Source organism: Ursus arctos, unplaced genomic scaffold (assembly GCF_023065955.2).
Source record: "Ursus arctos isolate Adak ecotype North America unplaced genomic scaffold, UrsArc2.0 scaffold_23, whole genome shotgun sequence".
Classification (NCBI taxonomy): Eukaryota; Metazoa; Chordata; class Mammalia; order Carnivora; family Ursidae; genus Ursus; species Ursus arctos.
The window spans coordinates 39,980,965-40,042,109 of NW_026622908.1; the positions used below are offsets into that span (position 1 = coordinate 39,980,965).

Sequence of the window (61,145 nt, forward strand, 5' to 3'; positions counted from 1 at the left end):
TTTGGGTCTTGTCTGCAGAGGCTATGGCGACGGAGGGCTATTCAGATCCCCTTGGGCAGCCGAGGAAAGGGATACTGGGTGGCCTCAAAAGTGAAAGCAAATGGAGACTGCGAGTCTTCGGTAACTGGAACCCGATAAATCATGTTGGCTACAGCTAGGACAGCAGAGAGAGGCCCTGCACCTTTGCGTACCAGCTGTTATTTCTACAACACTGGGAAGGGGGCCTTAATGGCAGGAGCCTGTGCGTTTAAGGTTGGATAGTCAATTCTGAGTCTCCATTCAGTGGCGGTCGGTTTTAACAGTGTCCAGGGCTCTTAAAGGGTGAGATGGTAGGCCTGATGACCCCAGGGTCAAGCATATCTCTAATGAAGGGCCAAAGGCCTTCTGTACTTTGCTTCAGCCAATACTTTGGTGTATTTGACATTTTCACTAGACGAGGCAGCTGGACGGGTTCTCATTGGGCAGCTTCCAAGAGAAAGGCCAGGACTTTGGGTTTATTCCCAGACATGTCACTGAGTGAGGGCCTTTGTACCTCTCATGGGAAGAAAGAGAGCTAGGGGGCCACCACCGCTGGCATCTGTTCTAGAAATATGGTGCCAGTAGACACATGTAGATTAATATTCACTCCCTTCATAGTTTGACCTGCTGTGCCTTGTAGACGGTAAGAAGTTTGCTTGGGGAATTGAGAAGGGTTATTTGGAATTATCATGACTTGAGCTCCTATGGCTAATAGGACCACCAGAGTTGTAAATGGGTGTTTGCCCCTAGGAGTGGGGCAAGCTCCAGGAGGCCACTGAGTTCCTAGGGGTAATGTTCTGGGGAACTGCTAAGCCACAGTTGGGGACGTTTATTGGGACAGAGGGGACCTTGAGACCTTGGGCCATTGAAATTGGGTTCTGTAGTGAGGTAACTGTTTGTTTTAAGGGGAAGAATTTGCACCAGGGCCGTCCAGATATAAGATCATTAGAAACACCAATAAGGCACTCTGCTGTTTAGAATCATCTTAAGTGATTAAGATGCTTCCCAATAGGGTAAGCATGGGGTTCTGGGACCAGGAAGTGGGAAGGGTATTCTACAAGGAGCGTTGCAAGACCTGGCACCCAAGGGCTGGCATTGGGGTTGTGGGCTCCCTGTGTGTGCACTGTAAACTCTGGGAGTTTGTGTGTTTCCTTCACGGCAGACCACATGTATATTCCCTCCAAGACTGCTGAATGGAATAGGAGGCCCTATGAAGTGAAAGAGCCCAGACTTGTAATTGCAGGGGGAGGAGGGGTCCCTGTAAGAAGAATCCTCTGGATTTGGGGTTGATTTGTGGGGTCTCTTTAGAATTAGATGTAAAATCCAGATCAGCTGGGTTGCTATGTTCCAAAAAATGAGAAGCCCACTGGAGCGTACCAATCTTATGGAGTAGGCGTTGGGCCTCCCTAGTGTCTTCCATTGGCTTTGAGCCTTTGCAGTGACAACCACGACAAAGGGGTGGGCGGTGTACATTTTGTGGGGAGCATGGTAACTTCCTTGGGTGTTTTAGATACCGGCACCAGGTGTTCAAGCCATTCATAGCTCGGGCCATGAGCTCTTGTGCCACCATGCCCCGGAAGTGGGACTGGTATTATCCCATAGGGCTGGGGTGGGGACTGAGGTGTGACAGCAGCAAGGTCTATAGCAACGGAGGGACTTCAGACCCAGTCTGCACTCGCCTTTGTGAGGAGCCATGCCTTCCCCAACCAGGGTGTCCCTACCATACTGGTCAGGACTCTGAGTCCTCGTGTAGCCCACCCACACAGCAGTCAGGGAAGAGGGGTCTTCCTCTTCTCCTTCTAAGGGTACTGCCTGGCACCTTTATATGGCAGCCCACGCTTGGACGCGGGTTGCTACTCACATGTCCCACCCGTGAACTAATGCAACAAGACCTTGAGAAAAATCATAGTTAATTTACCTAATAGTTGGCTCTGCTTAGAGTTGTGAAATACACTCAAAGTCTATTCTCTGCTGGGGGAATTCGCCCTCTGTGGGCATGAGCAAGCAGAAGACGTATCTACCACCAGGCTCTGAACTGAGTTCAGGGCATTCTCCCCTTTCCTTTAAGTATAATGCATGTTCATAGCCAGAGAGTTTTATTGACCCGTCCTGTAGAATCCCAGAAGTCTAACAGCATTCCTTCTTTTCTCCCTCTTTCTTGTGTCTTCAGTCCAGGCTGGCAATGTTTCTTCTAGCATAACACTCTTTAAAAATGTGTTGATGGGGCGCCTGGGTGGCACAGCGGTTAAGTGTCTGCCTTCGGCTCAGGGCGTGATCCCAGCGTTATGGGATGGAGCCCCACATCAGGCTCTTCCGCTGTGAGCCTGCTTCTTCTTCTCCCACTCCCCCTGCTTGTGTTCCCTCTCTCGCTGACTGTCTCTATCTCTGTCGAATAAATAAATAAATAAATAATCTTAAAAAAAAAAAAAAATAAATAAATAAATAAAAATGTGTTGGCCTCCCATGCAATTTGCAGGAGCCCAAGCCATTTGACAACCCGTCCTACCCAGATCTTTCCCTGTTAGCCATATCTCCCCCCCCGCCGACTTCTGCAGTGATGGTGATTGATTTTATGGGTCACACTTAAAATCACTTTAGCAAATGGTGGCCCAGCCACACTTCTGATGTTCTTTCCAGAACATTCTTTCTCATTTTTTGCCATATGTGTATGCTAAGAATTTTCCAAGTAGTCAAGTTCTGGTTACTGTTGGCTTACTACTTCTTCTATGTATCTCTCTCTTCCTTTCTTCTCACTCTAAGAAGCAAATAGGAGCCAGGTCACACCTTCAACACTTTGCCTAGAAACCTCCTCAGTTAGGGGCACCTGGGTGGTGCAGTGGTTAAGCGTCTGCTTCAGCTCAGGGCGTGATCCCAGCGTTCTGGGATCGAGCCCTACATCGAGCCCCACATCGGGCTTCTCTGCTGGGAGCCTGCTTCTTCCTCTCCCACTCCCCCTGCTTGTGCTCCCTCTCTCACTGGCTGTCTCACTCTGTCAAATAAATAAATAAAATCTTTAAAAAAAAAAAAAAGAAATCTCCTCAGTTAAATATTCAAGTTCATCACTTACTAGTCCTACTTTTCACAGAACACTTGAATACGATACAATCAAATTCATTACTATTTTATAACACAGGTGTTATTTCTCCTCCAATTTCCAGTAACACGTTCTGTCCATCTAAAACCTCATCAGAAGCATCTTTAACGGTCATGTGTCTACTGATACTCTATTCATGATGGTGTATGTCTTCTCTAAGATCAAAAAAACTTTCTCGAAAGCTCTCTCTCTTTTTCTTCCTGATGTCTCAAAAGGACTGCCTTTAACATACATATTTCTACCAACAGGGTCTTCAGGGCAATCTAGGCATTTTCTAGCATGTACTCCAAAACCTTTCCAGCGTCTACCCATTACTAGGTTTTAAGGCCACTTACTTCTATGTTTTTAGGTATTTGTTCCCGAGAGGTAGGACCCCATATAACAGTACCCAAACCTGTACCAGTACCCAGGACAAAGAACAGTAGGGATAGAAGTTACACATAACCCAACAACACAGGCCCCCACTGACTAAGTCTGAATTAGCTACTGTCACAGCTAAGTGTCAAAATGCTGCATCAACGACACGATGCCATTTCTCCAGGAGACCAACGAGAACCCGGACGCCAAATTGGTCACACTAGATCTCTGTCAAGACCAAAGGGCAGTGATTCATCCTGACTAGAGTCAACCCAGACTCTGGCTAAGTATTTCTCTTCAATGCCTTTACAACTCAGCTAGAGGAAATGTTCAAAGGCCCAGAGGAGCACTTGATGCACCAGCATAAACTTATTCACAACACCTCATTGAGCCACAGAAGACATGTGGTGTGAAGAAAAGGCATGGCAGTGGGTTCATGACCACCAGATCCCCTTGTTGAAATTCACACTCTGCCACGCAAAAGCTGCCACGATCGTCGAGCAGTGGGTTGGCTTTGTTCAATTTAAAGGACACTGAGGAGCCAGCTAGGAGATGATAGTATGCAAAAACTGGAAATTATTTCCAAATTGAATTACATCCTCTAAATCGATAACCACTGTATGGTTCTTCATTCCCCAGAGGTAGAATAAATAGTTCTGGGAACAAAATGGTACAAGTTGAAAAAGACCCATTTACCAAACCCCTAGTACTGCACTTGGGGATTTTGTTCCCTTGGTCCCCACAAATCAGGTTATGCATATGAGCATGGAAGTCCTGGTATCCAGAATGGGAACATTTCCACCGGGAAACACAGGAAGAGCATCATATATTAAATTATGCCTACCCCACTGCCACGTCCATTTCCTGGGCTAAGAGGCCAGAAGTCAAAGAAAGGAATCATCAACTGATTAATAAACCCTCAACATCAGCAGGAGGTACAGCTGATCTTTCTAGAATGCCTACATATTCTTTTCCTCCAGAGTTGTTCCATTGTGGTGTGTCTCGTGGTACCTCTCTGCCCAACTTTGATGGTAAAGGGACATGGGAACTTGCCAGCCCCTGGAAAGAGCATGGTGTGTAGAAAGTCTGACCTCTCAAAGATTAGGCCACTGCTCCTGGTATGACTCGCAGGCCAGGACTGTAAGGAGTACCTAGAATACGTTATAGCAGAGAGAGAGAGAAATAACACTCACAGACCTGAGATTAGCTGTATTGATGGGATCTGTAGTTCACAGACTAATTTCCTTTTGTAAGTTTTCCCTGAAGTTATTCCATGGTGATCGAATTTATTACATAAATCATATGCATTGACCCAGCACAAGAGATAGACTGTGTGGGTAGTTACGGTACATCACCTAGATACCCCCACCCGTGGGGAGTTTGGGCAGGTGATGACTCATGGCGGGATTCAGCCCCTGGAATTGCCCTCGGTCAAAGGAAGGTGTATTGTTCAACGTTACACCCCAGGGGCACTGCCTGCATCCAATAATCAGCAATGTGGGGTTGCAATGGCTTATTCTGTGCCTCGATTATAGACATTTGTGAAAAGTCGAGCTTGCCTTAAAAAGAGCAAACTTCTAGCTATAAAATAAGTAAGCAATAAATAAAGAAAATATACTTCCAGCTGTAAAATAAATATTTTTTAAATATAACTGGTGGCAGCTGAACAGAATCTAATCTTTGGTTCACAAATTAATGTTGTCAAAGGAATGAATGAAGTAGAAAGTAACTTTGAATAACACAGTTTCATTCTATGTATTGTGGGGTGATCTCTTAGGACCATCCAGAGATTTTCTAGTTTTCTTTGCACAGAATGTTATGTATTCTGGCTAATTTTCTAAAAGCACGCATTTAAATCTTACAAACTGAAGTTTTATATCAATTTCTAATGCACTACGATTTTTTCTCAGTTATCTATTAAGATGACTTAATCATAACCTTACACGGTAGAGAAACTGGATTGTTTCTGTATAGAGGACTATTTTCACATGAATGCTATTACAGGCATTTGGGAGTTTATGTTGTAGGAAGTATTCTTAGAGGTAATAATGAATCATCTAATATTACAAACTTACGAACTATTTGACTTTTCAAATACATACGGCACTGATGTTAATCATCTCTAAAAAGCTAGTAGAAACATTTTGTCTAAATAGGGCGATTAGCGTCAGATTGATTTCAATGTCACAGAGCAAACAATTGCATTTACTTTAAATAAATTGCAAAATTACCAAATCTACTATTTGTGTTGTTGAACAAAATACATTACAGTTGTCAACTCTGAATTTCACACAGGCTGGTGTGTTTTTTTGTTTCGTTTTTTGCCTTGTTTTGTTTTTTACTGTGCTTTTGGAACACAGGCTAGCAAAATTAGAGAAAGGGCTTCAGGTTTCTGCTCTGGCTTATAAAGGGTACGAAAGATGCCATTTGTATCCTCACAAAAAGGAAAAGAACAACTGCATAAACCAAAAACAACTATTCTCGGATCCATGAGAATGTTGAAGTCCAAAGGCACCCACCATTTGCCCAACCTGGAGAGACAGAAAGCTACACAGAATCACAACCTATCAGGAGCAGGAGCTCCCTGCTGGAGTTGGTAGGAACATTTACACCCTAATTGAAAAATCACCACAGTGTAAAACCAATTTGGGATTTAAATGCTCTGGGACTGCGAGGCTCCCACAGATTCATGGAGCCCCACCAAGTTCTCCTTGTGCAGATCAAAATAAAATGCCTTTTCTTTCCAAGAGGAAGAGAAACAAAGTAAACATTTTGAAATCTACCCAGAGCCAGAGTGACTGCTCTTGGCTCTACTCTCGGTAAAGAAGGAGGGTTCCAAAGAGAAACTAGGTTACCAAAGCTTTATCTGATGTGGAGAAAGGCCATCAATCAGCTTCAGCCCTTCTAGCCTTTCTATCTCATATAAAAGGAGAAAGAAAGAAAGAAAGAAAGAAAGAAAGAAAGAAAGAAAGAAAGAAAGAAAGAAAACAACCAATAGTGAAACTCATCTGAAGATCACAGCACAGGGACTCTTACTGCCCTCCCTCCAAAGAAAAATAAATAAATAAATGTATTCATAATATTATATAATGTTCTCCCTCCCCAGCATCCAAGCATCACATCAACAGGGCTCTGGGCCAAGAAACAGTGGATTACCAGGGAGAGAGCTGCATGACACAGATTCCATATAAGGAGTTTCTAGAAGATTCCATATAAGAAGACCCAAAGGCAATAAGAGAGAAGAACAAAGCTGAAAAAAACCAAGTACACTAGAGCAGATTGAAGCCTCAGGCACATAAGATACAGAAAACACTAAACACAGCCTATCATCTAGCTGGATTGACATTAAACCTCACACTGAAAGCCTATTTTTCTCAATCTGACCACCCGATGGATCAGAGACACAGCGAACCTCAGAGACAGTCTCAGACAGGGCATAGATTTTTGGAATGATCAGACCAGGAATGTAAAATAACTGAGATTAACATGCTAAGGGCTCTAATGAAAAAAGCAGGCAATAGGCTAGAACAGACAGCTAATAACAGCAGAGAGCTGGAAACTCTAAGAAGCAATGGAATGGAAATGCTAGAAATCAGAAACTCTGTAATGGAAAAGATGAATGCCTTTGATGGGCTCAACAGCAGCCTGGACATGGCGAAGTGAAGAATGAAATAAGACGAAATCAGAGAGGAAAGCACACCATAAGAGACTCTTTTTTTTTTTTTTAAGATTTTATTTATTATTATTATTATTTTATTTATTTGACAGAGAGAGACAGCCAGTGAGAGAGGGAACACAAGCAGGGGGAGTGGGAGAGGAGGAAGCAGGCTCCCAGCAGAGCAGGGAGCCCAATGCAGGGCTCGATCCCAGGACCCTGGAATCACGTGCTGGGCTGAAGGCAGATGCTTACGACTGAGCCACCCAGGCACCCCAACCATGAGAGACTCTTAACTCTAGGAAACAAACTGAAGGTTGCTGGAGGGGAGGTAGGTGGGGGATGGGGTAACCGGGTGATGGGCATTAAGGAGGCACATGATGGAATGAGCACTGGGTGTTATATGCAACTGATGAATCACTGAAAAGTAATAATACCTCTGAAAGTAATAATACACTATATGTTAACTAATTGATTAAAAAAAATCCCTAAGCTCGAAGGCTGGTTAGTGGAAACGTTCCAAACTTAGATGCAAAGTGAAGATAGAGCTTTAAAGTGTAACAAAATAGGTAACTGTGAGACAGCAGCAAATAGTGTAATATTCTTGTAATGGGAATGTCAGGGAGAAGAATGAGGGAAAGGACAAGGAGAAACTTAAAAGTAACTGTGACTGAACATCTTCCCAAATTAAGGACAAACACCATATCAAAAACAGTGGAAAGGCCTTAAGGAGATTGATTTCTTTCAAAAAGAGACACATGCATCCAGGCAGAAATTATACCATTGTTGCCAGAGTTTGGGTGCTCGTAATAGGGATTGCATGTTAATAGTCAATAGAACTCTTTCTTTTGGGAGGTGATGAAAATGTTCTAAAATGAGGTAATCATTATGGTTTCTGAGTTTTCCCAGATATTAGGCTTAGGAGAAAAAAATACTCCAAAGCAGCTATTAAATATGTTCACAAAATACGTCTGAGAATGAAAGACAGACATGGGAACAATGACTTCTTTAAGAGGATGTCTCAGTAGAGAGAACGCGTGACTTGGAATGTACAGTTGCTGAAGTGTTAAACCCACCAAGTATCTCAATGGTAGGTTTGAAATGGCAGCAAAACAGAAGCCTCGACCGTGAAGCTGGGGCACGAGGGTTTATGCCACAGGACGAGCAGAAAGAAAACACGCTGGCGGATTCTCCAAGACAGCGCAATGGCCTTTAAGGAACAGAATGTAGCCTTTCCAGATTGGCTTCTTTGATGTAATAATTTACATTGAGGGCTCATCCACGTCTTTCCCTCTCTTTTTTTTCCCCCAAAATTGTATTATTTATTTATTTATTTATTTATTTATTTATTTATTTATTTATTATTTTAAAAAATATTTTATTTTATTTTTTCAAAATATTTTTTTATTATTTTATGTTAGTCACCATACAGTACATCCCTGGTTTTTGATGTAAAGTTTGATGATTCATTAGTCGCGTATAACACCCAGTGCACCATGCAATACGTGCCCTCCTTACTACCCATCACCAGTCCATCCCATTCCCCCACCCCCCTCCCCTCTGAAGCCCTCAGTTTGTTTCTCAGAGTCCATAGTCTCTCATGCTTCATTCCCCCCTCTGATTACCCCCCCTTTCTTTATCCCTTTCTTCTCCTACCGATCTTCCTAGTTCTTATGTTCCATAGATGAAAGAAACCATATGATAATTGTCTTTCTCTGTTTGACATCTTTCCCTCTCTTGATAGCTCATTTTTTCCCCTTTTCTTCTCTTTTAGGGTGATAGCCACTTGTCTGGATGGACCACAGTTTATTTACCCCTTCGCCCACTGGAGGACGTCTTGGTTGGGTCCAGATTTTGGCAGTGAGGAAGAAAGCTGCTATGCACATCCGTGTGCAGGGTTTTGAGTGGACATAAGTTTCTACCTTATTTGGGTAAATACCAAGAAGCATGACTGTTTCGGTATTTTCTCTTCAATTCCTCCAGAGTCCAATAGCCACGTGTAGGTTTCATAATGTCTGTCGGAGGGTCATTATTTCTGTTCCTCTGTCATCCACCACAGGATAAGACCAGGACAGGGTCTTATCCACTGCTGGATTCCTAGCACAGAAAAGGTCCTCACATATGTTACCTGAAGGAATCAATAAGCCTGTGAAAATCAATTTCTTTAGGAGCTTGCCACTGGCTTAGCCTCTGTCCTCAGTCACGCCCCACTCTGCCCACATTTCGAGTTAACTTATTTTTAATGTGAATTTGTGGTCTGATTTGAGGTGAAGCAGAATGCCACTTTCCACAAGGGAAGGATTGCACCATACGTCGCGTGCTTTCGTTTACTCGGGGTCATTTTCATTAACTCTTTCCATCAAAATTCAGTACTACACAAGCCAAGCACTGAACCTTCAGTACTTTTCACAGGAAAATCAAAAAACGGTTCCCTTTTGAGTCTCACTAGCAACATGGTCTGCAAAGAACTGGGAGGTTTATTTTATGTTATTTACAGATGTGGGGGTCAAAGTCCAGTGCCATTTCAGGGCACTGCTGACGAAAAGAATTTTCACAAAGTACACCTTTAAACAGTGCTGCTGGTCAACTGCTAGAAACATCTCAGCAAAATACTTCTCTGGGACTTTAAAGAAAACGGCTACCCACCTGATCCCCAAACAATTTGGAGAATCAGCTTCAGTGGTCCTGGTAGAGGTGAAGCGGGGCCCATTGAGGAAGAAGTGGGGTCAGGATCAACACACGCTTGGTGTGACGTAGTGAATGGAGACCCTTCTCCCTTTGAATTGTTCTAAATAAAGTCATTTCGCCTTTCACTGGGGATCGCCTGTCCAGCCTTGATGGCCTTTCAGGACCTCCTGGAACAAGTTGGAGGCCTGGGAAGATTCCAGATCCTTCAGATGGTTTTCCTTTGTCTCTCCAACCTCTTGGTGTACCCTCATGTTTCACTGGAGAACTTCACGGCAGCCGTCCCTGGTCACCGCTGCTGGGTCCACATCCTCGACAATGACACTGTCTCTGCTAACGGCACTGGGATCCTCCGCCAAGATGCCCTCCTGAGAATCTCCATCCCACTGGACTCACACCTGAAGCCAGAGAAATGCCGTCGCTTCATCCATCCCCAGTGGCAGCTCCTTCACCTGAATGGGACCTTCCCCAACACAAGTGAGCTGGACACGGAGCCCTGTGTGGATGGCTGGGTGTACGATCAAAGCTCTTTTCCCTCCACCATCGTGACTAAGGTAACAGGTCCTGTTTACCTCTTGTGAGTCCACAGTCTGGGTGTTTAGAGGCAGACAAATAATGAACATCCTTCAAGGCTTTAATCACTATATAGGTGGTCATTTTTCATTATTTCAGCAAGTGTTCTCTATGTCTTTATTAAATGCCATTAATCTATGTATTTAATGAGTCCAAGAACTAAAAAGTAGATGTGGCCTTGCAATTATATGGCTTTTATTCTTAGGAAGACCAAAGTTTAAGCAAGTAATTTATGTAATGTGTTAAAAATGTTACGCTCGTGAATTAGAAACATCAGGATATTGATCAAAACTTCCTAGCACAGACTGTGCCCCTGAGCAGCCGTAGATCTGCGGTAAGACTCTGCCATCAGGAAATGTTTAAAGCTTCTCAGATGATTGCATTCTGTGGCCAAGGTTGAGAATCACTTCATACGAAATAAAGCAAGGCATTAATGTAGCCAACAGGTTTAGATGAGTCTTCCTGGAGGAAGTTGTATTTAAGCTGATAGCTGAATGATAAAGGCCAGCTAATGCAAAAAAAAAAAAAAAAAAAAAAGAAAGAAAGAAAAAAAAAGAAAAGAAAACAAAGGAAAGGAAGCTGGAGAGGAAGAAGGGGGCCTGACATAAAGAAACTTCAAGTCATTCAAGTTCTTTCAATCAGGTTTCCACTGAGGGGTTATAAGCCGCTATGCAGTGTTCCTTTGGTGGTTTTCTTCTCTTCCAGTGGGACCTGATATGTGAATCTCAGTCACTGAAATCAATAGCCAAATTCTTATTCATGGCTGGAATGCTGGTGGGAGGCATCATATTTGGCCATTTATCAGACAGGTGAGTGTCTCTGGATCACTGGGGTATTTTGTTGAACTAACACATCATTCTTCCATGAAGACACACTTATTGTCAATTACACTGTCTTGGGGCTTTCTTGGTCCCCAGGGATCTAGAAACACATGGACATCATAGTCAGCGTAGCGAGTGCTGTTTTGTCAGCTGTGAGTGCCATCCATGTACAGGACACAGAAACAGCATCTCCATCAGACATGGGGACATTTTAGGACAGGGTTTAGAGAGGAGGTGACACAGCACGTTGTTTAGGAAGATGGGGAAAAGTTACCTATGGGAACAGAGAGGATGTTTCACGACATAAGATTCAGTGTATTTGAAGACGGAGATACGTAAAACAGTGTTTCAGACTTTGGCCAGGGGGCCGTGTTCTGTCCCTCCTGGCCTCTGTGAGCTGAATGCTTATGGATTTCCAGAGCCTGGTCACCATGTCCCTGTTTCCCAAGTGTGATGGGCAGACATTCCTACTAAACTGTTGTGTCCATAGCAACGTGTCGTGATGGTGTATAGAAAACATGTTTCCAGTGACCTTGATTTTTGTTTTCATCAAAACAGGGCTTTGAAGGTAAGTTTTCAACCATGTAATTAATCTAATGACGACTGCTGTCACCATTTGTGGTGTTAGAAATTGGAGTATCTTGTGCCTGACAATACCACTTAGAAATTAGAAAGCCAAATGCCAACACCAGGCCGGTCTCCTCTGGGGGTTATGGAGAATTAAGGTTCCCTTACCGCCTACCAGCACAATGCCATCTGTTATGTCAGCTCAAAACTGTGAACTCTGAAGGTATGACAGTAAATGTAGCTTATAAAAGTGTTCCGAGTCAGAGTGTCCATTTCTAACAGTTCCGTAACACAGAACCACCCACTTACAGAAATAAAAACAAAGCCATATCATATCTCCGTGGCTGATTCATTTTTTGAAAAGGGTGCCAAGATCTTTCAGTTGGTAAAATATAGCCCTTTCCACAAATGACAATGTGATAACTGGGTATCCACATGCAAAATAATAAAGTTGGATCCTTACCTAAAGCCATAATAAATATTAACAAAAAATGGGTTAATGACTTAAATACAAGAGCTAAAACCATAAAACTCTTAAAAGAAAATGGGAGGGGGGTGAATCTATATAACTTTGCGTTTGGCAATGAATTCTTTGATATGTCACCAAAAGCACAAGTGATGAAAAAATTGATAGATAGATTAGTCTTCATCAAAAATTAAAAACTTTTGTACTTCAAAGCACATTATCAAGAAAGAGAATGATAACTTATGTAATGGGGAGAAAATATTTGTAAATTATATATAATCCAAAAAATAGGAAAACAGACCAATGGAATGGGTTTAATATTCAGTATATATGAAGAACCCCCACCCTCAACAACAAACTGACAAAAACCCAATTTTTAAATGAACAAAGGACTTAAATATACATTTCTTTAAAAAAGATGGACAAATGGTGCATGAGAGCACACGAAAAAAATGTTCAACATGATATTGAAAGCAATGTAAGTCAAAGCCACAGTCAAATACACTTCATACCTACTAGAACGGCCATAATACGATAAAAAGATGGGGGCACCTGGGTAGCTCAGTTGGTTAAGCGTCTGCCTTCAGCTTAGTTTATGATCCCAGGGTCCTGGGATTGAGTCCCATGTCGGGCTCTCTGCTCAGTGGGGAATCCACTTCTCACTCTCCCTCTGTGCTCTCTTTTCTCTCTCTCGCTCTCTCAAACAAATAAATAAATAAATAAGTAAAATATTAAAACAACAATAAACAAACAAAAAACAACAACAACAAAAACAAGACAGAAAATAACATGCATTCACAAGGATGTAGAGAAATTGGAAGTCTACTGACAGGAGGGTAAGATGGTGCAATCACTGTGAAAAATACTTTGGAAATTCTTTAAAAAGTTAAATGTAGAGTAACCATATGACCTAGCAATTCCATTGCTAGGTATAAAACCAAAAGAATTGAAAAAGGGACTCAAACAGATAATTATCCAACAATGTCATTGCAGCACTATTGACAACAGCCGGAAAGTAGAAACAACCCAAGTATCCATCAATGGATGGAGGGATAAAATAGGATCTGTACATCCAATGGAATGCTTTTCAGCCATAAAAAGAAATAGAGTTTTGGCCCATACTATAATATGGATGAGCCGTGAAAATGTTAGGCAGAGTAAAATAAGACAGACAAAAGAGGACAGATATTGTATTCATTTGTATGAAATATCTAGTTGACCTAATTTGTTGGTATATAGTTGCTCACAATATGTTCTTAACGTTGTTTGTATTTCTTTGGTGTTGGTCGTGATCTCTCCTCTTTCATTCATGATTTTGTTAATTTGGGTCCTTTCTCTTTTCTTTTTGATAAGTCTGGCTAGAGGCTTATCGATTTTATTAATTCAGAGAACCAGCTTCTAGTTTCATTGGTCTGTTCTAGTGGTCTTATGGTTTCTATTTCATTGATGTCTGCTCAATCTTTATTATTTCTCTTCTCCCGCTGGGTTTAGGCTTTATTTGCTATTTTTTTCTCCAACTCCTTTGGGTGTAGGGTTAGGTTGCATATTTGAGACCTTTCTTGTTTCTTGAGAAAGGCTTGTAGTGTTAGATACTTCCATCTTAGGACCACCTTTGCTGTATCCCAAACATTTTGAACAGTTGTGTTTTTCATTTTAATTTGTTTCCATGAATTTAAAAAAATTCTTCTTTAATTTCCTGGTTGACCCATTCGTTCTTTAGCAAGATGCTCTTTAACCTCCAAGTGTTTGAGTTCTTTCCAAATGTCCTCTTGTGATTGAGTTCAAGTTTCAAAGCATTGTGGTCTGAAAATATGCAGGGAATAATCCCAATCTTTTGGTACCTGTTGAGACCTGATTTGTGACCCAGTATGTGATCTAGTCTGGGGAATGTTTCATGTGCACTTGAGAAGAACGTGTATTCTGTTGCTTTGGGATGGAATGTTCTGTATATATCTGTGAAGTCCGTCTGGTCTGGTGTGTCATTCAAAGCCCTTGTTTCCTTATTCATCTTCTGCTTAGATAATCTGTCCTTTGCTGTGAGTGGAGTATTAAAGTCCCCTACTATTTTTGTATTATTATCAATGTATTTCTTTAATTTGGTTATTAATTGGTTTATATAATTGGCTGCTCCCAATTTAGGAGCATAAATATTTATAATTGTTAGAGCTTGTTGGATAAACCCTTTAGTGTGAGATAGAGTCCCAATTCATCCCTTACTACAGTCTTTGGTTTAAAATCTAATTTGTCTGAGATGAAGATTTGTACCTCAGCTTTCTTTTGATGTCCATTGGCATGATAAATGGATTTCCACCCCCTCACTTTCAATCTGGAGGTGTGTTTAGGTCTAAAATGAGTCTCTTGTAGACAGCATATGGCTGGGTCTTGCTCTTTTATCCAATCTGATATCCTGTGTCTTTTGATTGGAGCATTTAGTGCATTTACATTCAGAGTAACTATCGAAAGATATGAATTTAGTGCCATTGTATTACGTGTAAAGTCTCTGTTTCTGTAGATTGTTTCTGTTTCTGGTCTATGTTACTTTGGGGCTCTCTTCACTTACAGGATCCCCTTTAATATTTCTTGTGGGTCTGTTTAGTTTCTTTTTTCTTTTTTCTATTTTTCTATTTTTATTGATTTTATTGATTTGGCAGGCATTCTCTCTACCTCTTCGACTTGAATGCCTGTTTCCTTCCCCAGATTAGGGAAGTTCTTAGCTATGATTTGCTCAACTATACCTTCTCCTCCTCTCTTCTTCCTCTGGGACCCCAATAATTCTAATATTGTTTCGCTTTATGGTATTGCTGGTTTCTCAAAGCCTCCCCTCATGGTCCATTAGTTGTTTTTCTGTATTTTCCTCAGCTTCGTTCCTTTCCATTATCTAGTCTTCTATGTCACTGACTCTCTCTTCTGCCTCATTTACCCTAGCTGTTAGAGCATCCAATTTAGACTGCATCTCAGTTAAATCACTTTAAATTTTGGCCTGATTAGATTTTACTTCTGCACTAAGAGATTCCCTAAAGTCTTTTATGCTTTTTTCATATCCAGATAGTAACTTTATAATTGTTATCCTGAATTCCAGCTCTGACATTTTACTTATATCCATATCAATTACATCTGTGGCAGAGAGTATTACCTCTGGTTCTTTCTTTTGTTGTGAATTCCTCCTAGTCATTTTGCCCAGAGAAGAATGGATTGATGAGAGAACAAAATCAAAAATATCAACCACAACCCAAGGGAAATATACACTAGACAAATCCGAAGAGATCAGAAACAAGCAAACAAACAAAGGGGAAAAAGAGAGAATATAATCTCCCAGGTGGACAAAACAGGGTTATCCACTTGGTCCTGGGTGTATTTTGGTCTGTTTGTTAGAAGACCCTAAACCCCAAAATTGTAAAGAAAGCAAAATTTATATATATATATACAAAAATAAAATTGAATACAGTGAAAGGAAGCCAAAAATGAAAAATATATCTATAATATGTAAATGTAAAAATGAAAGTAAAAAAAGACTTAAAAACAAAGAGTTGATAAAATAAGAAAGTAGTTGAAAAGGCAGCTTTCTTCATAATTGCCAAACCTTGGAAGCAACCAACATTTCCTTCAGTAGGTGAACGCATAAGTAAACCGTAATACATCCAGACAATGGAATATTGTTCAGCGCTAAAAATAAATGAGGAATCTAGCTATGAAAAGGCATGGGGGAATCTTGGATGCATACCAAGCAAAAGCCAATCGGAAAAAGCTACACACTGCATGATTCCAACTATATGATATTCTGGAAAAGGAAAAACTGTGCAGACAGTAAAAAGATGAGTGGTGGGCAGGGAGAGAGAAATTAATAGGCACATCACAGAGATTTTAGGGCAGTGAAACTACTCTGCAGGATACTGTAATGGTGGGTACATGTCATTATACATTTGTCAAAAACCATAGAATGTACAACACCAAGAATGTACCCCAATGTAAACTATGGACTTTGGGGGATAATGATGCATCACTGTAGGCTCCATTGTATCAAATGTCTCACTTGGTGCAGGATATTGATAGGTAGGGATGCTGTGCGTACATGGGAGCAGGATATATGGGAAATCTCTGTACTTTCTGCTCAATGTTGCAGCCAACTTAAAACTGCTCTAAAAATAGTCTATCTGAAAAAAAGAAATACAAAAAGTAGTTTAAAAAAGACAGACAAATAAGAAAACGTGGGTTACAACTTCTAAAATGCTAATTACCTGGCTCTTTACAGGAACTATGTCCCGCCTCCTGGTGTAACAGCGCTCTGAGGCTCTTTTTTCACTTTCTTAAACCATCATTTCTTTCTCTTCTTCATCTTCTGCAGCCTCTATTGATCTATCTTCAAGTGGTCTCTCTCTTGTGTCCACAGGATTGTTAAGTCCATCCAGTAAATTTTCGTATTAGAAACTGCTTTTTCAGCTCTTGAATTTCAATAACTTTAGCTTACCTGTGTTGCCGTCTCTCTGAGAAAGCCCATTTCTAAGCTTTGAATTTCATACGTTAAAATCATAGTTGATTTCTCTCTTTGAGGATAGTTGTAGTACCACTTGAAAATCCTTGCTGCTTAGTCCCAAACTTTGTCTACTTTTGGCAGAAGAGCCAAAAGATTTCCATTCTCTAGGAAATGGAGTTCCATTTTCTTGGTCCTTCACATAGCGGGATATTACGAATTATATCTTGAATATTATAAATATGAAGTTGTGAAGATTCCATTTTCCATTATTACTCATCAGTCATACTGATTCCTTCATTTTAGCAGATAATTTTCAAGCCTCAGACTGAACTAAAATCTATTTTGGGGCTTTTTTTGGAGATTTTATTTATTTATTTGTTTATTTATTTATTTATTTATTTGAGAGAAGTGGGGGGAGAGGAAGAGGGAGACGCAGGCTCCCTGCTGAACAAGGAGCCTGATGCGGGACTTGATCCGAGGACCCTGAGATCGTGACCTGAACCGAAGGCAGACGCTTAACTGACTGAGCCACCCAGGGGCCCCTGGAATCTATTTCTTATGCAGAAGCTCCAAGCTCAGTTCAGATCTTTGTCTATATTGACCTGCTTTCTGCAGATGCATGCTCCAGGGGCTATTTAGGGGATGCGTGGTAGACACAGTTTAAGGATGCTCTCTTTGTCACTTTCCCTTGCTGGGACCCTCACTCTCTTCGATGTTCCCAGCTTCCCACCATCTGTAACCTGGTTCCACAGATCACAAGATATATGCCACTCCCTTCACTTACCGTGTGAATTGCACCTCACTTCAGGATAATAGCTGTGGAAATAGGATCTTCCTTGTATTGGTGTCCATCTGCCCTCTTCGGAGAGAGAAAACACTCCCCGCCACAATCTATCTTCACTCTCAACTGAGCTCAGCTAGTTGCTTTTTGTGTTCTGTACATGTGTCTTTGCTGATGGAGCGAAAGGCAAGCAGTAGGGTTTAAGACCTTACTTCTGGAACCTGAAATGTACCCATCTGAGCCTTTTAAGATGATTATTATGATAGGATCTTTTAAACCTCATTCCTGATGCTTCATTGATGATTAAGTGGGAGGGAGAGCCAGAGTGGTGGTAGGAAAAGCATCTAAGAGGCTATCAAAATAATCCTTAGGAAAGATGATGGGAGTATCTGTATCTTCATCCAGAGCAAATGGATACACACTGATACCATTTAGGGAGATGAAGGAAAATAGGAAATGAAGCACATACAGTAATAACCCGGAAGTGCCTGTTAGTCAGGCAGCAGGAGATCTCAAGTAGAGGAAAACAGTGTTGAGTATGGACCTGCTTGAAAACAATCTGTCCCAAATATAACCCCCTAGCCAAGATTACGCTCAGCTAACAAATACCCAAGCTGCCTTCTTCCCATGACCCTCCCATTAAAGGGTAATACATGGCCAAGCAAGGAGATGCTAAATATTTATTTATTTATTTATTTATTTGGGGGGGAGGGGCAGGCGGAGAGGGAAATAGAGAATCTCAAGCAGACTCCCCGATGAGCACGGAGACTGCCACAGGGCTTGATCTCAAGAACCTGAAATCATGAGCTGAGCCAAAATCAAGAGTCGAACACTTAACCAACTGAGCCAGCCAGGCACCCCTAGAAACTACTTGTATTTTTTATACATGCATGCTAAAAAAAAAATGGAAGTGATGTGTCACGTGATTTGTGGCTGCCATTCAGATGGTTCAACAGAAAAGAGTTCGTGTGTGGTGTGTGTGTGTGTGTGTGTATTCACAAAGGCAAAGAAATAAAGCAAATATAGCAAAATGCTATCTAGTGGTGCATCTGCTTGAGATTTATAGCAGTGTCCGTTATAGTATTCATTTAAACTTTCATATTTGACAACTTTCAAAATAGAGCTAAGAACAAGTCCACTCAAGTGGGAGCCACATACATCAGAAATATGTGTTTTAAATAAAACTGGTAAAAGTCCATATGTAATTTTGTAACCTCTTTTTATACATATGTTTACAGTTCTACATGATGTTTTCTTTTCCAATTAAAAAATTTTTTTTTTAGACAGAGTCTCGGGAGGAGGGGCAGAGGAAGAGGGAGAAAAAGAATCTTAAGCAGACTCCACACCCAGCGGAGAGCCTGACTTGGGGCTCAATCTCATGACTCTGAGACCATGAACTGAGCCAAAATCAAGAGTGGGACACTTAACTGCCTAAGCCATCCAGGCACCCCTCAAATAAAATACTTTTTATTTTTATTCTCAAAATAAATTTGAGAAACCTATACCAAAAAAGAAAACATATGAAGCTTCTCCAGTTATCTTTATCAAACACAATTATTCAAACATTCTCGTGTTGGCCAAGGTAGCTAGTTACAGTAAGAATCCCAGACACAAAATTGGGATTTTAATAAAATCATGATTTTCACTGTCCTCACAGTGTGGTGTGGGTCATGTGGCCCCCATCCTCTGAGTTGTGGCTCAGAGAACCAGAATCTTCCATTGTGTGACTTTTTCATCTGCACTTTTTTTTGTTTCCAGCCATGTTGTCAGAGAGAATGAGCAGGACCCAAGTGGACCTTGTATGGACAGGTCTGGAAGTGGCCTTGGTCACTTCTGTCCTCAATTCATGGTCAGAATGCAGATGTATGACTCTGACTTAAATATAAGGCTGGGAAGAGTCATCTTCCTCTGCATCTGGAAAAAGAAAAAAAAAGCAATGGTGAACATACAGCCAAATTGCACAATTAATAATTAATGAAACAATAGTCTTAATATTTTGCACAGCACAAATTTCTCTTCCTTTGACTATAAACCACAGATGGTTGAACTATACTCATTTCATGAGACAGCGTCCTCATTAGTTTGGCCACTAATTCCTTTCATGTATGTATGTATCTGTTTCATTTTTTCCTTATGCCCCAATCCCAATTCCTTCTTCCCTATAGGGGTCATTATAACGCACTAGCTATATTTCTTTAAATTCATATGTGTTTTTTCAAAATAAATGACATTGGTTTACATATATTTTAATTCACATATGTATGTAAATGTGTTATTATCTCATTCTTTTTCTTTGGTACACCCAATGCAATGTTTTTTGAGGTGCATATACGTTCCTATGTGTACTTCTAGTTCATTCTTCTAATTGCTACACGGTGTCCACAGTGAAGATCCATGACAAAGCTCTTCATCCATTTTTTGGTGATGGACAACCAGATTGTTGCCAAATGCCTGTGGCTCTAAATATCACTACATTTTAAAGATTTTTATTTTGTTTATTTATTTGAGGGAGAGAGAGAGCACCAGCAGGGGGTGAGGGAAAAGCAGACTCCCTGCTGAGCAGGGAGCCCAATGGCGGGCCTCGATCCCAGGACCCCAAGATCATGATCTGGAGCTGAAGGCAGACGCTTAACTGACTGAGCCACCCAGGCGCCCCCGAGATACCAGTGCATGATGCCTCTTACAGCTGCCTTTCATTGTGATGGACCAGACTCCCCAATAATTGTTATTATGTCATGTCATTAATCATAGCATTTCTTTACCTAGATTTTATTCCATTTTGAGTGGAACTACAAATGTGTCTAATATAAATACTCAGAATATAAAAGATTTAACACTGCATTATAATGGAAATATTCTGCAAGCATAGCAAGGATTGCAGGGTTTTTGTCCAATCCCACTGTTTGTCTACTACTGGTCAAACAGAATCGGCACAGGTGTCTCATCCTCATTGTCCAGAGAAAGGTCCTCTCTTCCAGAAAACTGTGAAACACAGAATTCTCCTTCCTTTTCAAAAATACCGTCTCACTGGGGTGCCTGGGTGGCTCAGCTGGTTAAGCATCTGCCTTTGGCTCAGGTCATGATCCCGGGGTCCTAGACTCGAGCCCCATGTCGGGCTCCCTGATCAGCAGGAAGTCTGCTTCTCCCTCTCCTCCACCTGCCACTTCCCCTGCTTGCTCTCTCTCTCTCTCTCTCTCAAATAAATAAATAAAATCTTTCAAAAAATAAAATAAAAATACCCTCTCCTTCTCTGTTTCTTTATGCTCATCTTACCGAATCCTCTCCTCTGAGAACTCACTCAAAGTTCTCCGAGTTGTGGCTCCGTTCTTATTTTAGGGAAGTGTGTTGTTCAAGGCCTATAAAGCCAGACATCGCAGAGAGGGGCTCTAATGTAACCCATCAGCAACTTTGCTGTATTGTTCCTTGGGTGTTCCTTTCATATCACTTATCCAGGACCCACATGGTCCCAGAGTCCCAAGTACAGAGTTAGAGCTTATCTTAGTCAGCTCAGGCTACCACAATGAAACACCAGAGACCAGATGGCTTAAACAACAGAAGTTTCTTTTCTCAAGTTCTGGAAGCTGGGAGGTCCACGATCTAGGTGCAGAGAGATTTGGTGTCTGGTGAGAGCTGTCTTCCTGGCTTCAAGGCAGCTGTCTTTTTGTGATAGCCTCACATGGCAGAAAGAGGAGAGCAATTGCTCTTCGTAAAAGGGCACTAACCCCATCATAAGGACCCCACCCTCATGACCTCATCAAAACCAAATTAGCTCCCTCGAAGCCCATCTCCAAATACCATTTCACTGGGTATTAGATCTTCAATATATGAATTGGAGTGGGGGCAGGGGATGCAGCTCAGCCCATAGCAGCTCCCTCGTGTTCTAGACACTGCACAGACTCTGCTGTGTTAAGTGCCTGTGTTAGTACAACGGACCTTTGTGATGTGTTCAAATTTCCAGGATTGCAACCCGTCTCATACGGCTTCTGTTGGTCTCAAAGATCTGGTGACAGGCTGGGGAAGAAGTATTGACATACTTGGTACCTATTTACAAACAGGAAGGTTGCTTCTGGGAAGATCTCCTGTTGACTAGCTGTCGATTCTTTCAAATGTCAAGGTCAAAGTTCCCTCATTGAAACATGCACTCACTTTCCCAGTGTGCCTTCTTTTTGTTAATTTTCCTATCAGGTTGTTCTTACCCCCCCATCTAACCTGTTCCCGTTCCTCAGGTTTGGGAGGAAGTTCATTCTCCGTTGGTGTTTCCTCCAGCTGGCCGTTGCTGACACCTGCACTGTCCTTGCTCCGACCTTCGTCATTTACTGCGTGCTACGTTTCTTGGCTGGCTGCTCTGCCATGAACATCATAACCAACACTATTATGCTGAGTAAGTAAGCGCTTTGCATCTTTGACATTTTCCAAGCCGTGACTTTGACTTTGAGATTCCAACTTTTTTAAAAAGTTTTTTATAATAATTTTTTATTATATTATGTTAGTCACCGTACAGTACATCCCTAGTTTTTGATGTAATGTTCCATGATTCATTACTTGTGTATAACACCCAGTGCACCATGCAATATGTGCCCTCCTTAATACCCATCACCGGCCTATCCCATTCCCCCAGCCCCCTCCCCTCTGTAGCCCTCAGTTTGTTTCTCAGAGTCCATAGTCTCTCATGGTTCATTCCCCCTTCTGTTTACCCCCCCTTTCTTCTTCCCTTTCTTCTCCTACCAATCTTCCTACTTCTTATGTTCCATAAATGAGTGAAACCCTATGATAATTGTCTTTCTCTGCTTGACTTATTTTGCTTAGCATTATGAGATTCCAACTTTGACGTCAAAATCCTGTTTGTGTTTTCTTTCAGCTGTGGAATGGACCGTGCCCCGATTCCAAGCCTTGGGAATAACAGTGGCAATCTGTACTTCTTGCATAGGACAGATCATCCTGGGAGGACTGGCTTTTGCCATTCGAGACTGGCGCACCCTTCAGCTGGTGGTTTCTGTACCATTATTTGCCTCTTTTCTTTTGTCAAGGTATAAGCTTTCTTTTGTCCTTTATCTTAGCGGATCCTGGGATGCAAGGTCCATGGAGTCAGGTCCTAAGAATTCTGTTTGGTTCTTAGTGAAGAACTTGAACACATGCTCTCCTAATAAGTGTCCTATGTACAACTCAAGAAGCTGAACAGGTAGGGTTGCCAGATAATATCAAGGACACTCAGTTAAGTTTGAATTTCAGGTAAACAACAGTTTTTGGTGTATATTATTCCAAATATTGCATGGCACATAGCTACACTAAAAATTATTCGTAGTTTATAGGAAATTTCTATTTATCTGAGAGTTCTGTATTTTTATTTACTAGCTTGATAGAATACAGGGTGTCTCATTCAAGTAAAATTTCAAAGAAACAACAAATACTTTTTCAGTGGGAGAAGGTCCAAAATATCGCACGGGACATAGTTATGCTCAAGAATTACTCCTATTCACTGCTTATTTAAATTCAGATTTAACTGGGCACATTATTTTTATTTGCCAAACCTGGAAATATTCCCCAGCATAAGACTGAAGGGGCAATGTGACTCCTGCTTTATATCGCCAGTAGTGGAAATGTACCTCATGGGGAGAGGTCATCCTCCCAGTTTTCTAGTTAGGGTACGAGAGATCAGAAGTTTGTATTTTCTGGTATATCAGAACAAGAGGTAGGTATTAGATGGGAGGGGAGAGGCATTTCAGGACAAAGAATATGGACTCATGAGAGATTTGGCTGCACCTATGTCTTCTTTGATCAGGTGGCTGGTGGAGTCTGCTCGATGGCTGGTTACCACCAACAAATTCGAGGAGGGCTTAAAGGTCCTGAGAAAAGCTGCACACAGGAATGGAAGGAAGAATGCGGGAGAAGCCCTCACCATGGAGGTGAACAGGAATGGGAGTGGGTTATGGGATGTAGGGAACCTGTGACCTGACATAGGCATTCGTTGGTGTCCATAAGGTGAATAAAGGGTGGGGACACGAGTCTGGCTATGGGTCTTCTTACTTCATTGTTCTGGTTGTCAATGGCTGTCCACGTTGTCTGAGTTAATATAAAGGGAGGATATCCTGTTGCTGGGAACTGAACACAGATATTTTTACTCAACAGGAGCAGATAGCTCTTAGGGTTTACGATTGTAAAGATTGTGTATGGACTCCGGGAAACAAACTGAGGGTTTCAGAGGGGAGGGGGTGGAGGAGGGGCTAGCCCAGTGATGGGTATTAAGGAGGGCACGTATTGCAGGAGCACTGGGTGTTACACGTAAACAATGAGTCATGGAACACTACATCAAAAAAAAAATTGTGTATGTGTTAGAGGAAGTAATCCAAACGAAGCCATTTCTTTCCATTCATATCCTGATGGCCTTTTTCAAGTATAGTAAGACCAGTAGAAGGGAGGCTTAGGGACTGTGCCGAATAGAGTGTGTTAACTTGGTCATACAGTCTTCCGTTAATGGTATTTACGCGTGACTCCCGGGGCCCCTTCTGTTCTCTCCAGGAAATACTGTATTGGCCACAAGAGTCCAAATCTCTGCTTTGTAGAGTTTACATTCTACTTATTACAAGTTCCAAGAGCATGACTGAGTGGAAATGCCTCTCCCCAACCCCCCCGCCCGGGGTCTGGAAGGCAGATACTGCTGTGGATCATTAAGTAAAGCATTCATCATGTCATGAACATATACATTATTTATCAAAAAATTATAATGTGTCAGTCATGGTGCTTGACCGTGCATGGCAGTATGGGTCAGAATTCCACGTTTCAAGGAACTTTAGTATTAATAAGAGAAAAATCAAGACATCTTAAAATTAACACATGAGCTCTATCTTCTTAAATTTTTTTTAAAGTTTATTTATTTATTTATTTATTTATTTATTTATTTATTCGACAGAGATAGAGACAGCCAGCGAGAGACGGAACACAAGCAGGGGGAGTGGGAGAGGAAGAAGCAGGCTCCCAGCGGAGGAGCCTGATGTGGGGCTCGATCCCATAACGCCAGGATCACGCCCTGAGCTGAAGGCAGACGCTTAACCGCTGTGCCACCCAGGCGCCCCTATCTTCTTAAATTTTTAACTGTACGATACAGTATCATTAACTCTAAGTACAATGATCTCTAAAACTTTTTCATCTTGCATGACTAAAACTCTATACCCATTGAACAGCAATCTCCCATATTCCTTCTCCCTGGTCCCTGGTAACCACCATTCAATTTATTGTTTTATTATTTTATATACTTCATATAAATGGAATCATGCAATATTTGTCCTTCTGTGACTGCCTTATTTCATATAACAAAATGTCCTCAAGATTCATCTGTTGTAACATCTAGCAGGATTTCCTCTGTTTATGGATGAATCATATCCTGTTGTATGTATATGCCGCATTTTCTTTATGCATTCATCCACTGATGGACATTTAGTTTGTGTCCATGGTTTGGCTATTGTGAATCGTGTTGCAGTGAACACGTGGGTGCAAATATCTCAAGATCCTGTTTATAATTCTTTGGGGTTTAACTTTTCTGTTTGCGATGGTAGGGAGATGGAAAGGATTCTCATAGAGACAAGGAAAAATCATCTCCCTTGTTTAATTGAAAAAGGAGAGGATTAGGGTCTAGACAGTCAAGGAGGAGCAATAAAACATCTCCGGAAACATGTTCAATGGCACATCTGAAGGATTTTTCTTGAAACAACTTTATGCAAGTGATGAATCATGGAATTCTACCATTGAAACTAATAATACAGTATACGTTAACTAACTTGAATTTAAATAAAATCTAAAAAAATTTTTATTGAGGTATGATTAACATACAAAGAGCTGTACATATTTAATATAGACAAGTTGATGTATCTGATAAGTACCCATCCAAACGTCAGCACCACAACCTACGCTATAAAACGTATCCATCATCTCCTAAAACTTCCTCCTGCCCTCTTTATTCATTATTTTTGTGATAACACTCAATAGAAAACCCACTAATAGCAAATTTTCAATATATAGTACAGTATTCTAACTATAGACACCATGCTATACAGTAGATCCCTAGGACTGATTGACCTCATATAACTGAAACCTCATACTCTTTGACAAATATGTCTCCATTTCCCACACCCCCCAGCATCTGGCAGATACCATTCTGTTCTCTGCTTGTTTCAGGTCTTACATCTTAGTCTTTAACCCTTTGTGAGTTGATTTTTGTGTACAGCATAAGATAAGTTCCCGGTTTCATTCTTTTACATGTCAATATCTAGTTTTCCAAAACACCACTCATGGAAGACACTATCCTGTCCCCACTGTGACTTCTTGGCACCACTGTCCAAGATCAAGTGACTGTGTGTGCTGCGTTTATTGCTATTCTGCTCCATTGGGCTATGTCTGTTTTTATACCAGTACCATCCTGTAGCTTTGTAATATATTTTGCCATCAAAACATGTGATGCTTCCAGCTTTGTTCCTGTTCAAAAATTCTTTGATTGTAAGGGTCTTCTGTGTTTCCATAAGAACTTTAGGATTGCTTTTTCTTTCTTTTTTAAATTTATTTATTTAAATTTTTTTATAATAATATTTTTTATTATATTATGTTAGTCACCATACAGTACATCCCTAGTTTTTGATGTAAAGTTCCATGATTCATTACTTGCATATAACACCCAGTGCACCATGCAATACGTGCCCTCCTTGATACCCATCACCAGCCTATCCCATTCTCCCACCCCCCGCCCCTCTGAAGCCCTCAGTTTGTTTCCCAGAGTCCATAGTCTCTCATGGTCTTTTTTAAATTTAAATTCAATTAGGCAACATATAGTACATCATTAGTTTCAGATGTAGTCAATAATTTATCAGTTGCGTATAACAACCAGTGCTTGCTTTTTCTTTCTTTTATTGAGGACTATTTGACACACAACATTACATTAGTTTCAGGTATACAACATAGTGAATCAACAACTCTATACGTTATGCTATGTTCACGAGTGTAGCTACTGTCTCCACACGATGCTAGTACACCACCATTGACTATATTCCCCATGTTGTACTTTTCTACTTCATGACTTATTCATTCCATAACTGGGAACCTATACCTCCCACTCCCCTTCTTCCATTTTGCCCATCCCCCCACCTCTCACTCCTCTGACAACCACCAGTTTTTTCTCTGTATTTATTGATCTGTTTCTCTTTTTGTTTGGTTATTTAGATTTCACATGTCAGTGAAAGTGTATGGTATTTGTCTTTGTCTGACTTATTTCACTTAGCACAATATCCTCTAGGTTCATCCAGATTGCCACAAATGGCAAGATCTCGTTCTTTTTTGATGGCTGAGTAATATCCCGTTATGGATATACATTATATACATACATATATTATACACACACCACATCTTCTTTATCCATTCATCTATCAGTGGATATTATGTTGCTTCCATATCGTGGCTATTGTAAATAATGCTGCAATAAACATAGGGGAGCGTATCCTTTTGAATTAGTGTTTTTTGTTTTCTTTGGATAAATATCTAGTAGTAGAATTACTGGATCCTATGGTATTTCTACTTTTAATTTTTTAAAAAAGATTTATTTATTTATTTATTTATTTATTTGAGAGAGAGAGAGAGAGAGGGTGCACGTGAGCGAGAGCAGGGGCAGAGGGAGAGGGAGGGAAATCCTCAAGCAGACTCCCTGCTGAACATGGAGCCAAATGTGGGGCTTAATCCCAGGACCCTAAAATCATGCTCTGAACTGAAATCAAGAGTCAGACGCTCTACTGACTGAGTCACCCAGGTGCCCTTCTATTTTTAATTTGTGAGGAACCTGTATGCTGTTTTCTGCACCAATTTACATTCCCACTAACAGTGTTATATCCTCTCATTGAACCCCTTTTACCATTAGGTAATGCTCTTCTCTGTCCCTTGCTACAGTCTTTGTTTTTAAGTCTATTTTGTCTGATCTAAGTATTGCTACCCCAGCTTTTTTTTTTTCCCTTCCATTTGCATGGAATATTTTTCCATCCTTTCACTTTCAGTCTGCACGCTTCTTGAGGTCTGAAGTGAGTCTCTTGTAAGCAGCATACGGATGGGCCTTTTTTTTTTTTTTCTTGATCCATTCTGCCCCCACGTCTTCTGATTGGAGCATTTAGTTCATTCACATTTAAAGTAATTATTGATAGATACGTACTTATTGCCATTTTGTTCATTGTTTTCTGGTTGTTTTGTAGTCCTTCTCTGTTCCTTTCTCCTTCTTTGGTTCTCTTTCCTTGTAATAGAGGACTTTTTTTAAATGTGCTTGGCTTTCTTTCTCTTTATTTTTTGTGTATCTAGTACAGGGTTTTGGTGTATGGTTTTCGTGGGGTTCGTGTATAGCCCCTAAAGATACAGTAGTCTGTATTAAGGTGATGATCACCTACGTTTGAACACATTCTAAAAGAATTTCATTTTTATTTACCTCTCCCCATTTTATGTACATATTGCCGTATTTTCCATCTAATTACTGTGCGAGCCCCCATAACTGATTCTTTACATATAATTGATTTTACTTCTTTTTTTTTTTTTTTAAAGATTTTATTTATTTATTCGACAGAGATAGAGACAGCCAGCGAGAGAGGGAACACAAGCAGGGGGAGTGGAAGAGGAAGAAGCAGGCTCATAGCAGAGGAGCCTGATGTGGGGCTCGATCCCATAACGCTGGGATCACGCCCTGAGCCGAAGGCAGACGCTTAACCGCTGTGCCACCCAGGCGCCCCTGATTTTACTACTTTTATCTTTTAACCTTCATACTAGCTTTGTAAGTGATCACTCTACTGCCTTTACTGTATGTTTGGTTTTACTCATGAAATTTTTTTCCTTCCAGAATTTTCTCACCTCTATGGCCTTTCCTTTTCCACTTAAAGAAGTCCCTTTAACATTTCTCACAAGGCCAGTTTAATGGTGATGAACTTAAAAAAAAAAAAGATTAATTACTTTTAGAGAGAGAGTGCGTGCACATGTGCAGGGGAGGGCAGAAGGAGAGGAAGGGAGAATCTTAAGCAGACTCTGCACTGAGCACAGAGCCTCACACAGGGCTCGATCTCATGACCCTGAGATCATGACCTGAGCTGAAACCAAGAGTCAGACACTTAACTGACTGTGCCACCCAGGTGCCTCTCGTGCTGACGAACTTTTAAAGCTTTGTTTGTCTGGGAAACTTGAATATAGGCCTCCTCTTCCTTGAATAATAATTTTAGCAGGTAGGGGGAGCTCCTTGAGTTCCCATAAATGACCTGGTATCACCTCACTAAATTCTTCTGGAAATGCAACTCACATCCCTGCTCACCAAGAATGAATGGCCAGTGTGAAATAACCTCAGCATCTCCCAAATGTTCCCCTGATATTGGATATGATTTGAGGCCAGTCTCATAGGCATGGGAGACCTCCTCTGGCCCGTGTTTAAGGTATCCTTGGAGCCCGTTCTTAGAATACTACCCATAACAATGGCCCCTGGTCATGGGTTTCTGGTGTTAGTTTTAGGAAGGAGATGCTGTCTTGACTCTTCTCTTCCAAAAACATAAGTCCAGCATTTTGCTGCTTGAGCTGGCTCTGCACCTGTAAGACACTCTTGATCTGGTATGTCCTCACTTAGGTGACCTTACATTTCTCTAAAGTCCCTTCCTCATGGAATTTTTCCAGTGGATTCCATGGTGTTGTTTCATTTGTAAAGGTGGGATGAGAATTAAGTCAATATTATTGGAATAATTAATAAGTAGCTGAGGCGTGCTGGATATAACTCCGTCTGCGTATTTACAACCTCATGTATGGCTAGAAAGTCTTCATGAAAAAGGTGCTATTATTTTTCTCTATGTATTTCTTCTCCCCCTCCATCTCCTCCTCCTCCACCTCCCTCCTCCTCCTCCTCCTCCTCCTCCTCCTCCTTCTATGATGGGGAAATTGGGGTTTAGAAATAATCACCATCTGCAAGGTATGCGCTTAGCATGTTGCAGGACCATTAAGTAACTCCAGATTATAACCAACTGGAGTATAAATAATTCTACATCAAGATCCCACCCTGGTTTTATCTTCAGATTGAATTCTAGGCCTCTCCTTCATGGAGGCACAATATGCCAGGATTTCGCTCCAAGAGACTGAATGAAGAACCAAAATAAAGGCTCTCAGGAGATGTCATTTTTCCTGAAATAAACAGTTTCTTTGCAAAGGACGGCCGGCTGGGAACCAAGCTTAGCTGCCGGGTCTCTCTAGCATAAATGGGGCTTTGGACCTGAATCCAAGTAACTCACGTTTGATTCCCTTCCTGATCTGAATATCGAACATACACACCCTTTCTGATGCCCTGCAGCCCACTCAGATCTTGTGTTTAAAAAGTCCTTGCTGCTACATAATTTTCCTGAGGCTCCTTTAACTCCCTAATTCACCTTTCACATGTCAGTGCATTTTTGCTGTCTCGATTTGCTACTAACTATGACAGCAAGTGGTCTAGAGCATCCTCCGTGGGGACCTCCCAGTGCGCACATTGCGTGACAACTCAACAGTTTCTTGTGGTGGTTGTTGTTGAAGGTTTTGAGAGCCGTCATGCAGGAGGAGCTGGAGGCAGCACAGAAAAAACCTTCCGTGCCTGACTTGTTCCGCACACCTGTCCTGCGCAGAAGGATCTGCTTACTGTCCTTCGTGAGGTAGGCTTCACACCGTGCGTGAAGAATATTAAGATCGTGGAGACATGAATTTATTCCTGTCAAAGGATACACCGTGTTGGAGGGACAGATTTGGAGATGCAACATGAGGAAGCCAGAAAGATAATTGCGTTTTTTCGTTACAGAAAGACTGACCCAGAACTAATTGTGCAATGAGTTTTCTTTATTATGTCACCTTACCAGGCTCAGCACCTGGAAATGGAGGCTGTGAACTTCAATCACAGTAGAGATTTTCGCTTAAGTTTCTTCACTTGTTTGTTTCCACTTCAACTGAGATAAAATTACAAGCAGTTGGGGCGCCTGGCTGGCTCAGTCAGAAGAGCATGTGACTCCTTTTTTTTTTTTTTTTAAAGATTTTATTTATTTATTTGACAGAGATAGAGACAGCCAGTGAGAGAGGGAACACAAGCAGGGGGAGTGGGAGAGGAAGAAGCAGGCTCACAATGGAGGAGCCTGATGTGGGGCTTGATCCCATAACGCCGGGATCACGCCCTGAGCCGAAGGCAGACGCTTAACCGCTGTGCCACCCAGGCGCCCCAGAAGAGCATGTGACTCTTGATCTCAGGGTTGCGAGTTTGAGCTCCACATTGGGTGTGAAGATCACGTAATTAAATAAATTTTAAAAAAATTGTTTAAGTGCACCAACGTATATAGCTTGATGAATATTTACATATGTAAATATGCAATCATCACCCAAATCAGGATATAGAAAAAACTCTAAAACCCTAGATGGCCTCAGTATATTCTTTTTTTTTTTTTAAATATTTTATTTATTTATTTGAGAGAGAGAAATCGAGAGAGAGAGGGAGCACAAACAGGGTAAGGGGCAGAGGGAGAAGCAGACTCCCTGCTGAGCATGGAGCCTGATGCGGGGCTTGATCCAGGGACTCCAGGATCATGACCTGAGCTGAAGGCAGATGCTTAACTGACTGAGCCCCCCAGGCGCCCCCCTCATTATGTATTCTTAAGAACAATACCCCCCACCCACCAAAAAAGGTAACCATTATGACCTCCATCACTATGCAATATTTAATGACAGTTTTTAAATCATCACCAGGTAGAATATTCTACAAAACAGATCATGCCTTTTGTACTTGAACACCAACCACTGGCCGCCTGTCTGACGATATTTATGATTGTCGTTTATAGCGGCTAGGGTCTAAATGTAATGACATCTATCCTTCTTTTGTTCGCTGCAGATTTGCAATCTACATGCCCTTTTATGGCCTGCTTCTCCACCTCCAGCAGATTGGGAACAATGTTTTCTTGTTCCAGTTTCTCTTTAACATGGTCAACCTCCCCGCCAATTATGTTGCACTTCTGGCACTGAATCATATGGGCCGTCGAGTAAGCCAGATGATTTTCGTGTCCTTACTTGCAATCTCCATTCTGACCGCCACATTTCTCCCTGAAGGTGAGAAAAGAGCACAGGTTGAAAAAAAGGAAATATCTCAGGGACTCGGGGACTGGACTCACACAAGGAAAGTGAGAATATGGTTCTAATGATTCCCCGACACTGATCTGAAGATTTAGGACAGATTTTACCACTAAGCAGCTGGGAAAGAGTCTAAGCTCAGTAAAAGCTTGTTCAGCTCTAGGGCTTTCCTCATCACATCTGAGAAGTACCTCGTGCCGTTTCTTCCTAAAAGTTTCTCTAGGAGAGCAATTGATCACTTGCCCTTTTGGCTTTGCCTAACCACACTTGTAAATGACAGTATTGTGTCCGATATATGTTAATTGCATCTCACCTGAGAACACAATACCGTCGTTTCCTCGGTCCATTTGCTTTCTTATTACTACACCTTCAGTGACAATTTACTCCTGATGTCTACATATATTCACTTGTGTGTCTTGTATTAGGTCACCGTAACTGCAATCGTGGTTTAGGGAAGACTTCTTGATTTCAAGAAAATAAAACTATCTTGTCTTCAAGCAGAGAAGTATGCAATAGGAACAAGGAGTGAAGCAGTTAAAGCCTCTCTCAGAGTCAGTTTTACTAAATTAAATGATCCTATGTAATGAAGAGGTGGTTCCATGCTTTGCTTAACTCCCAGCATAGCTGTGTCTCTTACAGCATCCCAGACTGGTAGCTCTGCCCTCATCTCGGATGTCAGAAAGGGTGCATGTTTCCTCCTTTACCACAGAGCATACTCCAATGTTGTAACGCTCTCGTGAGATTTTTTTTTTTTTAATTATTGAGTAGAAAACTGACTCTGAGATTTCCCTCAGAGGTTTCCAAAGTCCAACACTTTTTGCCTGATACAGGTCTTTATTCTTAGATCTTCAAATATTACTCTAGATCAAGCTACCGTCCAGCTTACCCATAACCTAAGACAACGGTTTTATTACTCTCTGCCACAGTACTAGCCCCACGTCGATATCGTGTACGCACTCAGGTTTTAAACTTCTCAAGGGCATCAATGAGTTTTACGTCCCCCGGTAACTGTTCACATGGAGTCCTACTTTATACATGAAAGGCAGAGGAGACACTGGACAAAATAAATGAAAGCAAACTCAAGTTTCCCTCTTCGTCTTCGGCAAATCTCTGATGTAGAAGGGAGAGGTAATAAAATGACTCAGGTTTTTTATTCTCTGTTAAGTTGTAACATACAGGTAAGTCACATTTCTTAGCTACTCGTCACTACACTGTTCTCTGCCTCTGTGCACGTTCTCTACAATGTATTTAACACATGCAAACATCTCCAATTCTTCTTTTTCACTTGTAATTTGGCGGCTGGTGATTCCTTTAGCTCTGATTTCCTGAGTCCCACTGGTCTTCCTTTCCAGAAATGCAGACCCTGCGCGTTACTTTGTCCACTGTGGGAGTAGGAGTTTGTTCAGCAGCGATCATGTGTTCTTCTGCCCATGGAAATGAGCTAATACCTACCATAATCAGGTACAAATCGCATGGAAGCTCTAGGAGGGTCAAAACAGACCTTTCCCAGCTAATTAACACTCACAGTGGGAAGAACACTGAGGAGTGATATCAAAAGCACCAATTATAATAGTATTAATAGGAACAAAAATTAGAGCCAAATTTATTAAAATCTGACTTTGGCAAGGCACTGTGTTATTTTTTAACATATCACCTCACATAATCTACAGAACCACTCAATGGTAGGTGCTAGGGATAAGAGTATTTTTTTTAATAACGGAAGTATGTCTTAATGCACTTGTGCACTTGAAAGAAATTGCCAGCAAATAAGAGAGCACATTTGAAATGTAAGAGTATATATATGGTCAACCTTCATGGATCTAAACACTGTTGTGACATCTCCCATAATCGACGCAAAATAATAAATCACAAATTACCTGCGTGGATTTAGACCAAATTATTTTTGTATTGTTTGCACTCCAAGGGCAACAGCTGCAGGAATCCTGGGAATCGCTGCTAATACTGGGGCAGCCCTGGCCACCCTCTTGATGATCCTAACCGTGTATTCTCCCCACCTGCCCTGGATCCTGTATGGCGTCTTCCCCATCCTCTCTGGCCTTGCTGTTTTCCTCCTTCCTGAAACCAGGAATCAGCCTCTGCCTGACTTCATCCAGGATGTGGAAAAGGAGTGAGTAAGCCCTCTGATGAAGAAAGCAAGACACCATTCCCCTGGGAAAGATTAATGAATTTTAAAAAATTTTTATTTATTCATTTGAGAGAGAGAGAGAGAGAGAACACCAGCAGGGGGAGAGGCAGAGGGAGAGGGAGAAGCGGACTTCCTGCCCAGCCGGAAACCGGACGTGGGGCTCGCTCCCAGTACTCTGAGATGATGACCGGAGCTGAAGGCAGATGTCCAACCATCTGAGCCACCCAGGCGCCCCCATGATTTTTTTTTTTTTTTTTTTTTTGTGAGCTATATGCCCAATGTGGGGCTTGAACTCATGACCCAAGACCAAGTGGCCCTCCCTACGGATGGAGCCAGCCGCTGCCCCTCCCAGGGAAAGATTTAGACCTAAACATAGGCCACGTGGTCAGGGCATGATTTAGCTACAGCCTCACCTCCCCTCCCACCGACCTCAGACTCCCCCGCATCTCCCTAGGTCACACAGACCGGCTCTGCCCAGCCCTCATCAGTAGGTTAGTGAAAAAAATAGGTGCCTTCATGTGACAAACACACCCTGGAGGTATTTCACAGACACATACAGACCCAGACACCAGACTGTCACCCCTCAGATCCCGGCAGCCCCCAGCTGGGGGAGTGTGGGGGAGTGCAGTAAGTTCCCCAGAGCTGCGGAGGACTTCCCTGGTCACTGAAGGATCTGAACGGGATCAGGGAGTCGACAGGAGCCCCTCCCCCAGGTGGCAGTGCGTCTCATCTGCCTTCAGGCGGTCATCATCCCCGGAGTCCTGGAATCTACGCACAATGCAGTCCCCTTGGGCTGCCTCTGAGATCCAGACCGGCTGGTTCCCACTGGGAATGCAACTGCTGAGAAAAGAGGGAAAGGAGGAGTAAATATAGGTTGTTTGGTTTTACACAGAACAAGAAATTGTATTATCTTGAATCCTCGTGCATTCAAACAAATAGCAAGCTTAATCAGGAGGAGGCAGAGGGAAACGTCACCTAGTGAGGTGGATTTCTGGGCAGGTTTAAAGCCTTTAAGGTTGAGGGCATCATTGTTCAGTCTTTTTTCAGATGGAGGGCTTCCCTTTTACTTGACATTTTCACTTTAACAGTCGTTATGTTATGAAGTTCAACAAAGTCTTTCACCTGTAAGGTTAAATGGAAATCCGAGAGTGAGAGAAACAATTTCTCCAGTATATTAAGAGTATTAGAAAGAGTTTGTTTTCTTGTTCTTTCATATACATGGTAATATCTAACTTTGAAATTTTCTTCTGGACGTCTTAATTTTTGAGTTTTTAAAAATGGTAAGACCATGAATTTTCTTGGTTTGTAGATCAATGGTAGGCGCTAGATGACCAAGATACATGTACAAACAAGATTTCAGATGCTCTCGAAAACATAGTTTGTGATATAGCACATGTGATGCACATTTCTTTTTGGGTTTGTTTAACCTTTTGGGATGCTGAAGAATGCCCAATTTAAAATATAGGTATTTTGGGGCGCCTGGGTGGCTCAGTCGTTAAGCGTCTGCCTTCGGCTCAGGGCGTGATCCCAGAGTCCTGGGATCGAGCCCCACATCAGGCTCTTCCGCTGGGAGCCTGCTTCTTCCCCTCCCACTCCCCTTGCTTGTGTTTCCTCTCTCGCTGGCTGTCTCTCTCTCTGTCAAATAAATAAATAATTTAAAAATATATATATAGGTATTTTGGGGGCATGGAGCCTACTCCAGAAAAAAAGGAAGGAAGGAAGGAAGGAAGGAAGGAAGGAAGGAAGGACGAAAGAAAAGAAGGGAGGGAGGGAGGAAGGAAAGAAGGAAGGAAGGAAGGAAGGAAGGAAGGAAGGAAGGAAGGAAGGAAGGAAGGAAGGAAGGGTGGAAGGGTGCCTGGGTGGCTCAATCAGTTAAACATCTCACTCTTGATCTCAGCTCAGGTCTTGATCTCAGGGTCATGAGTTCAAGCCCCACATTGGGCTCCATGTTGGGCATGGAGCCTACTCGAAAAGAAAGAAAGAAAGAGAGAGAGAGAGAGAGAGAGAGAGAGAGAGAGAGAGAGAAAGAAAGAAAGAAAGGAAGAAAGAAAATATAGCCATTTTTAAATGATTAAGAATTGGAAAGGATTTTTAAACTTTTTTTGTATCACCTTTGCCTCTTCCAAATCCTTTGGCATCCAGATCCCTTGACCTCCGAACATGAGAGTGAGAGTTCAAACTATGGAAGCTGCCTTCCCAAAACTAACTCAAATCCTTGGGGCAGGGGTCATGGTTTTTATCAAAACTGATGGGTCAAGGATCAGTTTTCTCTAAAGAATGCAGCACGTAGATGCTGATTTGATGTCTTCTCATTTTTGTGCTTGTTTGTTGGTCTCATTGTATTTTACCAGGAGAGAAGGTCTAAGCAAAGCAAAGAAAGAAGATACCTTCATGAAAGTGACACAGTTTTAAGGAGTTCCAGGAACTAACTGCCAATCAGAGAGCAAGACAGAGGAAGGAAAATCAGGATCATCCCCAGATATTGGAAAGATCTGAAAATAAATAAAATAAAAAGATATAATGGAATCATGGATCTTATTCACAATTGCAGTACTAATATATATATAAAATATCTACAATTAATCATAATGAGAAGTTTGAGAAAAGCCATAATACTTGAAAACATTTTTTTATTCTCGAAGTCTCTTTGACATACAATGTTATTAGTTTCAGGTGTACCGCATAGTGACTTGACAATTCTATACATTAAAAGTCCTAATATTTTAAAAGGAATCATAGTAAGATATGTGTAAAATTGTAGACCTCTAGCATGTTTTTGGATAGAAAGGTAGAATAGAATTAAAAAACTTCGATTCTGCCCCAATTAATTGGTAGAGTAATTGATGGAGTTATTACAATGGAAAACCCCATTCTTTTGGGACAACTCGAAAAAGAGTTCCACATGTATCTACAAATTAATAATAGACTAAATGATTCAGAAAAATGAGGTTCATGGAGGGAGGGTGGGGCAGGTTTTTGGGGCAGCATATGCTAGAATGAGAGACAATAGGTCTAAAACATGAAGAGCAGATGTATTTACAAATCCAAATAAGTCCAGAATGATATGGTAGGGGCGCCTGGGTGGCGCAGGCGTTAAGTATCTGCCTTCGGTTCAGGGCGTGATCCCGGCGTTATGGGATCGAGCCCCACATCAGGTTCCTCTGCTGGGAGCCTGCTTCTTCCTCCCACTCCCCCTGCTTGTGTTCCCTCTCTCACTGGCTGTCTCTGTCAAATAAATAAATAAAATCTTTAAAAAAAAAAGAATGATATGGTAGCATGTTGGGCACTTGAAGTTTGATACTTAGGGCATCATAAATCAGTGGTAGAAATAAATAATTACATAGTAAGTACCATTAACTGACTTTATAAATAAATGCTTAATAATTTAACTTCATTCTCTGAACCAAAAAAAAAAAAGATACTTCATGTGATTGAAAAGATATTAGAACAATTAAACCATGTTATTCAATATGAAACCTGGCTATAAAATCTTGGAATTACAAACCTGTTCTGAATAGTAAAGCAAACGCCAGAAATGTAAGTAGAGATAGATTGGACTAAACGCTCATTTAAAACCTCTGTTGGACCAGCCCTAGAGAAATAGGAGAAATCTAGACGAATATTCATAAAAATGATTAAAGCTGTTAACTTCTAATGGTGTACCTTTATGAGATTTTTATTTTCTTTTTTTTTATAAGTCTCTGTATTCTAAGCTTAAAAAGAATAATGCAATATTTTAAAACATGATAAGGAATCATCAAAAATAAATTGCAGGGCACCTGGTAGCTCAGTTAGTTAAGCGTACGACTCTCGATTTCAGTTCAGGTTATGATCTCAGGGTTGTGAGATTGAGCCCTGCGTCAGGCTCTGAGCTAGGCGTGGAGCCTGCTTAAGATTCTCCCTCTCCTTCTGCCCCTTCCCTACTCTAAAAAATTGCAAAAGCCAAATTAAAAATTTTCAAAATGGTTCTATATTAATATGTATATCTAATAAACATTCATGAAAAGAATACATAATTCAATATTAAATAGTCAAAAGACAGGAGCATATAATTTTCAAAAGAAAAGTCTCATAATAATGCAAAACTGTACAAAACCACTGGAATTTAAAGACATTCAAACTAAAATAAAATACCAACTTCTATTTTCCAAAAGAGCAAAGATTTGTAAATAGAAATTTGTTAATTAATGGCAGAATTATAAAATAACACATGCTGTAGAACTGCTTAAAACATTGAATGGTGTCATTATAAAGAGCTCTAAAAATCTTTAATTAATTCAGCAATCATTTATTCAGCATATAACAGTTACGAAGCAGTATTGCTGGTAACCTTGGATACAAAGAGGAAATGAGAGGTGCCTGGATGGCTCAGGAGGGTAAGTGTCAGACTCCTGGTTTCAGCTCCAGTGGTGATTTTAGGGTTCTGAGATCGAACCCAGCATTGGGCTCCACGATGGGCATGGTGCCTGCTTAAAATTCTCTCTCTCCTTCTGCCCCTCCCCCCTCAAAAAAAAAAGACATGACCATGACATCAAAAACATAAAAGAGGAAGGGTGAAGGGAAGGAAACTTGATAAGTAAATGAAGATTAAATTGCTATCAACAGAAAAAGGATTATTTTATGAGATGTTTTATGTGGACTTCACGGTAACCACAAAGCAAAAATCTAGAGCAGAGACCCAAAACATAAATAAAAGGGGAAACTGAACGAATCGCCATGGAAAACCACGAACTTACTAAAGTAGACAAAAACAAGAAAAAGAAACATGGGAGAAACAAAATAACCAGAAAGCAAAAGATGAAATGGCAGTAGTAAATTCTTACCTATTGATAATTACCCTAGATGAAATGGATTGAACTCACAAATCAAAAGGCACAGAGTGGCTGAATGGATTTAAAAAAAATAATACCCAAATGTATACTGCCTGCAAGAGTGAAAGTGTGGAAGATGATATTCTGAGCAAGTGGAAACCAGAAGGCAGGTGTAGCCACACTTATATCAAACAAAATAGAATTCAAGCCAAAGAGGTAAAAAAAAGACCAAAAAAGTGCTATTATATGATATCAAAGGGATCAATACATCAAGAAGATATAATAATCATAAATATATACGCTTCCAACACCTAAGCATTGAAATACATGAAACAATAACGGGTCTTAAGGGAGAAACAGACAACAATACAGTAACTATAGATTTTCAATAACCCACTATCAGCAAGGGACAGGTCAGCCAGACAGAACATCAACAAGAGGGGCGCCTGGGATCGAGCGCCACATCAGGCTCCTCTGCTGGGAGCCTGCTTCTTCCTCTCCCACTCCCCCTGCTTGTGTTCCCTCTCTCGCTGGCTGTCTCTCTCTCTGTCAAATAAATAAATAAAATCTTAAAAAAAAAAAAAGAACATCAACAAGAAAATATTGGAATTGAACCGCACTCTACAACAAATGGACCTAGTAGACTAGAACATTCCACCCAACAGCAGCAGAATACATCCCCTTCATCCAACATTCAAAAATGTGTAGTCTCATACTTCTCTCATTTCTTTAAAATGTTGAGTAGTTAAATGTTTAGATAGAAACAAAGCCATTAAAAATTTCATGGTTTAAATCCCTCAAACAAGCCAGACCCCACCTTCACTCCATTGCTGGAACTAGACGCATGCTGGTGCCCTCGTAGAAACAAGTTTTAAAACACCCTGGTGAGGGTGACTCAGGGTGTGGACATGGGCTTCTGGGACTCAGACAACTACTCTAGCGATCACAGTTTTGTGCCACTTAAACACTAGTCTGAACCTAGACAAACCCACTCAGCGTCGGTTCCTTGAATCCTTTCTCTTTGCATATCTAATGCAATAGCCCGAATTCCTTTATTCTTTGAGTGACCAGTAATCCTGTTTGCCTAATTATTTGCCTAGTAATTAATAACATCCCCTTTTGATGTCAAAAGTATCCCACTGAGCGGGGTGCCTGGGTGGCACAGCGGTTAAGCGTCTGCCTTCGGCTCAGGGCATGATCCCGGCATTATGGGATCGAGCCCCACATCAGGCTCCTCCGCTATGAGCCTGCTTCTTCCTCTCCCACTCCCCCTGCTTGTGTTCCCTCTCTCGCTGGCTGTCTCTCTCTCTGTCAAATAAATAAATAAAATCTTTAAAAAAAAAAAGTATCCCACTGAGGATGAAAATTTTATGGTCACTCTACATATTCCTGACTGGAAAGACACTACATCTCAGAGTTTGGAGAAAGGAAATCATTGGTGACGCATTCAAGTCTTTTGATGATGATTAAAAATTTTATTATGAACCCTGATCAGAGACATTGACCTTGAGTCATATACAATGTCATCCAGATTATTATTTGCCACGCCCCCTTTAGGATCATAGAAGCAATAAATAATTGGGTAAAGAGAAGAAAATAATGAGCCATGCTCACTGTCACAGACTAGAAACAGTTTACTGGAGACTGCATAATGTCGGTAACAACAGCCCTTCCCTATTCCTACACAATATTAAAAGGACCCTCAAGATGTCAGTTCTTCCCAACTTCATCTATAGACCCAATGCATCAAAATCAAAATCTATGCCAATTATTTTGTAAATATCAACACTAATTCTAAAGTTTATACAGAGAGGCAAAAGAGATTCCTCAAAAAATTAAAAATAAAACTACCATATGATCTAAATATTCTACTTCTGGGTATATAGCTGAAGGAAACAAAGACACAATAAATGGATGAATGGATAACGAAGTTGAATGGAATACCATTCAGCCGGAAAAAAAGAAGGAAACCCCGCCATTTACCACAATGTAAATGGACATCGAGAGCATTATGTTAAGTGAAATAAGTCAGACAGGGAAAGACAAATACTGTACGATCTCACTTAATGTGGGCTCTAAACAAAACAAAACAAAACAGAAAGACACCCATAGAAAAAGAAATCAGATTTGTGGTTATCAGATGTGGGGCAGTGGGAGGGACTGGATGGAGGTGGTCAAAGGGAACAATTTCCAGTTATAAGATAAATAAGTACTGGGGGTACATAAGTACAACAGGATGACTAGAGTTAACACTGCTGTATGATGTATTTGAAAGTTGCTAAGAAAATAGATCCTAAAGGTTCTCAACACAAGAAAATTTTTTTCTTTTTGTATCTGTATGAAATGATTGCTGTTAACTAAATTTATTGTGGCAATCATTTCACAATGTATGAAATTCAAGTCTTTATTCTACATACCTTAAACTTATACAGTGCTGTTTGTCAATTAAATCTCAATAAACCTAGGAAAAAAATATGCACCAATCATCATAGTACCTAAATATCTTAAGCAAATACTAACGAATACAAAGGGAGAAGAAGACAACAATACCATAATAGCAGGGGGTGAAAATACCCCATTTTCAACAATGGGTTGATCATCCAGATTGAAAATCAATAAAGAAATATTGAACTTAGAGTATACTTCATACAAAATGGACCTAAGTATTTTATAGACATATGGAGAACATTCCATCAACAGCAGCAGAAAACACATTCTTCTCAAGCACATACGGAATGCTCTCCAGCATAGATCATATGTTAGGATACAAAACAAGTACGAGAAGATCGAATGCATATCAAGACCACAGTGGTGTGAGACTAGAAATCAGTAACAGAAGGAAACTGTTTGCATCAGCTTAGCCCCTAGCTTGCGGGGTCCCAGAGACCCCAGTACAGATATGGATCTGCTGTGTGCCAGCCACTGTACAGACTTTGTCCTGTGCTAACTGCATCTCTTCATACAAGAAGTATTTATTATGGGCTAAAATTCCATTATTGCAACTTGTTTCTTATTTGGTTTCAACTGGTGTCAAAGATCTCCTGGTAACAGATTGGGGAAGAAACTTTTTATACTCAGTATCTGTATGAACAGGAGGGTGGCTTCTGGGAAGATCAGCTGCTGATTCACTGTTGATTCTTTAAAGTTTCAAGCGTCAAATTTCACTGGATAAAACGTTACCTAAATTCCAAAGCCTGCCCTTTCTTCACACTTATTTTTTTGCCAAAGGCTGTTATTATTCCCATAATCTAACCTGTACCTGTCCCCCAGGTTGGGGAGGTTACTTCTCATGCGATGTTTCCCCCAGCTCGCCTTCCTCATTTCCTGCTCACTGCAGTTCTTGGCTGGACTTTCTATCATGACCATTTTTGCAAACAGTGTTATGCTCAGTAAGTCAACACTTTTGGCCTTGTGCACTTTCCAAGCCTTGACTCTGACTTTGACATCCCGCCTTTGTTTGAACTTCGAGTCCTGTTTGTATTTTCGTGTTTTTTTTTTTTTTTTTCAGTTGTAGAATGGACAGCGCCCCGATTCCAAGCCCTGGGAATGACTCCGGTAATCTGTATCAGTGGTTTCGGACATTTAAACTTACGAGGTCTGGCTTTTGCCATTCAAGGCTGGTGTACTTTCCAGCTGGTGGTTTCTGTGACATTATTTGTCATCTTTCTGTCTTTAAGGAATAAGCTCTCAGTCTTAGAGGATCCTGGAATGAAAGATGCATGGAGCCAGGGTATGTGGATTCTGTTTTGTTCTTGGTCAACACCAGAGCATGTGCTTTACTGATCTGTGTGATTTGAGAAGCCGAACGGACAGGGTTGCCAGGTAATATCTCTGGACACTAAATTAAATTTGAATTTCAGGCAAACAACAATTTTTTTATAATAATATCTCAAATGGTTCATGGCACATAGTCACTCTGAAAATTTTTCTTTGCTTGTGTGACATTTCTACTTGTTTGAGGTTCCGTATTTTTATGTGCTACCTGGATAAAATACAGGATGTCCCATTAAATTCAAATTTCTGATACATAACAAAGAATATTTTATTGTAAGTATGTCCAAAGTATTGCATAGAACATAGTTATACTAAAGTTCACCGTTCATTTGAATACAAATTAATCTGGGCACACTGTACTTATATTTGCTAAAATTGGCACCTCCCCCAAATAAAAGGGGAACCAATATAACTCCAAGTCAGTACTCCAGGCAGTGAAGGTGCACTGCATGGAGGGGGTCATCCTCATATTTTCCTAGTTATGGTACAAGAAGAAGAAGATGAAATGTTTTCTGGTATAACTGAACAGCAATGGGTATTAGATGGGAGAGGAAAGGCATCTATCTGCAGGGGAAGAAAATTTCCTTCTACTCTTTTAGGTTCTGTGGGTAGCCTAAGAATTAAACTGACATACGACAGATGAGCAGGAGAAATACATACAAATTCATTTCATATTTTTACAAGTGCACAGGAGTCTTCAGAAGGAAAATGAAAAAAAAAGAAAAAATTAAGGAAAAAAGGAGAAAAAAGAAGAAGAAAGCAAAAAAAAAAAAAAGAAAGAAAGAAAGAAAGAAAGAAAGAAAAAAGAAAAGAAAAGAAAAAGAAGAAAGAAGGGAAATGAAAATGCAAAGAAGCCATTAGCCCTAAAGGCTTATATACCTTTTTCACACACGCACGCACACACACGCACACATGCACACATGCACACACACATAAACAAACAGTAAACTGTAAGGGATGAGACAAAACAAAGGGCCTGGGACTGGAGGCAGCAATTTGTGAGACAGCGAGTAGAAAATGTATGGGAAAACTAAGGGGAAAAGTCATTTTATTATGACTTGTTTTATTAAGTTTGTACAGGTCCTTTTCAGCATCAACTCCCAGTATCTACTGATAAAAATGTTCTTCTTTTCCTGGCACAGAAAGGACATCTTTGTCATGGGAAATTTCACGACCTACTTTTAGGTAGAAAGAGGGAGGTTGGAGCTCTTCCTGCATCTGCTGTTTCTCACGTGCCTTCAGCTCAAAATAATCAATAAGCCAGAGCAGCATATTTGGGGTGGTATGTTCTGAGGGCCTCTACATCTCAAGACAAAGAATACGTGAAAAATGGGCACATGAGAATTGGCTGCACCTCTGTCTTCTTTGCTCAGGTGGGTGACAGAGTCTCCTCTGTGGCTGATGATCACCAAAGAACCTGAGGAGGGCTTAAAGAAACTTAGAAAAGCTGCATGCAGGAATGGAAGGTAGAATGCTGGTGATGCCCTGGCCATGGGCGTGAGGAGGAAGAGAGCTGGATATGGGTTATGGGAAGACATAACCTGATGTCTATATTAGTTATTATCCACAAGGGGAATGGAAGGTCTTCCTTGGACCTTCACAGGTCTTCCAAGCTCACTTTCCTGGTTCTCAATGGGTGTCAATATCGCGTGGGTTAATGTTAGAAGGGAATACACTGTTGCTGAAAGTATTGAACACACATTTGGCTCAATGGAGGCAGGAAGCACTGAGTATTAACAATTCTAAAGAGTGTATATTGGTCTCACTATGTGTAAGAAAAAGTAATAAAAACTAATCCATGCCTTTCCAACTAATGGTATGGCAGCCATTTTTTCAGAACAGTAAAGCCGGTAGAAGGAAGAATTAGTGACTGCATAGAAGAGAGCATAAGAGTGTTCCCTATTTGTTCATTCATCCACACACTCTCGTTTATGGTATATGTAGTGAGTGTCTACCTATGGCAGCTTTTGTTCTATCTCTGGAAATATGTAATATTCCATAACTCACATATATCACATCTTCTTTATTCATTCATTTATCGATGGACACTTGGGATGCTTTTATACCTTGCCTGTTGTAAATAATGCTTCAATGAGCATAGGAGCACATATATCTTTCCAAATTAGTGTTTTTGTTTTCTTTGGGTAAATACCCAGTAGTGGAATTACTGGAGCATACGGTATTTCTATTTTTCATTTTTTGAGGAAACTTCACACTGTCTCCCACAGTGGTTGCACTGATTGACATTCCCACCAAGAGTGCATGGAGTTCTGTTTTCTCTACGTCCTCGCCAACACTTGTTATTTCTTATCTTTTTGATACTAGCCTTTCTGACAGGTGTGAGCTGATATCTCACTGTGATTTTGATTTGCATTTCCCCGGTGATGAGTGGTGTTGAGCATCTTGTCATGTTTCTTTTGGCCATCTGGATGTCTTCTTTGGAGAAATGCCTGTTCATGTTTTCTGCCCATTTTTAATTGGATTATTTGGGGGCTTTTTTGATGTTGAGTTGTATGAGTTCTTTATATCTTTTCCCAACACCATTTATTGAAAAGACTGTCTTTTCCCCACTGTATATACTTGCTTCATCTGTCATAGATGAATTCACCAGACAAGCATGGGTTTATTTCTAGCTCTCTATTCTGTTCTATTGATCTATGTGTCTATATTTGTGCTATACTGTTTTGATTACTACATCTTTGTAATATATCTTGAAATCCGAGATTGTGATACCTCCAGCTTTGTTCTTCTTTCTCAAGATTGCTTTGGCTACTCGGGGTCTTTTGTGGTTCCATACAAATTTTAGGATTATTTGTTCTAGTTCTGTGAAAAATGGTTGGTATTTTGATAGGGATTGCATTGAATCTGTGGATTGCTTTGTGTAGTATGGACATTTTAACAATATTAATTCTTCCAATCTGTGAGCATGATACATCTTTCCATTTGTTTATGTCATCTTCAATTTCTTTCATCAATGTCCTGTAGATTTCAGAGTATACGTTTTTCACTTCCTTTGTTAAATTTATTCCAAGGTATTTTATTCTTTTTGGTACAATTGTAAATGGATTGTTTTTTAAATATCTCCTTCTGCTACTTCATTATTAGTGCACAGAAATGCAACAGATGTTAGCTGTGGATTTGTTTGCTGAGAATGTTTATCATGAAAGAATGTTGAATTCCGTCAAATGCTTCTGCATCTACCGAGATAATCATATGGTTTTTATCTTTCACTTTGTTAAAGTGATGTATCATGCTGATTGATTTGGCGATATGAAAGCATTCTCGCATCCCTTCTTATTCATCTTTTTAGTAACAAGGAAGCTGAGGCTTAGAGATGTCCTGTTACTTTCCTCAAGGTATATACCTAGCATGTTGTAGAGCCATCATATAAGGCCAGGTTATAAAATCTGGGTGTAAATCATACTACACCTAGCTCTCCCCTGATCTCTTTCTCAGATTTAATTCTAGCCATCTCATTCATGGAGCACAGCATGCCAAGATTTCTCTGCAAGAGGTAAACCCAAGAACCAAAATATAGGCTCTCGGGAAATTATCCTCTTTCCTGAAATAAACTTTTTTTTTTTTTTTTTTACTAAAAGCAGTCAACTGAGAACCAAGCCCAGTTGTCACGCCTATTTGATAAAAATGAAGCATTGGACCATAATCCTAGTTACTCTTCATTTGGTCCCCATCCCGGTCTAAATCTCTATCCTATACACCCGTTCTGAGGCCCTGCAGCCCACCAGAGTCTCACATTAAAATGTCATTGTCACTACATAATTTCCCTCAGTCCCCTCTAACCCCCCAATTCACCTTTCATAGCACTTTTACACTTATCAATGTGTCTTTAATGGCTGTATTTTGCAGGATACAGAAAAATAAGCCATCTGTCTTATCCTCTATTATGGACCTCGCGATGCCTACCTTTTGTGAAAACTGAGTGATTTCTTGCTGTTGTCGTTGAAGGTTGTGAGATGCAGAAGGACCTGGAGGCAGCAAAGATAAAACCTTCCATGTGTGACTCGGTCCACGCATTCAACCTGCATAAAGGAATCTGTGCCCTGTCCTCTGTGAGGTAGGCTTTGCAGGAATGTTCAAATACTGGAGATATTTTTCTGTCTGTTATTTCAGAGGATACAACATGCTCTAGAGACAGATTTGAAATAAAATGTGAGGAAGCCACAAAGGTAATTGCTGTTTGGAGGTAGAAAACAGGTAATGAAAAGACCAACACAAAACAAATTGCATAATGAGGAGTTTTATCACGGGGCCCTATGAGGCTTGTCACTGGAGATGATGCTGAGATCTTCAATCAAGGACAGACCTCGCTTTAAGTTCCTTCCCTTGTTCATTTTCATTTCAACTGAGGTACAATTATAAACAGTAAAGTGCAGCTCAATTAATATTTCCATATGTGACTACATAACCATTACCCAGAGGAAAATATCAGAAAAAACTCTAAAACTCTAGAGGGTCCCATTATGTATCCTCCACCACAAAACTCCCCACCCCTCCAATAAGCTTATCAACAATTATAACCTCCATGATCATACCAGTATTTTATGATAACTTTTAAATCATTACCTTGCAAAGAAAGTGTGTTTAAAATGTACCCAGAGATTAGTTTTAATCAGGTACGGCGAGACAGGCACACTTGGAAATGATTGTCATGAAGGAAGTTTATACCCACAGATCCCTAGAAAGAGAAGGCATGACAGTCCAGACAGGGCCATGTGGAGAGCACCAGGGTCATTCAGGAAGCAGAGAGGTGAATGCGCGGCCCGGCATCTTTACTGCAGTTTTGGTGGGAACAGAAGACGGTAGGTCCCCCAGTAAGGTTAGGACTGAATGGTTTGAAGAATTCTGATGGGCTCTGGGCTAAAGTGGTGGTCCCCAGTTGTCCAGTACCTTGTCCTGGGATTTTAGAGAGGGGGAATATTGACATAGTGTGTAAGCTTGGTAAAGGAGGTGGTTGGAGCGTGGGCTCAGGGTTGGTGGTTTGTGTATCAAAGGTGGACTTACAGGGGGGTCTTTTGCTCTCTCTATGAATTAGCCAACCCTGGGAGAGGCAGTCTCTCCAGGATCAAGACTGAAAATGGCAGAGTTTCAAAAATACAGAAAATAAGAAAACACAATCAACACGAATATGCTGCAAAGCAGACCATGCCTTTATATGTTAACACCCACTGTGGCTTCCTAGCTCAAATTATCGTTTTTAGGACAGAGCATCTAAACCTTATGACACCTGTCTTTCCTCTTTTGTTTACCACAGACTCGCCACTGCCGTACTCGCTTATGGCCTGACTCCCCACCTCCAGCACATGCGGGAAATTATTTTCCTGTTCCAGATTCTCTCTGGCTTCGTCAACCTTCCAGGCAACTGGGCTGGAGTTTTGGCAATGAATCACCTGGGCCGACGAGTGAGCCAGATGATTTTTATGTTCCTGCTGGGAATCTCCATTCTAGCCATCACGTTTGTGCCCCGAGGTGAGAAGAGAGCGTGGGGTAGAAAACAGCTTCTCGGCATTCCGCAGGGATTGCATGGACCACCGATCTGAAGCCAGAGGGGAAGCAAGGATGGTGTTCCAAGGATTTCCCGAAACCAGTCGGGGGGTGAGCACAGTTTCTGTCATTACGTTGCCGGGACGAGAAATCCAGGTGAGCAAAGGTCAGCTTAGCTCTATGATTGACTTCATCACATCTTGGAAGTGTCTGGAAACTGATGCCACCTCTTGCGGGTGGGTTCTCCAGGACAGTAATTGATCACTTGTATTTTGGCCGGTAACACTTTATATAGAAAGTGTGGAGGGTCTGGAGCTTGTCATTGGATCTCATGGGAGAACACAATACTGTCTTTCTCGGTTTGGGCTCTATTTTGTTACGATAGCTTCAGCGAACATTTACTCTCCGGTACGGCACTCGGGTGCCTTCTCTCAGGTCGCGGTAACTCCCGCTCTGGTTTAGGGATGTCATCCTGACAGCAAGAAAATAAAAATTCCTTGTCTTCAAGGAGAGGAGTCCACGGTGGGAACAAGGCATTAAGCCGTTAAGAGGCTCTCTTCGATCTCTTTTACTAAATGAAATGATTTTATATGTAACGAATGGGGCGACCAGGGTGGTTCGCAGGCTCCACCTAACTCCCAGCACAGCTGTGTGTTTTACAGGACCCCAGATCCGGGCTCCGCATCTCATACTGAACGTCAGCAATGATGCAAGTCTGCTGTCTTACAACAGAGCCCGCTCCAGTGTTGTAACGGGGAGAGCGAGCTGCGGGGAGAGACAGAGGGAGAGGGAGAGGGAGAATTTTAAGCAGGCTCCACGTCCAGCGCGGAGCCCGTTGTGGGGCTCAATCTCAAGACCTTGAGATCGTGACCTGAGCTGAAATCAAGAGTCAGACATTCAACCGACTGAGCCACCCAGGCTCCCAGGAGTTGTTATTTTATGATTCCCTTCTGCAATACTAGTGCCATGTCAACATGGCATAAGCACCTAGGGGTTAAACTCTGGAAGACACGGAGGAATCTTCCACACTCAGTCACGGCTCACAGGGCAGCCCTGAGTTCTACACGAAGGGCAGACGAGACACTCGACTGAATCAATGAAAGCAGCTCCTGCTGGCCTCAGTTTCCCCTCTCTTCTTTTCTGGCAAATCTGATACACAAGAAAGGTGGATGAAATAACTCAGACCCTTTTATTCACCCCCAGCCAGATGACGTAGGTCAGTCCCGCTTCTCAGCAGACTAGCCACTGCCCGCCCTCTGTCTCTGTGCACTTTCTCCACAGTCAGTGTATTTTAGAAGCGCAAAAGCATCTCCCAAACAAGGCCTTTTTCGCTTGTAATTTGATGGATTCTGATTCTTTCAGCTCAGATGTTTTGAGTCACACTGGTCTTCTCTCCAGCACTGCAGACTCTGTGAGGGGTTTCGGGAGCTTTGGGACGGGGAGATTCTCCTGCCGCTGTCACCACTGTTTCCACACATGGAAGTGAACTCATCCCCACCACAATCAGGCATGAATCTGTTGATGCTCTTTCAGGATCGAAACAGACATTTCCCAGTGAATGGACACTTATGGGGAGAAGAGAACCAAGATGAGTTGATTGTCAAAAGCATCAATTATAATAGTAACAATAATAAGAAAAATGATACCTAAATTTTATTGAAAGCTGAGTTTTTGCCAGGCATTGGATTAAGTCGTTTAATGTAACATTCTCGTGTGATCTTCTGAGTCACACCAAGGGTAGACGCTATGGTTAATGGTATTTTTTTAACCATCAAATTGCGTCTTAATGCACAGTTGAACTTGAAAAAAAATTGTTAGCCAATAAGAGAGGTTTCCAAAGCAAGAGGATGTCATCAACCTCCCATGGGTCTAAACACGTTGATGTGCCATCTCCCATAACGAAAGCAAAATAATAAACCACAAATTATACGTGTGGACAGTCACTATATATTTTATATTATTGTTTGCACCCCAAGAGCAACAGCCACAGGAATCTTGGGAACTGCTGCAGACTTGGAGCAGCCCTGGCCCCCCTCTTGATGATCCTAACTGTGTATTCTCCCCACCTGCCCTGGATCGTGTAGGGCGTCTTCCCCATCCTCTCTGGCCTTGCTGTTCTCCTCCTTCCTGAAACCAGGAATCAGCCTCTGCCTGACTTCATCCAGGATGTGGAAAAGGAGTGAGTAAGCCCTCTGGCTGTCCCTTAGGGGAGCTGTGTACTCTAGGTCTCTGATGAGGAAGGCAAGGCATGTTGAACCCAACGTCCCCCAGGCTCAGACCAAGACTATTCCAGGTGGCCGATGTCTTTGGTTTAGCTGCAGCCCCATCTCTCCTGATACTGACCTCAGACTCCCCCACAGCTCCTCAGGTCACACAGACTACGTCTTCCCAGCCTGCACAGTAAGGTTAGTGGTGAAGACGCCAAAATTGGGTGCCTTAGGGTGACAAACACACCTTGAAGGTATTTCACGAACACTCACAGATCCAAACACTGGACTGTCATCCCTCAGACCCTGGCAGCCTCCAGCCCGGAGAATGCAGTCAGCTCTCTGGAACGGCTGATTCCTGTGGGCCTGTATTAATCTGATTCTGATTTTCCAGAGGAAAAAAAACAGTAGAATGTGTACATAGACAGAGAGACTTTTATTTTAAGGAATTGGCTCACGAGATTGTGGAGGCTGGCACGTTTGAAATCTGTGAACGGGCAGCAGCCGGGAGACCCTGCCCGCTTTCCACTCTTCCCAAACACTCAACTTCTTTCCTCTCTCTCTCACTACCTCTTCTGGAGAACCTCTAGTTTTCCCTGGGGACTTTAGGTTTTGAAAGCAAAGTCAGTCGTTCTTAACAAGCTTCTTCTATTTTTCATCTACAAAATGCCTTCCAAGAGACAGGACAGAACAAAACAAAAAAACACAGATAGGATAAACCGTAGGAATGTGGGAAAGACACAAAGGAAATTCCAAAGAAATCATCCCCAATATTATTGGCTTATCCAGCCACACCCCCCTTCCTAATGAAATGTTTGAGGCCCTATCATGAGAAGGAACAGGTGGAACTATTGTTCGCCTTGAAGGATGGTGGCCAGTCCATGGATCGTGAGGTTTCCAGAGGACAGTGTCCCACAGTTCTTCATGGGCATTTGTCAGCGGTACAAAGATTGAAAAAGAATTAGGTAGGAAGTGATATCTTGGAAGACGGGAGAGTAGGAAGCACCAGGAATCCCTCTTTTCATCTGGACAACAAAAGTACTGGCTCAGGTCGTGATCTCCGGGTTCTGGGATATAGCTTCACATCACGCTTCCTGCTCCACGGGGAGTCGGTTTCTCTCTCACTCTCCCTCCCTCTGCCCCTCCCCACCACTTGTTCTCTCTCACTCTCTCTCTCTCTCTCTCAAATACATAAATAAAATCTTTAAAAAATAGAGAATCTGTTCAAAGCTTATAGCTTCCAGGTAAAGTCTTGGCCGATCAATTTTTTTCATTTTAGTCAATTTCAGCCACTAGCGCGGCATTGGCTACCATCAGGAACACCCGTCCTGGTAGGTAGCCATGCCCATATTCCTGCAACAGGCTATGGGGAGCCAGGATGGGCAAAAAGGACCTTGCCCTTCAGATGAGTTCAGTTCCCACATCTGATCACAGAGGTGCATACATAGAGGCAGGCTGCCATCACCACAGACCCCACAGGCTGAAGCAGCTCCCAAGAGATTTAAAGAGACAGCATCCCCCCCCTTTCCCCTTCTGGGAGCTATACATTTAAGAACTAGGACAATCAAAAGCAACCACATAGGGGTTCCCAGCTGGCTCAGTCAGTAGAGCATGAAACTCTTAATCTTGGGGTTGTGAGTTCAAGCCCCATGTTGGCTGTAGAGATTACTTTAAAAAATTGTTTTAAATCTTATTTTAAGAAAAGCAACCACATATACAAGGAAATCTAGACATCACCGTTCATGCTCAGGTAAAGTTCAGGCTCAGAAAAGAAGCAAAAAGACCTTAAGTTTTCATCTTGAGTTGATCTCTATCATAGAAACATCCTGTAACAGTTTTTTGGGTGTTTTTTTTAAGCACTGACCCCGGGAAAGGCAGAAAATCTGACTTCCAGTGTTACCATGTTAAGATTCAAATGTCAAGTTTATAGTAAAAAAATTACAAGAGACGCAAAGAAACAGGAAAGTATGACCCATTCAAAGGAATAATATAAACCAACAAAAACCATCCCTAAGGAAGCTCAGAAGATGATCTTACTAGATAAAGACTTTAAGGGGAGTCTGGGTGGTTCAGTCAGTTAAGTGACCAACTCTTGATTTTAGCTCAGGTCATGATCTCAGGGTGGTGGGATTGAGCCCTGCATCAGGCTCCACAATCAGCAAGGAGTCTGCTTGAGATTCTCTCTCCCTCTCCCTCTGTCCCTCCCCGTTGTACTCTCTCTCTCTCAAATAAATAATCTTTTTTAAAATAAAAAAAATAAAATAATACATGGAATGCTAGAACTATATCTTCAAAAATGTATTTAAAAGGCCTGGGGTATTTAGCAGTGTTATATGTTATATTTTTATGCAAAACAATAATTTTAAGTAATAACTCATGTTTTATCTTTTCTACACACACACACACACACACACACACTCACACCACCCTTCATTTAACTTCTTCACGTATGCACTAGACTGATTGTACATCCTGCTTTGTCCAGCTCCCACTTGTTATCCTGGTATAATTATCCAGGGTCCCCCTTTACTACCAAAAGTGTCTCAGTTTTGCTTTTATGATCATCCTACCTAAGGCCTTTCTTTTCAGGTCAAGCAGCTAGAAATGAGTCATTAAATCAGACATGAGTTATCATGTCATGGGAGGGAACGTGTTAAAATAAATCAGCAAATTATTTACTTTGGGTTCGGAAATCTTTGTCCAAATATTAGCTAGTCCTGTCCTCCAGGCCATCCCTTCAACCCAAAGACTAGCTGAAGTCCTTCTGAGCTGGGGAAGGACTGAGAGGAAGCAACAGCAGAGTCGGAGCTCACCCAGAACTCTGATCAGAGTTCACGCCCCACCATCCAAAATAGAATGATCTGTCCCACTTATCAGGAAGTCAAGGGTATAAAGAGGTGCATTCATGGAGAGCATTTGAAAGCAATCAACAAAACTTACCAAGTCAGTCTCTGTTTTATGATCACCATGCTTCAGCAATTTTAAATAATATAATAGCAGGAAGATCGGTAGGAGAAGGAAGGGAAGAATGAAGGGGGGGTAAACAGAAGGGGGGATGAACCACGAGAGACTATGGACTCCAGGAAACAAACTGAGGGTTTCAGAGGGGAGGGGGGTGGGGGGATGGGCTAGCCCGGTGATGGGTAGTAAGGAGGGCACGTATTGCATGGTGCACTGGGTGTTATACGCAAACAAGAATCATGAAACACGACATCAAAAACTAATGATGTACTGTATGGTGACTAACATAACATAATAAAAAATAAGTAAACAAACAAACAAATAAGTGATAAACTCTTCCTACCCACCCAAAAAATACTTTGTCAGTCCAAGTTTTTCTTTCTTTCTTTCTTTTTTTTTTAAAAGATTTATTTATTTATTTATTCGACAGAGATAGAGACAGCCAGCGAGAGAGGGAACACAAGCAGGGGGAGTGGGAGAGGGAGAAGCAGGCTCCCAGTGGAGCAAGGAGCCCCATGCAGGTCTCGATCCCAGGACCCTGGGACAGGCCCTGAGCTGAAGGCAGACGCTTAACGATTGAGGCACCCAGGCGCCCCTGTCAGTCCAAGTTCTAAACAATTGAGGTGAGTACTGCTAAGTTTTAATAAGACATCAGTTTTGTTACTTACCACTTGGTACTGTATCCGCATGGGCACTGACTCGGGCTCTGCCCTACGGTTGATTACAGGTACCTGGACTCACACTCATCCCTTTCAAGGAGTTCTTGAGGATTCAGAATCATACCAGCTCACTTTGGGCACTAGCCTGTCTTCAGTCCCTGTGGCACGACATGTTCCTGCCTTTCCATAGTGGGTTCAAATAAATGATGAAAGCATAGTGATTGGAAAAATAACGAACTTGAACTTGAACTACTTAAATTACGTCATTTTTCTGTGGCCGCCTGGAGTCTTATCTGTGTTTAAAATTTACACCAGTGCAACAATGCCAACTGTGAGATGTCACGTTTTTGTTTGGCAGGTGAACATTTCATTTTATGCAATGAAAGTTTTTACTGAATTTGAATCATATTTTCCAGTTGGAACTCACATTTTTTAAGTGCTTAACTCTTTTAAAACTAAAGAACAAATTACGAAAACAAAATTACATAAGCGGCACAACAGTGGTTCCTTCTATTGTACCTTTTGCTGATGTTTCCGCTTTGTCATGTGTGGGTTTTGTTCTAATTTACTTACTGGACAATTATTTACATAAAATATATCGGGGTATAACCAAAGAATCAAGTTCAAACTACAAGGTTGAATAAAAACTATTGAGCAAAGGTGTAAGGAGATGCACTGTATTAGTGGTACTTTGTAGCAGTTGTTTTATTTTATTCAATTGTTTTACTTGCTTGGTTATATATTCAAAATTCAATGAAAAAAATTTTCACTATCTATTCTGGCTATGAATATTATTTGCTTATTTCATGATTATTACTGAAAATAATTTTGCCATATAGAGGGCGAAGGGCTTAAAATATGACCTATTCCCTGTGACAAATATGCTAGATCCTGTCCCCCCCTCTCCCCCAAAATAGGTGAACTGAGAGTAGAACTCGCGCACAACTCCCAGGGAAAACGTTTGTCTCTTGACAGCACTCCAGATGTTCCCCTGCCACAAAGGTAAGGAAGCAGCAGAATATGGACGGCTGCACCCCAGGAAGGGTGTGATGAGAGACCCAAGTCTCCTCCGATGGCAGCCGCGGATAGGCCAGGAGAACAGCGGGAGCTGAGAAGTGATGGAAGGAGTTTCAGCGTCTTGAGGAGGGTGCCCCCTAGTGGAAAGTGGTGTAAACTGCACCTGTGGGAAATGAACGAACCATAGGTTCTTCCGCAAGGTGCACGCGACAGTCGCACGCGGCAGGAAGAGTTCATCCTTGGCAGATGCAAGCAATGGGGGAGAGGAAACAGACCGGACTCCACCCTCTTCCGTGTCACTTAGGTATCATCCGTGGGCAAAAGAAAGAAAATACGGGGAAATGGCTAGGTTTAAACCTGAAATGACTGAGGGCCGATCCTGTCTGCCCTCAGGCAGCACTGGGAATCTAAACAGACGGAAAGTTCTATTTTTTCGAAGTTACATTTTCGCACAGCCTAGTTACTTGGCTTTAAAGGAAGTCTCATCTGCGACTCTGACACCGGTGTTGAGTAAACTCCAAACACCCCCAAAACAGAAATCGTTTTCGTATTTGCCAACAGAATCGCATTGACAGCATATGCGGAGGGCGGGCAATACGGCGGTCTCTTGTCCCGTGGGCATCTCCTCCACTCGCCGAACTTCTCGGGGGTCTCTTTATCGTTGACTCCCCAGAAACCATCAGGGCTCCCAGAAAATGTTAAGTGTGGTAGAAACTGCCATGGGTGGCCTCCATGTGTGGTGTCCTGTCCACTCCCCACGGTCTTCAGGACTGAAGGATGAATTTCCCATTTTCCCACCTGCTAGGAGAGTTGACCGCTGGCAGCTCCCACCTGAGACCCTCTCTGGGAGCGTCAACCCTGGTTCTTGACAGTCTGCAACCGCAAGCCAATAAATAGAGGGGCCCCCTATTAAAGGACAGCCCCTTTGGCCTCACTGCAGGACAGCCCTGCGGGGCCATCGAAGCTCCCGAGTTTTGCTGTGACCGCATCGTGGCTGGGATCTCTCCGCCTAGTCCTGCTGCTTCGTTCTCCCCCAGCGAACTTCCTGCAGGCAAACCTCTGTCTCAGAGTCTGCATCCCAGGGAGCCTGATCTGCAACAGTAGACACTCTACAACGTGGCATTGAACGGAAGCCACAAAAACTGTAAACCCTCAAATACACATTTTCTATGGAATAACCTAAGGGGGAAATCTGTTAACAGGCACTACCCGTGTCTTGCTACATATGAAGCTTCTCTAAGGAAGACCAGCCGTGAGTCTGGATGGACAGATCAGCTTTGGGGCATCAGAGCACGTTCTGGGTCCTATCAGAAGAAAGCAAGCAAGCATCTAAGATCAGACGGTGTACTGTAGTCGTTTGCTCTTTCTGGTTACCTGAGTCCTTCACTTCCTAATCCGCAATAATCACATGGTTCTGGAGAACTGGCCCATTACGTTATTTTAAAGCCAATGTCATGAAGCCCTAAATCGAGCTGTGCTCATCTGCTCCGGGATTTGACAGTCACTTAAACCAGAATTCCTCGCTTTGCTTATGTTATTTTGTTGAATTTTCCATCCTTGGCAACCAAGAAAGCCCTAAGACAGGTCTACTTGCAACTCTGGGAATATCTAGAGAAAAAGACTTCGAGAAGCCTCTCCCAGATTATTTCCCCATATTTGGAGGATGACGGATCAATTACGATATATATGCATCTCTCTGCACTTTTCTTAATATTATGTATCTGCCAGGGTCCTCGGGCGTGGAGTGTGGGTGTATGTTCTTGAGGGACGAGGCTGGCTGAGCCTCCCCCTCCCCACCCGTCCTGAGCCCTGCCTTGCAGAGTCTCTTCGAGCTGATGCTCTCCGTCACATCAATCCTGAAGGACTGATTCGTACCAAAGAGATTCTGATGTCCTGTGACTCCCTCGTCCCTCCCCAGATGGAGTTTTTCTCCACCTCCTGTAAAGAGGACACACCTTGTTGCTTCAGCCCTGTGAGTCGTTACTGCACGTGGGTAAACACAGCAGAGCGCCTCCAGCCGAAAGCGGCACAGAGCAGCTGCAAAAGTTCATCCTCCCCACTCATCTCTACTCCTGCCCACCTACCAGCCGAGGTCCGGTCTGCTGTTAGGATGACGTGCGGACTCCGCCTCTGCTTGGTGGGCCCCGCGGATGAAGCGATCCTTGACCCTGCACATTGTCCTCATTATGCATCTTTGGGCCTTACGCACTCTCTTCCCCTAGTTATCTCTGGGTTCATTACCAAGCAGCTCTTTAAAAAATAAATTAAATAAAGCAGCTCTTGACCTCAATGTCCTTATTTCGCCAAGCGGAGACATTACTGCTATCAACATTTACCCACTTAAAGCCCTGAATCAGGCGGATCGAGCGGGGGAAGCTGTTTCAGTGGCCACAGAGTCTGCAGGGAAGGTAAGAAACGCATGCAGCATGGGGTCAAGGGAGGTTCTAAAGCGTTTAAAACAGTGCCTAGAACGGCATGCACGCTCCGTGAATGTCACTATTATTATTGTCGTTCGTCTTGGTATTGCATTTTTATCAACGGTCGGCAGAGCACGTCTGAGAGGCTTCTCTTGCAGCACACGCAGCCCTCCACCGCCACCCCCTGCTGCCTGCGCGGAGCTCTGGGCCCCGCCTCGCCCAGAGCTGCTCCAGTTTTATCCCGCGTAGACCCTGGCGGCTCGATGACATCATCCCTGGAGAGAGGACTCTGCGGCTGTGACATGGGAGCCTCAGGAGCCTTGTCTTTCTGACTCAGAACTCCTCACTGCCCCCCTGACCCCTGCTTGTGGGTTCAGGCCAGGGTGAAGGAAGCCTGTTGTGGCCTCTGCTGATTTTCTCGAAAGCCTTTCTTTTGAAGCAGAAGCAGAAGTACCCGGATGTAGTCATTCACAAAGCATCCCCCACGCGGCTACAGACTCAGATATGCTTTACCTTTGGGGTTGAACTTTAAGCAAACTGTCTGAAAGCAAACATAAAAATTAATCTTTTACATTTAACCGAGCAAACTGAATAATTTGAGTCACCAAAAGATTAAAAAAAAAAAAGCCACCATAATCAAGCAAAAAACAAAAACAAAAAAACCCCCAAACCCAAACCCAAACCACTTCCTCTGTGCCAGGAAGCAGCCGTGGTGTCCACAAACAGTTGTGTGACAGATGGCTTCAACAGCGCTGGGAACAGACAGTTCGAGAGAACAGAACCTTAAATGGCTCACAGAGCCTTCCCCGAGTTTGCATGACCTTTTATTGTTTTGCTAAAGTGACGGTAGGAAAGGCATCAGGATGGTCTCTGACCGTCAGGAGTTAGTGCGTTCAGTTCCCCCTGCCCTTACGTTGGGCCGGACCCTGTGCGGCATGACACCCGAGTCCCACAGATTCGAAAGCCAGACTTCCCTCGAAAATCTTTCTTTTTTGGAGCCCTCGTGCCCTGTTGGCGGAAATGCCAGCTGGTGTGGCCACTGTGGAAGACAGGATGGAGGGTCCTCGAAAATTTTTAAAAATAAGCCGTAAAAAAGAATGAAATCTTACCATTTGCAACGACAGGGATGGAAGTAGAGAGGATTACCGTTAAATGAAATAAGTCTGTCAGAGAACGACAGATACCATAGGATTTCACGCATATGTGGAATTTTAGAAACAAAACAAATGAGCAAAGGGAAGAGAGAGAGACAAACCAAGAAAGAGACTCTTAACCGTGGAGAACAAACTGGTGGTCACCAGAGGGGAGCTGGGTGGGGGGGGATGGGGATCAAGGATTGCACTTATCATTGTGAGCACCGAGTCGTGTATAGAATCGTTGACTCACTATATTGTACACCTGAAACTAATATAACACTGTATGTCGTCTATACTGGAATTAAAATTTTAAAACTTCATTAAAAAATTAAAAATAGAATTGCCATATCATCCAGTAATTCAACTACTGGGTATTTACCCCCCAAAACCCCAAAACACTAATTCAAAGGGATACATGTGGGGCACCTCGGTGACTCAGTCAGTTAAGTGCCTGACTTTTTTTTTTAATTTGAGAGAGAGAGAGTGCAGAGCGAGAGAGTGCACAAGTCGGGGGAGGAGCAGAGGGAGAGGGAGAAGCAGGCTCCTCACTGAACAGGGAGCCCTATGTAGGGCTCAATCCCAGGACCCTGGGATCATGACCTGAGCCAAAGGCAGACACTTAACTGACTCTTGAGCCAAAGGCAACCCAAGTCTGACTCTTGATTTCAGATCAGGTCATGATCTCAGGGTCGGGAGATGGAGCCCTGCACTCAGCATGGAGCTTGCTTAAAATTCTCTCTCCCTCTGTCCTACCCCCCACTTGCACTCTCTCTCTCTCTCTCAAAAAAAAAAAAAAAAGGACACATGTACCCCTATATTTATTGCAGCAGTATTTACAATAGCCAGATTATGGAAGCAGCCCAAGTGTCCATTCATAGACGAATGGATAAAGAAGATGTGACATATATATACAATGGAATACTACTTATCCATAAAAAAGAATGAAATCCTGCCATTTGCAACAACATGGAAGGATCAAGAGGGTATTATGCTAAGTGAAAAAAGTCAGACAGAGAAAGACAAATACCACATGATTTCACTCATAGGTGAAATATAAGAAACAAAACAAAGGAAAAAAAAAAGAGAGAGAAACAAAAGCCAGACTCTTAACTACAGAGAACAAACTGGTGGTTACCAGAGCGGAGGTGGGAGGGGGGATGGGTGAAATAGGTGAAGGGGACTAAGGAGAGCACTTACAGTGACGAGCACTGAGTCGTCTATAGAATTGCTGAGTCATTATATTGTACACCTGAAATGACTATAAGGCTGTATGTTAATTATACTTGAACTAAAAAAAGAATTTTAAATTAAAAATACATACATTTCCATAAAAAATAATAATAAACTCTCACTTTTTGACCAAGCTCCCCTCCTGCGTGACTGCAGGAGACCCAGTTCCCTCCCAAGGTTTTCCCAAGGGCATCGACCTGGAACCCCCCTGACGGGCCCCCTCCAGCAGTCCCTGGGCCTCTTGTCTCTGTAGCAGTCGCTCTCTTGGGTGCTATTGGTGCCCTGGCCCTTCATCCCCCTTCTCAAATCAGGGCTTGAGAATAACAAAAGGTGATGGTGGGCATTGGGCAGACACTGGGGAGCAGCTAATCTCTACTGTTGACGTCGCCGGGGACTCCCCTCTGTCCGTGTCTCCTCCCAGCCTCTGGCCTGCTGCCCGAGACGAGGGCTTCATCCTTTTACTCAGTTGGCACGTTTTCCTGACTGACATGGTTTCCGCTCCCTATCTCCCACTCCCAGCCGGAGAAACCAGATCCCTTTACCATCGTAATACTGTCTGCAGAGCGAATTCAGTGTTTCCCGAAGTCAGCCTTTCCATCCGTAGGCAAAACACCCAGAAAGCACGCGGGCCCTGCTGGCTCATGTGTCACGACTACTGGGCTCCCTACCGCGAAGGAACCCAGCATGGTCAAGTTCCCTGACTTTCCCCGTGATGTGCCCAGGGAACCAACCCCACCACTGACCCCACTCGCCCACCCCCCAAAGGGAAAAGGAACACTAAAAAAAAAAAAAAGCACACGAACAAGAGATCCGTGTGTAACGTCTCAGCAACATTGGCATTCCCATGACTTTCCCTTAGGATCTCCCGGAACGGCAGGTGTAAGCCTCACAGCTACACGACTGGAAAGGTTTACCTGAGTGGTTCCACGCAAAGCAGAGATCTCACTTTTGACCCTAGAAGGCAGAAACTGCTCCAGGTTTGTAAACAGCACTTTCAGAAACCCTCTTTCCCCGCGCCCCCACCCCCCACCTGCCAAGTATAGGGTGTGCGTTCGAGAGCTCCCGGCTTCTTGGGCAGCTGGGAGGCAGAAGACGGCTGTCCGGCAGGTGGTCTCCGCCCCGTGCTCCACTGTCTCGTGTCCCTCCAACCGACTCGGCTTCTCGCTGCTGTCCCTGAGCGCTGCTCCTGGGTTCAGGCCAAGGCGGGGAGAGCCAGGGCGTGGCACGTGGTAGACGCTCAAAAATGTTTGTTGGATGAATGAAAGAACGTAAACCCTGAGAGGCACCTGAGGCCCTTGGCACCACGGGGTGCAAACCGAAAGGAGCCACAGAAGTGACTAAGCGGGAGATGGGTGAGCCCTTAGTGTAGAGGTTACTGAACACTCTCTGTCGTGGGGGAGTTGACTGCTTGTAAATCAAGCAACATCCGGTTTCTTGGATTAATGATTGCTATGGTCTGGGAGGTCAGAGTCACCTTCAGAATCAAAACGTTCACGGATACATGACCAAGTTAATTCAAAACTAAGAGGAACGCGGCGCCTGGGTGGCTCAGTCGTTAAGCGTCTGCCTTCGGCTCAGGGCGTGATCCTGGAGTTCCAGGATCGAGCCCCACATCAGGCTCCTCCACTGGGAGCCTGCTTCTTCCTCTCCCACTCCCCCTGCTTGTGTTCCCTCTCTCGCTG

The 61,145-nt window shown here is 42.3% G+C and overlaps 2 protein-coding genes and 1 long non-coding RNA gene across 5 annotated transcripts; 2 read left to right on the forward strand and 1 right to left on the reverse strand.

The window, feature by feature from the left end:
• The first annotated feature begins 9,530 nt into the window (after nucleotides 1-9,530).
• On the forward strand, nucleotides 9,531-36,263 carry LOC113246910 (organic anion transporter 7-like). Of its 2 annotated transcripts, XM_026487639.4 has the most exons (10): nucleotides 9,638-10,363; nucleotides 11,088-11,191; nucleotides 21,715-21,869; nucleotides 22,347-22,515; nucleotides 23,268-23,391; nucleotides 30,035-30,150; nucleotides 31,368-31,582; nucleotides 32,956-33,064; nucleotides 33,528-33,731; nucleotides 36,101-36,263. In XM_026487639.4, the coding sequence occupies exons 1-10, from the start codon at nucleotides 9,962-9,964 to the stop codon at nucleotides 36,159-36,161; spliced, it is 1,659 nt and encodes a 552-aa protein (XP_026343424.2). In that variant the 5' UTR covers nucleotides 9,638-9,961; the 3' UTR covers nucleotides 36,162-36,263. The 2 variants fall into 2 exon arrangements, with proteins under 2 accessions (XP_044235841.2, XP_026343424.2); XM_044379906.3 differs by lacking the exons at nucleotides 30,035-30,150; nucleotides 31,368-31,582; nucleotides 32,956-33,064; nucleotides 33,528-33,731; nucleotides 36,101-36,263 and adding an exon at nucleotides 24,396-26,005 and having other exon boundaries at nucleotides 9,531-10,363.
• Nucleotides 36,264-42,066: 5,803 nt separating this feature from the next.
• LOC123000426 (organic anion transporter 7-like) lies at nucleotides 42,067-49,732 on the forward strand. Of its 2 annotated transcripts, XR_008961153.1 has the most exons (3): nucleotides 42,067-42,382; nucleotides 46,202-46,409; nucleotides 47,607-49,732. XR_008961153.1 is itself a non-coding variant. In XM_044379907.2 (2 exons), exons 1-2 carry the CDS (start codon nucleotides 46,309-46,311, stop codon nucleotides 47,890-47,892), a joined length of 387 nt encoding a protein of 128 aa, XP_044235842.1. In that variant the 5' UTR covers nucleotides 45,925-46,308; the 3' UTR covers nucleotides 47,893-48,340. The 2 variants fall into 2 exon arrangements, 1 of the variants encoding a protein (XP_044235842.1); XM_044379907.2 differs by lacking the exon at nucleotides 42,067-42,382 and having other exon boundaries at nucleotides 45,925-46,409; nucleotides 47,607-48,340.
• LOC130544693 (uncharacterized) lies at nucleotides 46,577-53,930 on the reverse strand. The gene is made up of 2 exons (XR_008961154.1): nucleotides 53,673-53,930; nucleotides 46,577-49,401 (listed from the first exon to the last, which is right to left on the reverse strand). It is a non-coding gene; the product is annotated as an uncharacterized LOC130544693 (long non-coding RNA).
• Nucleotides 53,931-61,145: the final 7,215 nt, after the last annotated feature.

Coding starts and splice junctions, on each gene's coding strand:
- LOC123000426 (XM_044379907.2), top strand. CDS start 46,309: ATGCAGAAGGACCTGGAGGCAGCAAAGATAAAACCTTCCATGTGTGAC. Junction 46,410..47,606: donor TGTGCCCTGTCCTCTGTGAG/GTAGGCTTTGCA, acceptor TGTTTACCACAG/ACTCGCCACTGCCGTACTCG.
- LOC113246910 (XM_026487639.4), top strand. CDS start 9,962: ATGGCCTTTCAGGACCTCCTGGAACAAGTTGGAGGCCTGGGAAGATTC. Junction 21,870..22,346: donor AACCAACACTATTATGCTGA/GTAAGTAAGCGC, acceptor GTTTTCTTTCAG/CTGTGGAATGGACCGTGCCC. Junction 22,516..23,267: donor GCCTCTTTTCTTTTGTCAAG/GTATAAGCTTTC, acceptor TTCTTTGATCAG/GTGGCTGGTGGAGTCTGCTC.